This window comes from Corvus hawaiiensis, chromosome 8 (genome assembly GCF_020740725.1).
Source record: "Corvus hawaiiensis isolate bCorHaw1 chromosome 8, bCorHaw1.pri.cur, whole genome shotgun sequence".
NCBI classification, from domain to species: Eukaryota; Metazoa; Chordata; class Aves; order Passeriformes; family Corvidae; genus Corvus; species Corvus hawaiiensis.
Genome location: NC_063220.1, coordinates 35,586,575 through 35,658,663, shown reverse-complemented (window position 1 = coordinate 35,658,663; position 72,089 = coordinate 35,586,575).

Below are 72,089 nucleotides of genomic sequence, written 5' to 3'. Positions count from 1 at the left end.
GGGAAAGGAAGGGAAAGGAAGGGAAAGGAAGGGAAAGGAAGGGAAAGGAAAGGAAACCTTTGCAGGCTCCTGACAAGTGTTCCAAAGTCAAAAGCAGCTCCTTGCCACACAGCCATACCAAGTAGTGTTCGGCACTGCTGTACATGAGGGATGAGAAACACTGGGGTAGAGAGGACTAAGCAAGGAACACTGAAATTCATCCTTGAAACATTTAGCTGAAGTCAACAGAAGGATTTCAGAATTAATAAGCACTCTGTAAGTGCTTATCACTCCTTCAGGCAAACAGTAACTTTTTTTCTAGAGAAAAAGCAGATACCGCTACATTTCAGTGTGACAAACCAGAGATGTGCTACTAGATTCTCCAATACTCTGTGTCCTCTTCTGAGATGATCAGAGCTTCATCTCAGGCAACCAGAGGCAATCTGGTAAATTCACTGCACAGTTCCTTCTAGAGGGATAATATCCTGAGGTACATAAGCACGGCTCCTCACCAAATGTATCCCATGTAAGGTTTTATTTGAATGATATCCTGCATAAGTGTCTTCGTTTGAAAGACAGGTGTCTGCCAAGGAAAGCAGGAACTTCTCTTGGAATGGAATATGTGATCCCCTTCCTTTCAAATGACTATAACTTTAAGATTAAGGGGCTTTCAGGCAAAGATATGGGGAAAGGAATAACAGTTCTTTATCAGTATGCATATGTATAACAAGGCAAACAAACAACAACAACGGCAGCAGCAACAAACAAAAACAGAAAACCCAATGAACAGTCTCTTCCCTGCTCTTTAAACACTTTCCCCTGTGGTGCAGTTCCAGTCACAGCCGGCAGGGGTGCTGGTGGCTCCCGGCCAGGCAGGGGAGTGCAGTGACTCCCCCGGGGCTGCAGGGGGCGCTGTCGTGCCAGCTCAGAGACCACGTGGCTAATGGCAGCTTGCCCAAGATGGGAAGACACAGGCGGCAGCTGGTTGCAATTGCTGGGTACTGCACAGAGGTGGCCCGTGTGGGGACACCCCACGCGTCCTCTCCATTCCCCTCTCCCCCCCACCAAATGGCCAGGAAACAAGGAAAGAATTAAGCAGACCGGGATCTTGGAGTCCAACACACAGGAGTCACCGCAGCAATGCGTTGTGGACAGAGGGTCCAGCGCACGCTGGTTCTGACCTCCGAGCAGTCAGGTGGCAGGGAAGCAGCCAAACAACTCCTTCGCCCCCAAACTCGGAAACCAGACTACACAGAAACCCAGCTAAAATCTCCGGGGTAGCCCCCTTACCTTTTTCTTGTGGTATCACTTGCAACCTAATCCCAGCCAGGGCCATTTCAATGGAATTTTGCAACACCCAGCTAACACCTCTTGTTTCCTAATTGTCCCATTTGTCTCTCAGGCACCCCCAGCCCCTCACATTGTCCTTCTTCCAGATAGCAGATGGGAAGAATTCACTGAAAAGAACAAACCCAAAACAGTAAGTTTTAAGAAGATACCAATTCATTAAAAAAAAAAAAAAAAAAAAAAAGATAGAGAAAAACAACATTTTACTGATATCGTTACAGCTTTGTCTTAAACAGAGAAAGATAAAGCAGTGTAAAGATAACATGCCTGTGACAAAATCACAGTGGTTGGTTAAAAAGAATGGATGGCTGTTTACAATGTTATGAATGTAAAAATGTATTCAGACTGTATCAAATGAAATTCATGAGGTACCTCTTTAAATAGTCCTTTTTTGGCCTTATTTCTTAAAGTCTTTTTGAGTGTACTTAGCTTTCTTGTGCATCAGTTTAACTTCTTTCATAAGCATCCCGGAGGCTACCCTCATCGAAAAAAGAAAAACCCAAACCACCTATTACGGGCTGCAAGCCATACAATCTGCAATGCTCCCAATTTTTAAGGTCTGTGAAGGATGTTTCTGACTGTATAAGCTATAAAAGCAATACATGGAGCTAACAGGAGTGAATACATCCTCATAAACTCAATGTTCACAAATACCTGGTAGCAAGTCCTGTTTTCCCTAAGTAAAGCCAACAGCTGGATGTAAACTATAATATCATTGGTCTCTGTAATGAATATTTCAGAATCAGGCTCCACATCCGACATGCAGCTGAAGCCAGCACTACTCTATCAGTGTATCTGTCTCAGTTTAGAGACAAATTAATAAGAAAACACTCTGGAATGAGTCATCTCCTCTAAAAAGGGTTCCAACAATCCCTTTCCACCAATAGGAAATGAATACTAGTGGATGAAAGTGAAAAAAACCTCCAAACAACAGTTTATTAACAAACAGAATGTCCACAAGGCACAGGGGAAAAAAGTAAATAAATGCTAGATATTAAATTGTCAGACCTTACCCCCTCCACATACACATTGGAACAAAAACGCAAAATGCCAGGGAAAAAATACCGGCTCACACCATATGGTAGAAGATAGTGCTGGCTTCTCTCTCAGGGGAAAAAAACCCAGGAGCTTCAGGCAGCAGTTCAGGCAAACAGATGAAAACCTGGTCGCTCTCTGGTGTCGATCCCCTCTCCACTGCAGATGAACCAGGTGGGCTAGAGCCTCTTGGCATGCTTTCCCTCCCCAGCTCTGCTTTCCGAGGCAGCCCCTCTCTCCCACCAGTCGTGACCGGCTCCTATCCCACAGGTGTCATTTTCTTTGATCTTGGACTAAACAGGCTGTCCAGTTCACCTCAAAAAGTTGCCAAAGGATTCCTATTGCAGCTTCTCCAAGGCTAGGAAAGGAAAGAAAAAACCTTCTTGCCTGCACAAACAAAACCGAGCTAGCCAAGCAAAACCCAGACCGCCCCACACCTTGGACGCCTGTGCAGTGAGGCTTTGAAAAAGCCTGCCAAAGAGCCCAAGGCTTCCCCCTACCCCAGACCCACCTTAAATATACAGCAACCATTTTTGACATAAAGCAGAAGATCAGGGAATAGATTATCATCATAAATCAAGGACACCATCACAAGCCTGTAAACTCTGCAATGGAGAAAGGCCTTAACAAGAAACAATGCAAGAAAGGAAATATATATAATAAATTCTTCATTATGCCATGTTGAGTGCCTCTAAATATATTTTCCCTCATAGACACAAGAACATGTAGTAATAAAAATTACTCAAAAATTATAACAAAATCATCTGTTTCTAGCTTTTTAAAAAATCAGATAAACTGTGAGCAAATTTTCCACCTTCAGCAGTTTTCCATATACTCCCCCCTCCAGTGCAAATCTAATTGCAGCATGCAGACCAACTTAATTCTCAGTTCATTTACCAAAGCAGCAGAAAGTCTCTATAAAAGCATCAGTCAAAGCAACAACATGTATCTCTTAATTAACTGGTATACCACAAAGCAAAAGGCTGTTGTCACTTTGCAAACATCAGAACATATTCCTGCAGGGCAGAACTCAGCCCGGATATACAAGATAACTCCTTTCAAATGGGTTTATGCTTCTAAGACAGTTAGAGGAATCTTCTGTTAAAATTCCTTCAGGAAAGCCTCCATGCAATCCCAGAGCATACACTGGGGAACTACTTCTTGTCTTCCAGGCTACTGGGCACAGTGTTGCCTTCTTAATCACATGCCTAGCATGTGTTGGCAGCGAAACATGAACACAGGCCAGAGCTAATTCTATTTTCTGCCTAAAGACAGCAGATTTTTCTCACCATGAAAACAACCTCTTCAGTACTATCCATGATTTTGTAACACCGGGCAGCAAAATATTGGTGGGGTTTTTTTAGGTGAACCGTGCTTCTGGAAGAAAGATAATTTTGAGAGTGACTCAGATCTTACTGTAAAGGTGATGGAGGATCTCACATTTATTCAGAGCTGCAGCAATTCTTTATAAAAAGAATTACACATATTATTTTCTCCAAGGAACAGGGTGTATATGTTAAGCAAGAAGCATCTGATATGAAACACCAGTGAAAGGAAAAGAAGCCAGACATAGCTGCCATAATCTTATCTTTTTTTACTACATTCAGCAGATTAAATTAGATATACCTAATTTGCAGTGCTTTATCTTGGCATAACTGCACAAATAGATGAGGCAGAAGGCCCTTTATTTGTGATTCTTTGTTCCGTGCTGGCAAAGCACAACAGTCATAAACCCATCTTAAGCATCAATGGCTGCTTTATGCTGCCCAAGTGATAAAAACCACTTAGAGCTTATCAGTCAATATGCACCTCTATTTATCAGAGGGTAATTTATTTAAGTTGCACATAACTGACTGGAAACCAGAAATCTTTAGCTTGTTTCTTCCTGCATATCAGCTTCCTCACTTGAAACGATTTATTTGCATGTTGTTGCAAAGTTTATTTTTCATTTTATATCCATCTGAGAAACTTTGAGAAATCCTTATGGGGAAACTGCAGTAAACTGGATAGATTTGTTCAGGCTGGAGCATTATCTTTTATTGTGCAAAGATTTTTACTCTGTATTGACTTTGAACATGACCTTTCATTTATGCTCTAGTCACCACAGTGAAATCAGACTGTCAGACTGTGACCTCACCTTGAAAAAGGGAAAATCAGTCCATCAGTTATTACTCCAAAAGGGCTCAAAAATACACAGGGTTCAAATGTAAAGACACTGAAACAGACAACTCTTCCAGCAAGAGGATGAAGCCGTATTGCAATAGATGTTATACATTGATGAAAAGTGAAGCACCACTGTCACCTCTTTTGCTATTTCACAGAGAAAATATCATGTAAAATTTCTAACCGGAGACAGTGGAGGAATGAACTTATTTACACCCCAATTAAAAATGTTGGGCTGGAAAGCTTTTGTGAAATTTAACAAAGAAGACTAGCATACAGGATAAAAAATAGCTACTTTTCCATTTTATGAATTAACTAGGTAATTTCATGTAATAGTCACATTCATTTATGAACTGTTACTCAAAAAGTCAAGAATCTTAATATTTTATTTTGAAAAAAAGATTTGGCTTTCAGTTTGCAATGGAAAGAGCAAACATGGAATTTCATCAGGGTTTATATTTACTGAAGGATATTTCACCTCAATTACTTGTGCAAATTAAGGATTTTTTTGTATGAAAGAGATTTGCCTTGACACAAATATCATCATAAATATATCAGAATGTATAAATTCAGTAGTATAAAATATTCAAATCTCATTCTAAAAATGATTTTGCCTTTAGAGCTCAGAAAACTGCTTTTTTAATTCCAATTCTTCATAAAATTCTAAATTAGAAATTAATCGGGAGCTACATTCACCAAAAGCAGCTGAACCATATCAGCTTTGCTGCTTGCTTCAGCATTGCTGCCATATATTGCTGCAAAAATATTAACATTTAGCCTGCTGTACTATAAACAGGGAAAAAGAAACACTAGGTTTTAAATAACTGTGATGTCTCCTATCTCTTTCAGTTCATACCTGGACATTTTTACAAGCAAGATCAATACAGCTGGAGTCTAGGACATCTTCTCTCTTTCCTAGCTGCAATTATTAGTCTCAGATATGAAGTGAGCTCAAAATACACCAAGACCAATCAATACAGAGCCACCAGAGCTCAGAGTCCTTCTTTGAGAGGCAGCACAACCTGTACCAAGGAGAGCCCCAACAGAGGAAGGCACTGGGGAAAGCAGCCCTATGAGAAGGGTCTGGCCTCAGCAAGCTGGAGAAGGTATGGATTCACTCTCTCCACATCACACTCTTGCCCAGCAAAGCTCTAGCGCAAATTAAATCTGCAGTTTGGGTGGCAGTGGGAGAAGATCGAAGTAATTTAGTAGAAGAAATCCTCAAAAACTTCCTTTCAGTTATGAATCCCAGACAGGTCAGCTTAGCTTGGTCCTTCAGCTGTCTAACAGCTGAAAACATAAAAAATGCTGCCAAACCAACTATTTAATGAAATAAAAAGCTTTGAGCACAAGTACATACCTTTGGATTCACAAACACAGCCTGGCTACTGGGAAAAGTGCTGGGCATACCACCCTCAGACAGATACAGGATTCCAGAAAGTTGTTAAAATTTTTCCTCGCAGCTTCACAGCTTTTCAGGGTCCTTTAGCAGTGACCAAACCACAGCTTCTCACACCTTGGCTTTAGTTGTGCTCTTCTCAGACATCTTTCTCCTTTATCCTTTCAGACAGCTTCTAGACAGAAAAAGTAAAGGCTAAATCATAAAAAGGTTTTAAATCAGTGGTAGCTGCATAACTGGCACAGCCACACCTTCCCAGGTTTTTGGAAGGCAGGAGGAGGGCAGTGAGCACTGTCAAGTGTGTTATTCTCCTCTGCAGTATCATTCTGCTTTCTAGGGCACTGCAAGGAGTAAGGCATCTTCATTGCCTTTTCCTGGTGTTTTAATCTCCAGATAGTCCTCTGTTATGTGGTTATTTGAGAGGGAAAAAGTAACCTTTGCTTCCCTGTCATGGGGATCTGAGGCCTGTTTAGTTTCTGCATGCCTCCTGGAAGAGCTCATTAAGGAACTAATTAGGGGACCACAGTTGTGTGTAGCGTGCGGTCATCTTCTCCAAAATTACTCTCAGTGTGATTTGGACATGGTTGTCCAGGTTGGACGGGGCTTGGAGAACCCTGGTCTAGTGGAAAGTGTCCATGCCCATAGCAGGGGGTAGCACTGGATGGGATTTGAGGTCCCTTCTGACCCAAACCAGTCTGCTTCTGTGATTCTATGGCAAAGACATTCATAAAGAAACCAGGTACCGGAGAAAGAAAAGATGGATGAATGTTAGTGCTATTCAGGAAAGACTTCATGTCCCATCCCCTGGTTCTGTCCAACTTCATTTTGTCCCCTCTTCCTTCCCACCTTCTGCTTTTGTAAGCAGGGAGACATTTTCAGGAGGGATTTGAATGAAGCAGGTGTCTTGCCACGAGCTTGGAGAAAGGTGTTCCAAGTGAAGGTAGCTCCTGGTGAGATAGGAAAGAGGGATATAAGGGAAAAAACTAAAGACAGATGGGGGAACACCACCACTGGCACAAGGCACAGGAAGGGACATGCGCAAATGGGAAAAACTGTGATCAAAATAAGGGCAAGTACAAATATTTTGGTGCCAGTGTTTTGGCTAAAGCATAGCTTTAGCATTACTAACATGGAAAAATGTAGAACAGCTGGGACAGGAATTGATTGGACCCCAGTTCATAAATTTGACTGAAGAATGTAAATTGATTTTATTCAGTATATTGTGACAGTCTGGGATGCACATTACATCCTGGACTGATAAATACAAAAGCCCACTTTTGCCACCTGCCACTGCATGGCTTTACCTGCCATCTTGCCACACATGGTTGTGTCCCAACAGCTGAACTCTTACTATCCGAAGCAGCAAGGTCACATCAGTCTGTTGGCTTGGGCCACTCCCTGGGCTAGGCCAACTCCAGAGACAAAAACCAAGGGAGAGTACCGCAGTACTTGAGCTTGAGCACAAGCTCTGGCATGCCCCAGGTCAGAGAGAGTCCAACTGCGTTCTTCTGTGCGTCACTGAAGCGACTTCAGCATCAGGAAAAGTGCTGCTGGCTGAGCTAGCTAGCTGGCTTCTTTGCAGAGGGAACACGGCAGGAGACGATGGTATCGGCTCACATTAGCTTGGAGACAAAGGAAGAGAGAGGCTCTTCTGGTCTGACTCCTAACAGGTTAGAAGTTTCGCAACCCGAACAAGCTCGGAAGGGATGGAATGCGATGGGATGTTCCCCCGAGGCTTGTCCTCAGTTTCATAGGCAATTTGAAAACCACGATGAAAGGGGAAAACAACCAATGAGTTACAAGCCAAGGGGAGGATACAATTTAACAAGAACCACTGGGGGAAACCAAGAGGCGGAAGTTCTAACAGAGAACCAGTGAACAACCGAGTAACCGAGAATTTTCCCAAACCGGGCGAGACAGCTTGTACCCGGGCGCTGCGCAGGGGGGTGCAGCTTAGGCTTCTGAGCCGCCCATCGACCTACCCTCTGAGTCTGCCTCTTTGGGAAACTCGATCCAGGGGATGGGCTGGGATTGATTGGCATCACACTGCCCCAGCCCCAGAGTGGGATGGGTCACAGCAACAGGAGAGTCCTTGCCAATATTATTATAGCACAGACAACTGCAAGGTCTGGCACTGCCTAATTTCCTGCATGACTCAGCTCTGAGGGAAAAAAACCACTGAAGATGACGATGATTTGATCATTCACCTTGATCACGAGGAGAGTGGTAGTACCATAAAAAAAACATGGATAAGGATATAATAGAAAGAGCTTGGCCAGAGAAATCAGGAACTCTGACTTGGAAATGGAAAACTTGAAAAAATAGTAAATGCGTGTGACAAAAACAGCCTGGAGTAAAGCCTCCTCTAACACTCCTTCAGACTCCTTCCTTCACAAAATTTTGACTATCAGGGGCAAAGATTTAACTGAGGTCATCTGATAGCATCAAAAGCAGGCGATGTCTTGAACACTCACATGACTGTCAGGAATCTGCTTCCTTCAAAGCAAGGAAACACTGCACAGGCCGTGAACAAGAGATTAGTGATTGTCTGGTTTTGAAAGACAGGTGTCTGCAAAGGAAGGTAGGAGTCTCCCTTGAAATGAAAAAATGCAACCCCCTTCCCTCCAAATTATTATAATTTTGAAATTAAGGGGCTTTCAGGCAAAGATATGAGGAATAGGAGTAACAGCTCTTTACTATTTTATATATATATATATACACACACATATAACAATGCAAACAAACAACAATATCTATGGCAGTAACAGCAAACAGAACCACAAACCCAGTCCCAGCCTTCTCAGCTGTCAGGCCCTTTCCCCTTTGGTGCAGTTCCGCTCGCAGCCGGCAGGGGCACTGGCGGCTGCCGGTGAGCAGGGTGCATGCAATGGTTTCCCCGCAGCTGCAGAGCGCACTCCGGAGTGAGCTTGGGGAGCATGCAGCACTGGCGGCCTGGGATCCTGGGAAGGGATGGAACAAAGGCTTCACAAACCCCCTGGGCAGCCGATCCTGGTGTCCGGCCGGACCCTCGGGAACAGCAAGCTGGAACAGCAGGGATGAGCACAAATCCCAGGTGGCAGAGGAGATGTATCAAACTGTGGAGCTGCAGTGGGAACCCCAGGAAGTCTCAGTGGGCAGGACGTGCAGGGCCACAGAGTAGCAAAGGCTTGAAGCACCGGTAGGGGCAGGGTGCCGCAGCCCAGCTCCCAGCGGGGCAGGGAACGGTGGACTTGGGAATCCTGGGGTTTCTCCAGTATAAGGAAGGCAGCCGAAAAAGCAGAAGCCTGCAGTGCTGACAAATTCCTTCCAGCCTCTCTCTCCATCCAAATGCGGAGAACTAACAGCCCACAAGCCCAGGTGAAAAAGAGTAGCCCATTGGACCCCACCCCCTGTGGTCAGGTCTTTTGTTTCTCCCAAGCACCCAGCAATTTGTCGCCCCAGCAACATATATGGGAAAAATTCCTCAAGAGAAAAAAGAAAACAGAAGGGGAACTCCCAAAACCCCAACAGTGATCATGCTAGCTTTACATCAAGTATTCCTCGTTTTAATGAGGTTAGAAAGTAACAGACATAAAAATGTGTGGATTCTGCAAATTTTGCATTTTTATGCACTTTTTGCTATTTCCCTCAAGATCAAGGCTTTCATATTAAAAAAAAAATTCTTGTGTTTATATGTATTTACATTACAAAGACCCTTCACAGTAAAAAGTATTGCCCTTTCTTTAATTTAGTCATAGATATCTGCCTGGTGTAAAAAAAAAATGGGGGTGTGTGTATTCCTTCCCTCTACTCACATCAGATGTCTTAATTTCAAAGATCAGTAGAGACTTTGTAAAGGATATCATGACAAATCTCAGATTAATCTCTTAGAAGGCCATCTTCATTATAGAAGATGTAATTTTTACCAGAGAGGAGAAAGGTAAAGACCAATCAACACATTTGCCTCTGAAAAAGTCTAGTTGTTACAGCAGGGATACTGCAACACGCATATCAATCAATGAGCCCTGTGGAAAAGAAATATATATGGACCGATTCTTGATAGATGTTTCAGAGAGATGTTTATTTCTCCAGCCACATGGCCAGAGCTCTGCCCAGGAACTGCAGCAATCACGGGACCCAAGGGTCCTTGCCCACGCAGGGGAACACAAAACAACCAATGGGGAATGCGGTTGACCAGGGGCTAGGGAAACCCTGTGTCTCCCCCCAGGGCCCTTCTCACAGGACCACATGGCAGGGGGGAGACCCCAACATTTCACCCATTTTTTTTTAACAAAAAGAGATTTAAAACTTAACATTGAAAATGACTGGATAAACATGAGATAACAAGGACAGTTTCAAAACAAAACAAGCCACCCTCCTGAGTCTTTAAATGTCCAAACAGATTCTCTGGAACATTTTAAGCCTGACAGAAGGGAGACAGGACTCTCAGAGCATGCTTAGTGGGGAAACTGAGGCAAGAGAGGGTTTCTTCCATTTGTACCTGTTGGAACTCTAAACAACAATAGTTAATTTCTTCCCTCCCCCTCTTCATCCCCCCCTCGGCATTGGAGAGGAGTTGTAGGGAAAGGGAATTGTATAGGGAAGCCATGGGGTGAAAAATGGATTAGGGATAAATTAGGGATGCGGTTAACTGAGGAAAGGGTTCATATTGGGTACAGGGTAAAAGGGGAAAGTAGGCTGTGGGTAGGGAAGCTGCTCAGATGGATATTGTTTATAATTTTGTGCATAACAGCTGCCTTTGACTGGAATACCCTCAGGCCCAGTAACATTTGCTGCTTGTAAACCCTTCTTTCCTTGCACTATATCAAATTGTACAACTTCCCCATCTCCTACGCTTTGCAGGCAATTTTTAGGGTTATTCCTTTTAATGGCAGTTCTATGGATGAATAAATCTTCCCCTGTATCATCTCGTGTTATAAATCCATAGTTGTTTTTTACAGTGTACCGTTTCACGGTTCCTGTGATTTTCGTTGCTACAACTTCTCCTATCACGTGCTTGCGTGTTTGTCGCGGTTGCTGGTCCCGCGTGGCTTCTGCCTCGCTGACTCCGACGTCTCGGCCGGGCCCCCACGTTGCGGCTGCTCCGTGTCCTCCGAGCAGCACTGCTCCGGCGTGTGTCTGGGCTCTGCACAGCCCTGCGTTGCCATTGCCGCCGGCCCCGCGCCCTCTGAGCGGTTCCGCTCCACCAACTCCACGCTACTTTGTGAGTGGCCCTGTTACGGCTCGGTGCTGCGCTGCACGGCTTCTCGTGTCGCTGTGGAAACGGCCACTTCTTGCTCTACAGACCTCTCCGAGCCGTGTGCTTGGAGCGGGCTTCCACGCCGACCCTTGGTTCCTGGCTGCTCGTGGGGGCCGCCTCTCTGCTGCACACGGCCCACGGCACCCGCAGCACCTGCGGCGTTGCTCCCTCACTCGCGGTCAAGCAGCAGGGGACCCTGAGGCAGGGACGGGGTCCGCGATAAGGCGCGCGCTCCCAAGGGGGTCAGGCGCATCCAGCGCAGGCACCTCCATCGGCATGGCTGCAGTCACGCGCTCCTGGGATGGCTGCCGTGCAGTCTCGGCCACGGGATTATGGCCATCCTCTGCTTTAGGGGTAATGGGACCATACAAATGCTCCTCAATAGCTTCGCTGATTACAAGGGATGCACGGAGAGGTTCTATCACTACTGTTTGTTCTGCTTGATCCTTTATCTCATCCCAGATCTTGTACCAAAAACACCCGTGATTAGTTCCAGGAGGATCAATATCAAAAGTAAGTCTCGAGAAATATAAAAGAAATTTTTGAAATGCCAGTTAAAAAATTGTTCTAGATCTCCCGGAACAAGTACTTTCCTGTTTTGTTGTTCCTTTAACTTCTAGATACATTTCTTTCTGTGGCTCAGAGGGCCATATTTCCCACAATTCTTCCATAGTCCAGAGAGAAGATCCAAACCAAGGCGAGAAGAGAGAAATCTAGAGTGGGTTTTACTCACGAATTTTCTGTCCTTAGGAATTAGTGTCTTGCCAGAATTTCTCCACCCTATGTTACAGCAGGGATACTACAACACATGTATCAATCAACGAGCCCTGTGGAAAAGAAATATATATGGACTGATTCTTGATAGATGTTTCAGAGAGATGTTTATTTCTCCAGCCACATAGCCAGAGCTCTGCCCAGGAACTGCAGCAATCACAGGACCCAAGGGTCCTTGCCCGCGCAGGGGAACACAAAACAACCAATGGGGAATGAGGTTGACCAGGGGCTAGGGAAACCCTGTGTCTCCCCCCAGGGCCCCTCTCCCAGGACCACATGGCAGGGGGGAGACCCCAACATCTAGTAAAACCACTTATTTGACATTCAGGCATATTAACAACAGTAATTAATAATACATTCCTGCATCTAGCATAAAATGCCTTTAGTTCTTTATTTCCTAGGGACCTACCAGAAAAAAATAATTCGGGCTTAAGAAAAGCCTTTACAAACACTACATACAGGTTATAAACTTACTTGGGCACAGATAAATCCACTTGGTCTCTACATCACTTTAGACAGTATGTTGATCATGTATTAAAAAAAAGAAAAAAAGCTGATCATCATGACAAAAATCAAGGTGGGGAAGGATGTATTTCTCCCTAGAAAAGCTTGGTTATTAAGAAGGGATTTTAAAAAACAACAAGCAGGAACGTGCAGTTTGCTAACTATGCTTCTGCAGGGGAGTCTTAGGTTACAAAGTAAGATGTAAACAAAAGTATGTATTCTGTCACCATCTGTTGAAACCAGGTGGGGCAGTGTTCTTTATCTCTTCCATGACACATCCCTAATAACTCCCTCCAAACGGGTATCTTCTACTAATGTGCCATCTAGCCTTGCTGCATGACTCGTAAAATTACATCATCCCATTGTGAGATGCTCCGCTGAGGGGGAAGGACCAGGCATTCCTACCTGAATATAATCTGAAGCTTGGAACACAAGGGTGGCCTTACCTACTGGATTCCTAGAGGACCAGAGCTAAATAACCACCACTGAACCTTCAGAGGAAGACCAGACCCTTCTACAGGATCACTGCTTCAAATCTATCACTTCAAGAGGACTGCAGCCACCATTTAATCAGACTGCTACCACCACCCTGACTGACAGGGTGTCAGGTTGTGTCCTGACTCCATCAGTGTTTCGGTACTACTGGATTTATTTTTAATTTTCCTATTAAATTGTAGTTCTGATTTTGAGTCTCTCACTGGTTTGCTTTCAACCTAGTACAAGGGGTTAGACCTGAAAGACGTGATGCCCTCCAGGGGGACCTGGACAAGAAAGATCAAGATAAACTATTTACAAGAGCATGTAATGACAAGACAGTGGGGTACTAAACTGAAAGAAGGTAGGTTTGGATGGGATATTGGGAAGAAACTCCTCCCTGTGAGGGTGGGGAGGCCCTGGCACAGGTTGCCCACAGAAGCTGTGGCTGCCCCTGGATCCCTGAAAGTGTCAAAGGCCAGGTTGGACAGGACTTGGAGCAGCCTGGGACAGTGGAAGGTGTCCCTGCCCATGGCAGGGGGTGGCACTGGATGGTCTTCAAGGTCCCTTCCAACCCAAACCATTCTGGGATTCTAGGATCCTATACTTTAGGAAGCATTAACCTACACTTTAAGAATTAAATTTAAGAATTTAACCTACACTTTAAGAATCTTGGATATTGATGGCCTTCATTTCTTCTCCTAAATGTCTTGAACTTTGCCTGCAGTCATATGCAAATACACACAGTATTCAGATCTTCCATCTTGGAATTAAAGGCAGATTTGCAAGGTTCAGGCAAGCAGCACCCAGATCTGAAGTCCCTTAACAATAGCTAGGTTGAGTAACAGACTGCCAGGCAATACATGTTGTTTCTGCCAAGGAATGGAGTTCTCAGTGCTGTGTGGCCCAAATGCCCTGACATCACCCAGCTTGCTGTTTCCATCCACTTGGGAAACTCATACTGCATACCTATGCAATATGATTTTGTTCAGCTTGTTTCCACAAAGCATCTAGTACTGCTTCTGAATATAGTTTGGATACATCTTCTTATGCTCTATTATAAAAGCATGAATTCTCCCCTTTCCAAGTGATAATACAGCCATATTCCCCATCATGGGTTACCTCTGTGAACACACCTTTGAGAACAAAAGCATCCTCACCAAACCTAGGTATCAAAACCGCACCAAAATCAATCGCATGTGAAGCTCTATTGTTTATTTCTGAGGATGTTGTAATGACATTAGTTTTTGTTAAGCTCTAATTGTTGGTGACTTATCCATAGTGTTTTTTCTTTACTCCAGAAGTGAGGCACTGAGACACTGCTCTGGGTGCTCCAGCTGAATTTCCAAGCCTTTTTCCCCAAACTGACCCACCACATTTTGGCAGGTCAGATCTGAGGGCTGTTAATGGTCTTACTAGGTATTTGATTCTGGGATACCCACAAACAAGAAGGAAAGAGGATGAGATAAAGTCACTTCAAGTCACACATGGTGCTCTATGACAATGTGTGACACAGTGTCACACAATTTCCTTATGTTGTGCTACAGAAACCACTTCAATAACAGGAAAAGCAGTATAAAAAGGGTAGAACAGGAGTGAGTCATTCCCAGTTTTAACACTTAGAAACCTAGGAAATGGGAGAAGGGAAGCAGACACAATCAATGAACATTCAAACTGCCTGAGCACAAGATTTTGGCAGCAAGTCAGTACAATTCTTAAAGCTTCACTCACCTTACATTCATCACTCTTGGGGAAACAGATTGAAGCTCAGATCAAACTACTTCCCCCTTGTCTTCTGCCAGACTTCCTCCCTGGAAACTTTACCCCAGTACCTCTTGTCCCACAAAATGTTACAGACATTATTGTGGAACACTTGGAAGGGGAAAAGTAATACAGAAATAATGCTCAAAAAAATATACCTATTTCCTTGGTACCTCCATTCTCTATTGACAACACTAAGGACACAAAATTTTCAGTGCATCTTTGTCAGTTTCCCTGCAAAATTCTTACCTCCTGATAAAAACAAAACAGAATTGCTGCACTTCTCCCCCTATATGCTGGCCACAGGTAGCTTTAAATAACTTGGGATTGGTTACTGGATCAAATAACCCAAAAAAGCTACAGCTGTGAGCACAGCCCTTAGTAACATGCAGGGCTGAGTAACATATAGCTTGCCTCAGTCTAGAAGGAAAGGCAGATGAAGATTAACAAAGGATTTGGGTGACAGCACAAGCAGTTTTGTAGGAAGTTCTGTAACATGGGCCTGTTATTTTCTGGATTGGAAGGGCATCTTCTGGAGGGCATCTGATATCTGTCCAAAGCCCCATATTTTTCATTCTTATAAAATGATGTAACTGCAGTCAAATACCACAGACAACATTTTGCTTTTACAATACAACAAAGCAAAACTGATGTGTATTGATCTGACCACACAGGTCTTAAAGTAGAACTCTTTATACAGGGGAATTTATCTTCTGATTGTGTTACTCTACCTATGTCACAGATATAATATTTTCGTCTGTGACATTATTTTAGTTCAGTGACATTAGCAGTAAGTTTGCTGATATGGAGCCCTGTGTTTATGTTGTTAATATAGGACTGAGATTCAGCAATTTTATGTTGAAGACACTTGCACTTGTTTCTCTGCTAAATGCCAGTGGAATTACATGTCTCTTATCTAAGTAGACTTCTGACTATTAGGTCAAGAAACAGATTTTTCCTAGAACTTCAACTCATTTACCCATTAAAGTACTTTTTTCTTCTTTTTGAAACCTTGAAAAAAGTCCCCAAATGTATGTTTTTGTAAGCACCTTCTCAGTGTTACACTGAACAGCTCGTGCTAAAGCCAGTTGTAACACAGGTGCAAAACACCAGGAGAGAAATGATATCAGGTGGCCTGTGTTGTTACTGCAGCCAGAGACACAGGTATCCCTGGGTGCACCATTCAAAGAGCAGCAAAGACATGGAGCAGGATAGAAACCCTTTTCAGAGATTGTGGGAATGGCAGTTCATCCTCAGCTTTCAGCAAGCTTTTGTGGGGACACTCCATGGAAATAGCTTTGGGAGTTTGAGGACAGTCAGGTACAGGGATGGGAAGAGTGAGAAGGCTTTGAGGGCTTCAGGATGAGGCAGAGCACCTCTCATTGTGCCAAGGGAGGGGGAGCTACCAGCCCTGCCAGGTGGCCTGAGGTGGCAGAGGAGGAAGAAAGAGGATGGGGAGAAGAGGTTAGGAGGCTCCAGTCTGCTTGGAGCCCCTGTAGCCAGACCAGGGTGCAGCTTTCATCTGTGATCAGGGATGGTCTGCTCCCATGATGGCACACAGCAAACCAGGAGCTGGGATACCATGCAGGAAAAGTAATGGTTAACAGCAGAATGAGTGGGAACATACCTGGGTTTGTTTTACGTTTCATCAGTCAGGACTTACTTGTTCTTTGCAGATACAGACCTCAAGCTCCAAAGCCTTTGAAGATACTTCTTCTCCCTTCAAACAGCCACAAACTTCCTCCTGTTGAAAACAAAACAACCTGAATAAACCACATGCAGAATGTTTTCCCTTCTTCTAAGATTGCCTAGCAGTGGATTGACCATGGCCAACTGCCAGTCACGCACACAGCCATCTTCTCCCTCCCTCTCCTCAGCAGAATGGAGAGAAAATAACAAGAAAAAAATTGTAGGTGGAGATCGAGACAGGAAGACCACTTACCAATCCCTGACATGGGCAAAACTGACTCAAGTTGTGGAAAATTAAATCAATTTAGTGACAATTAGAATAGAGTTGGATGGTGAGAAACAGACAAAAATTGACACCCACCTCCTACGCCTTCTCTGGCACAGCATCACACCTTCATTCCTGACTCCTGTCACCAGCAAGTAGCACAGTGGGTGGAGGAATGCAGGTGACAGTCCCTAACATCCCCACTCTGCCATTCCTTCCTCCCCACTCCTTTCCCTGCCCCACCATGGCCCTGGGACCTGGAGTGGGTCACCATGCCTATCTTGGCTCCATCATGATAACAGGATCTTTGGGAGTCACAGGTCTAACCTGTTTGCTGCATCTGTTCATTCTTCTACCTGCTATTTCACCAAATGATGCAGTGAATTACCTTTAAATTCAAGACTTCCCTTTTTAATTGAACTCAAAAATTGCATTACTCTGCATTTATGCTATCACTAACAATAAAGCTGATGTGGTTTTCCTTTCCTTTTAAAAGCCAAAGCTGCTCATCTAAAAAGAGCTCCTGCCCTTTAGCCCAGGTTTTATGTGTGTTTTTCATAGTACCATTTTAGGCTTTTAGCCTCAGTACTGATGTTCCAGTAATTAGATACAATCTGACACACAAGTTGCCAGTAGCAGGCTCCCCTCAGTTATCTCATTTATAGCATGATAAAAATTTTACTTCCATGAAAGTCAAAGGCAATGATGGAGAAACAGCTTGCAACGTGCCAAGCAGTTGCTGACACACAACGCGGCGCTCTGGCTGTGCGGGCCATGATGGCTGCTGTCAGTCCAGGCTGTTCCACACCCAGATGTCCACCAGTATTGTCAAAATGCAGCCAGGGGATTCCTCACTGACTGAACTCTTTACTTGTGCTACCCTGCATCCTGTCTCCAAAGGGCCGATGCAAAGACCAAACTTCTTTCTTATGTCACTGATGTTCTTATTCTGGTTAATGAACCCTCAAACCTCTACAGTCCTGCACCACAGCAAGGTTTCATGTCTCCAGGGCTCTGTCCCACAATTGCAGCTCCCACCCTGCCAGAGCTCAGATCATTGACAATCTTTGATACTCACACCAGATATCCCTATGCTGAAACCCCTGCGCTTCGGGCTGCCATAGGAGTTAAGAAGAGAAGAAAGAGTATTTCATCACCCAGTGAACAAGCTTTTAAAACCCAATTAATTCTCTGAGCTGCATGACATACTATGCAGTCACCATGGAAAAACCATAGCTGTCTACGATAGATCAGTGAACCAAGAACACCTTTAGTGATGACAGATATCCACACTCTATTTTATTCTTTCAGTTTGATTTGTTAAATATACCTTTTAAAGAGTGACATTCGTTTTTGTTGTCCAAAAGTTGCCAATACCCTCCAGGCTGCTACATGTCTGCTGAAAATTGGGCCACAGTTCATTCCTGGGTTAATGTACATTGCTAATAGGAATCATTTTATACCAGCACATCTTTGATTTCAGCAAGAGTTAAAGCTCCATATAGACTGGTGTATCTGTCCTCAGATGAAAACGGGGTGTTGTCTCCAGGAAGCTGACCTGGTAGTGAATTAGCTCTCCCTTCTCCCGAGTGTTGACAAGACCTGTGTGAGAATAAGGAATTCTGGAGATGTAAGTATTAACTACCCAAAACACCTAAAAAGGACTCATTTTCCTTTCAGGTCACATTTACAACTGGTTTGTGTACCTGATGAGATGAAGTCAAAATTAACAATCCCCAGACTGTGCCAGGCTGTTACAGATCAGTTTGGTACTGGGAGCATTTGTCTTGGAGCTGTTTTAACTGTGATAATAACAGTAGAACCTTCGTAAACATCAACTCCTTGACACAAAACCCAACAATGGATATGTATTCAGGCTCAGGAATGGTAAACCTTGTCAGCAGAAACAATTTAAACAAGGATGGAAGAGAAAGTAAAACATTCAGGAAGTCAGTGTCACAGTTTCCATACCTGTAGGATTCATCACTCATAGCATAGAGTGTACTGCCTGTCATTCAAGGCCTAAACACAACCCCAGGAGAAGCCGATGCGTTTCACGTGGGGGGAGAGCAGTCCCATGTCTACACAGAACGCAGCATGTTTAGGGCTCACATGTGGCACCCACACCCATGGTCAGTTTATACAAGTGCTTGATGACGCCTCTGGGATCCCAGCGCTGCATTACCACCAGTCTATTGCCTAGGTGCATCTAGTTTCCCAGTGAAATTTTGTTCTTCAAAATACTCATCACGTATCAGTGAAAATCCCATCTGCAAGCCAACACTGGCACTGCAGTGGCCAGTTTGTTGCATGGCACAGCTGGACCATTCCACACAGACAGGCTGCACACACACTTCGAAGGCAAGTGGGAAGTTAGTTGGTAAACCTGGGAGACAAAGAGGGAACTGTGGGGAGGGCAGCAGAAGGTCATCTGGGTTTAAAGCACATACCACATCTCTGCTGCTTCTCTGTTCTCATCTATAAAATCCTTCTTTATTCATGCAGCTGAGCAAGCCTGGGTGGGAGTGCCTCTTCTCCCAGACATAGTGTCCAGAATGGGCTTAAATAAAAGATAGCAATTCACATCTAGTTTTTTTCATGGCCTCCACCAAAGGCACTTGGTTATTTTTCTTTGTTACACAAATTGGCCACTCAGCATGTGCACAGCAACTTTGCTCCTGAACAGCCAAGCATGCTTCTCTGGTCAAGCAAAACCACAGCTGTAAGCAAAACAGTCAAAACTTGGCTGCCTTATGCCTGGGACATGCCTCCCTACCCTGAGGCCAATTAATACAGGGTAGGGTTAAGAGAAGAAGAGTGCGAGCTTTTTCTTTCCCACACAAGGAGCTCGGAGTTCACTGATCGATCAGGAAAACCAATCCAGTCTCTATCCTAAGCAGGTACAATTTCCAGGGCAACCACTGGGATCAGTGCTCAGCCCAAAAGCAAGGGGCTTGAGCCCTTGCTGCTGTAAACATGCTCTTTGGAAAGTTCTTCCCATATATACACCCCAAAATCTCTTTCCTCCACATTCTTTCTGGTATTTGCTAGCTTGCATGTCACACAGGCGGATGTTTACCTTCCAGACACAAGTGTCCTGTGGTTCACTCCCTGCATCATGTCTTCATTAGTATACAGGAAGAGCAGCTCCAGCAGTGGGAATGCCTGTCATCATGAAAGAAAACATTCTCATTAAAAAATAAAATAAAAAATAAAATTAATCCCCAACTTTTTCTGGTGCTTTATTCCCTTTCAACTGTGCTGGTGAGCCTGAATATTTCCAATAACCAAGCAGTTTGAGTAACTCTAACAAACTCAACAATTTAGTAGTAAACATGAGCAACTCTGTTTAAAAGAAGCAGCCTAAATTTCAGCAGTTTTTAGTGAATCTTACAGGAGCCATAAGCACATTTTAAATACAAGCTAGAAGCTAGGAGATACCTTGTTCTTTTTTTTTTTTCCCTGTTCCATTTATTCCCTTATCTTTATTTAGTTGATTGATTGTTTTTTAGGTTCTCTCAGCTATCCTTATTTTGTCTTTTCTATTGTAAATCTCAAGCCAAGAATAAGGGGATAGTGTTAAATACAACCTGATATACCAGAAAGTATAAAAAAATCCATATATCAAAGTTCCCTCCCCTCCATTTGCTCTCATACCTTCACCACCCACCTATAATAGCATAACACTAGACACTAACAGCCTACAGTGCTGGGCTTCAGCCAGAATTTAACCTGAGAGTTCTCTATTAATGTGGATGGAAATAAGTGCGGTTTTGCCTCATTCTGTTCCACATTACAGCAGGAATAATCAGCCATTGCCACAGAAGCTTTCAAAAAGAAAGACTCAAATGAACAGAAATTGGTAAGATAAAAAAGCCACTGTATAAATCATCTTCTTATTAATGTTATGCATTTTTATTTTCCAGGAATCAAAACAGCATACTTTGTGTGTATTCAGAAATCACAGTCATATTCTGAAATGTTTAATTTACATGCAAATTAGAATCAGGAACCTACTGGTTGCAGATATTCCCTTTCAGTCATAAACTGGCCTTTAAACCTGTGTAAAAGGATAATATAATAACAATGAGATTATTACTGGTGCTGTAAAAGTTTAGCTTTGAAAAGCCATAGAGATTTGATTCAGTGAACAGGAATCAGGACACAGAAGAGAAAAAAAAACATTACAATGAGAAAAATCTGTATCTCCAGAGCAGCAAATTTGAAATTGCTTCATTTTAGAATAAACATAACTAAAAAAAGATTTTTGGAATGACACTACTTTCTACTCTGCAAATCATCTAGCTGACGAGGCTTGTGTATCATCCTCATTCTTCCAGGAAAAATGTTGACACGTTTCTCTATTTGGACTTCTAATCTCTTATGTTAGCCTGATGTATTTCAGTGATGCACTGCTAAAACTGGCTTCATAGAAGGGGCAGATAAAGAAGAAACAGTTTGGCAACATAGGGCATTGTTATCCAAAGCCTGATAAAGTGAAAGGAAGAACTCCATAATGCACTTAAACTGCAGCATCTGTCTGCTACAAGCCTTGCAAAACAACTCTCCAAGGAATGATTTTAAAGCAGGTTTCACCAAAGCACTGGGCTATACAAGAGCTGCACCTCATGTGAGCAGAGGTATAAAATTTAGTTTCAATTACCACTGTAACAAATAAAAATGTTATTTGATGGAAAACTGCATGTGCTGAAACCAAACCAAAATAGAAAGATGCTTTTTCTAATGCTTCATGTTAGGTTTAGGCAAGTAGGAGCTACTGAAAAAGAAAATATTTTCTCATTGCCTGTCTCTGGCTCAAGAGGCCTAAGTAAAACAGCTCTAAAGATATCCTAAATGAAGTCAATTAAAAAGAGGCATGTTTTCATGGTCGAACCCTTTCCATGGAAACAAAGAGCATCTGATGTCGTGTTCAAGCCTTTTCATCTGTGACAGGCTAAAATCTTGTGACTAGCCTCTATTTCGCAGAGAAGAAAGATAACTTCTTTTAGTTCCCTTCTTGCAGCTTGCCTACATGTAGCAATAAAACATTACAGCATCATTACATTGTCCATGGGTGTGAGTACAGCACTAATATTAGTACAGTGCCGACCTGCAGAGATACAGGCTTGTCACACTATTCAAGTAGGGTTTGGGGACAGGAAATTTAAAAAGTAGTTAAAACTCATCTGCCTGGGCTTCAGGCAGGGCACTGACAAGTTAAATAATCCACTAGCAAACTCCAAATAGGTCAAAGACACTGCTCCTCTGGGAGATGAGGCTTCCAAACACAGCCAGGTCACATATTTTGCTAGTGCCACGCATGGCCCTGTTGGATGGGAAGCTACAGAACCGCCTGTGTGCTGGGAAGAGCATGGCCGTGCAGCTGGTCCCTGGTCCCCAGTGTCCTCCTGCACCTGCAGGGGCTGCTGAGCTGTAACCTTGTCATTCTTTTTGGCTTGAAAAATCTTACACATGTGCAAAGATAAATTCACAGAGAAGTCCTTATATATAAGAACAAAAGAGATGTGGAAGGAATCCAACCAGCTGAATACAGACAAGTCACTCTCCCAAAAGCTCTGTGATGGCCATAAAGGACGCTTCATGCCTGCCAGACAGATGGTCCTGGTGTTCTCTGCCCTGTGTGTCCTAACGCATTTTCTCCCAATACCCTCAAGTATACCATAAGACTTAGTGTTAGAAATGTCCTTAACTAGTTTAAATCCTTCAACAGCTTCACTTGATTATGCTCCAGGCAAAAAAAAAAAAAAAAAATCCATTTTGCAGTCTTTCCCTGGATAGAAACTCCATCTGTTATCTTGGCTATTCACTTCATAATTCTTTTTTACCAGCTTACTTCTTTTAATTTTAGTGAGATGACCAAACCTTGACCCTGTGATCCAAACAAATCTAAAAAGCACGTCATATAGTGTTAACACAATTCCTTGGAGAGGGCAGTTTTTCCTGCTTGACCCAAACCAGTATCTTTAAACACATTTGCTACTGCTTATGCAGCAGACCGAAGAGTTACATGTTACGTAGTTTGATTTGCTTGACAATGACAGGATTTGACTTGTATGATTTTGAGGTATCCCCATGCCTGCAAATACTAATTGCATATTTATGTTAATTCAAAACATTAACTTTGAAAGCAGGGGATTTCTGTGAATGGCTGTGAGTATTTTACGTGGCAGTTTGTTTGCAGCATGTAGGCTTCCATGTAAAAAGCTAGTTATGTTATTGACATCAATAACTGCAATGCCAGGGTTGAACTTCTGTTCTGTTCCTGTCCACATACACAGTAAGTTATGATTACAGACTTTTTCCCCTCTTCCTCAAATAATATACAGTAATGGAATAGCAAGCTCCTCTGCAGTCCTCTGCATAGGACAGAAAATGATTTTACTTCTTCTAAAATAATTCAGGGCTCTGCTTTAAAATCCATCTTGAGGCCAGCATGATCATGGCATTTCATCTTATCTGAAAAATTAAGTATTCCTTTTGAAATTAACTCTTCCCATTAAAAACATTCATAATGCAGAATGGCGAAATTGCAGCACATATTTCAGTGGCCTCAGAGTGTGGTAACAGACAAGCTCAGTTATACAGAGAAGCTGGTGCTTCCTGAGAATAAATAATCATTTATTCTCTCAATTTCTCTTAATTCCTCAGGAAAATGGGGCTTTTCTTCACTAAAATGTTCCTATACAGTTTATTTTTGTATGAGTATCAGTTCTTCTTGTCATCATTTCCTTTCCTGAATAATTTCATAGCTCACTGGTCTGACCCTCTCCTAGTCTTTCCTTTTTTTTTTTTTTCAATTTGAAGAGAACTACTCCATTACTAGTGATTTATTAAGATTTTATCTACAGTTAATTATGACTGATTTCAATAATGTGTTTTTCAAGCTCACACAAATTATTGATCAGCATACACATTCTTTACACCCCTTGCCTTAGATTCACACACTACATTAACTCATTAATGATTCCTACAAAAGATGGATAATAATATGATAAACCATTTCAACTGCTGCAAAATTTGCACATGCGGCTCTTAACCTTGTTCTGCCTGATACGATACAGGGGGATGTACCACACAAACACAGGTCATTGTGCTAATTAATCTATTGTATTCTCTACAGAACAAGACAAGAAACAGCCTAATCAGGCAAAAGGCCCCTGTGCCCACTTTGAGAAAGTGAACATTTCATAACGCAGCCAGTTATACTGGCTATGCCTGCAAAGCAGGCAAGGAAAAGGAATAATGTAATCTCTGTGTGTGTTCTACATACATGCATATATGTAGAGCATCTAAACACCTCAAGAAAACAATTTTCCCTACCGATTGCATTTTCTTTAATGGGATGTGATGATGGGAGAGACTGGACAGCTGAATTGCAACACTTTCCTAATTTCTAGAGCATTGAATTTGGTTGACACAAACCTCATTCCCCATTGATAACTTGATTGCATGTGCTGGGCCTGTTGTTACATGACCAATGTTGTTGAAAAGTGACTCTGACAGTAAAAAACACTTTTTTGAAAATCAGCTCTAAGTATAAAAACATTAGTGGTTAAAATAATATAAGGCTATGATTGCTATTTACAAAAAAAAAGTTTGATTGGAAAAAATTCCATATTCCTTTTCTACATTTAATCAAAATACCCCTGGCTCTTTCAAATGCTACAGCATCTTCATCAACTCTAAGCCAGCCTGAGGGTACGAATACATGTTTGATGCACAGAGGAATGCAGGCCTACTCATTTTACTGAGCTGGCCTTTGGCATCAGGCCCTCTTTCACAGTCAGTGGAGCAAAGAAACATGGTCACCAGGAAGCTAGGGGTCGAATACGACAGGAAACAGCTTTTTGCAGCTTCATACAGAGCGCTCCTGAAGCAAGGGGCGGAGTAAGTGAAGCACAGAATGTGACAGACCAGCATTCTTGCTTTTACACCATGCAACCTAAAATTGCTTTTCCTCCAAGAATCCCTGAGCATATTGGGCAATTACAAACAAATTTGATAAGATACAGACGTGTCAGAAGATTTTAAGTTCCTATAAGTTTCTGAACAATAGCTGTGGGATGAAAGCACACCCCTCAGCCTGCAACCTTTCGGTAAGTGGAAAAGGAAATTTCCATGTATGGAAGGGCTGCACTTTAAGTTCAGGAACTACAATGCCTCTACTAAGTGGTACACATGTGCTGCCATCCATCCAGCACAGCCTTCCCTCAAACCCACCACCAACACTTCCCTCCTCTTCTACAGGTGTCAGCTGGACACATGGGAGGCAACCCAGGACAGAATGGGAACACTCGAGAATTATATAATAGGCAAGAGCAGCAAACTCTTATGAACATAAGGTCTTGCTTATCTCTTTTTTACTGCAAAAATGCTAATACAAAACTGGAATTCCCAAAAGATATGCACATTTTTATGTTACTTTAAGTAAATGTTGATAGCATCATTCACATGATAAACATAATTAATAAGACTAAAAAAAAATCACAAAAAAAAAAGGGCCCAAAGTTTGAACTTGGCAAACCACTTGCTTGTAGTTACCAGAGGCAAAGCTCTGTGTCCAGGGCTGAAGCTCTTCTTCAGGAATTAGGTTCCAGGTACAAAGCTGTTACCTATCATTTGTACAGGTACAAGGCAGATAAAAGATTATACGACAGCAGAAACCACTTTGGCTTAAGCTGGCAATGAAAATTGTTATCACCTAACAGCTGTTTAGTAGCCTGCATTAAATGAACTTGCAGCTACAGCTCCACAAGGACAGGAAGAAAGCTCCCAAAGCTTTGAAATACCAAATCACTACTGCAGCTCTGCCAATTCAGGGGAGGTTTTTTTGTGTGTGGTCATGCTTGAAATTCACTTTAAAGATAAAGTTTCTTTCCTGAGGATAGTTAAATCTGGATGAGCTCAACTGTTTGGTTTTGAGGTCAGCTAGAACTGAACCAATGCAGCCACCAGGGAAATGCAAGAGGCACCAGCAGTGCTGCCACATCCCAGAGGCACAGGGCGCCTTTCCCTGATGGCTCAATGATGCAGCCAAGACACTGTCATAGTGATCAGATGGCTCTGCCCCGACAGCTTCTATGGGAACTTCCTATGCAACAGCTATGTCAGCTACTCAAGGTCTACATGGAAATTAACCTTAGGTCACAGCTCTGAAGTCACCCAGACATGGGGAAAGCAAAAGTGCAAGTGCAAAAATAGTGCCAAGTCTTTTCCCTTAGGAAGAACTAGGTATAGGCATTCCCTGTCTCTGGGAAAGACCTGCTACACTTCCCAGCTCCCGTGCTGGAGACCCTTGAGCTTCACCTTCTTCCTCACAGTTTTAATTTCATAAATCACTGAACACTTTGGGTGAGAACAGACCTTAAATCTCATCCTCTTCCACCCCCTGCCATGGGCAGGGACACCTTCCACTATCCCAGGTTGCTCCAAGCCTCACCCAACCCGGCCTTGGAAACTTTCAGGGATCCAGGGGCAGCCACAGCTTCTGTGGGCACCCTGTGCCAGGGCCTCACCAATCTCCCAAGGAAGAATTCCTTCCCAATATCCCATCCAGCCCTGCCCTCTGGGAGTGGGAAGCCATTCCCTGTGTCCTGTCCCTCCATCCCTTGTCTCAAGTCCCTCTCCAGCTCTCCTGGAGCCCCTTTAGGCTCTGCAAGGGTCTCTGAGGTCTCCTTGGAGCCTTCTCTTCTCCAGGTGAACACGCCCAGCTCTCCCAGCCTGTCTCCAGAGCAAAGGGGCTCCAGCCCTTGGAGCATCTCCATGACCTTCTTTGGACTTGCTCCAATAGCTCCACATCCTTCCTGTACCAGGACCCCAGAGCTGGATGCAGAACTCCCGGTGGGGCCTCCAGAGCAGAGACAGAGCTCTGGAGGCAACAGGCCTCCCTCAACCTGCTGGTCACACCTTTTTTTTGATGCAGGCCAGGATTTGCAAGGGTCAAGTTCACCTTTTCCAAGTGGATGTGCCTTTTCCTACCAGCTGGTCCCAGTTTGTACCAAGTGGTATCCTCAGCTTGTGTATTCCTGCTCTGAATACTTACAAGGTCACATACTGGCTGTCATCTCATGTAACCGAATTACCAGCCTCAAGACTTAATAGAGGAAGATCAAGAATTGGATATTTGCAATAGGGATCCTTCAGAACATAACGTCGGTATTTTCGTCCAGTTCATCAAAAATTCTGCCGCATTGGGGACTTCTTTATATGAATTTTAAAAAATCTATTTGTATGAAACTAAATGAACTTCAAATAAGCAAAAGGAAATAAAATACCATATGGCATATTCAGATTCATGGGATTGCTATCCCGTTTAATAAATCTTCCCTTACTCACATTTTTGGTAAAAGTATTGTGTCCCACAGGGATTTTAATTTTATATCTCAAAAGGAGGTTAGTATACTAGATTTTACTGTATACAGATTAAATGAGGACTTTTGAAAATTCTCAAACTTATCTGCTCAGCTAAATAAATTTTCTGACTTTGCACTTGGGGTAATTGTAATACAGCTTTTGATCCCTGGGTAGATGGATGTAATAGTTCTATAAATCCCAGATTTTCCACATCTTCAAAGACTATAAAATGTGTATGAGAGAATATGGTTTTAGAGACATCTGGTGGTTATATCATCCTAAGGAGAGAAATCAACAGCGAAAGTATTAAACATAAATTCTACTTTTTCAACAAAAGTATCCTGTAAAGAGAAAAAGAGATTAGTTTATTCACTGTCTCTGCAAACTGAGGTAGATAATTTGCCACAAGACCCAGCCTTGTTTATGGGAACTTGGCAACTTTGGTCACATTAGAACAAAAGAGGAAAAATATTTTTCAAGGTAAATTAATGTATGTGTCTTTCAGTAGCATTAAAACTTATCACAGTTTAGTCAGAGAATGACAGGGGCAGGAGATTGGATACTGAATATTTTAAATCCTTCTACTAGACAAAAATCATTATCTCTGCCAGCATCCTGTTAGCTTGGCTTTTGTTCTAACTCCTGGTGTGCTTTTATTTTATTTTTGTTTGAAACTTCACTGACTCTCCAGCGTATTTTTTACTGAACTGCTTGCCTAAAGCTAGAAGCTAGAAATGGAAACTAAATTGCATTCTTAACTTCTTAGGTTCAAACCACAAGGACAGGTACCCTAAATAAAGTAGCCATACTTATTTTCTATTCATTAATAATACGCATTATTATCATAAGAGTGATTTATAAGGATTTATAATCAAGTCCTTAGAAAAGTTTAAGTATTTCATGCTGTATTTGAACCTCCTTTGTATTTCCACAGATCTACTGGGATACAAAGCACAGGACTACTCATTTGGAGACATCAAAACAAATGCTGCCCTCAGACACCAACAAAAATCCAAAAGAACAAATCCACTTCAGGGGGAAAAAAAATCACTTCAAATTTAAGGAATAAAACCTATTTGGCCTCCCCTGCTGTACCTAAGACATCAGAGCTGTGACTGTGAGAGAAGAAAAGAATCCTCCCAGGCCGACTCTATAATATGGATTTGAAGAGTTTTAAAGCAAAAGAAATATTAAAAATTCACATTTCTGCTGTCTGGAAGGAGGATTGCTCCTCTCTAGTTTGGGTGCGGAGGGAGGTCCCGTGCTTCCACCCCTTTGAGGTTCCCAGCCCTTTGGCAACTTTCCCAACTGCTTTAGGGGCACCTATTTTCTCAGCCCAAGCGTTGCCACCCTCAATCTGAACTACCTCCCTGCTCCCAGGAGTGCTGGCACCTTTTCCAAACTCCTTTCCTTCCCCGGCAAACTTTTGTGAGAGCTAAAACCGGCCTCACACAAATGTACCCGTTCTCAAAGGCAACGTCTCTGGGGCGGTTTTTTGCTGATCAGAACACGACACCCTCAGACATAAAGCAGGGCCTCAGAGGAACAAAGCAAAGAGCCATCAGCAATTTGCTGGCAGTGTTACCTTCCCAAATCACAAGTGGTGTCAACATTTCCTGGGAGCAACACAATAATTGTGCATCAGAAGGTGTGTTCATAAACTTCTATACAGTGTAAACAACACTTGACAAGCTATATTCACCTGTTTATTTTCAGTCAAGAAAGTACAAAATACACTTTATTTTATTTTCAACCATCTGAGCGTGAACCAACATAAATTTTGATGCTAAGGAGGGGTTTCTTGTGTGTGTTTTTCCATCCTGATAATTCAAAAGCAGTTCTCTCCTAAAAGTTTTAACTTTGAATATAATTTACATTCAATGAGTTGCATTAGTCTTTCATTATATTTGAGAATATACATGTACATAATTCAGGATATTTAAAGTCACAGTTGCTGTAGAAACCATAATTATATTTCTTGTTAAATCATTAAAGTTAACATCATTTATGAAATTACAGGATATTATGCAGGAGTAGGAACACAACAGTGTAAAGCCACTTTACAACTTGAGTTCTACCCATGCCCAAATACCTCAGGAAAAGCAAAATTAGGGCATCTCCAAGGGCTCTGAATGACATAAGGAGCTCCAGTTCCATCTTAGACATCAGTTGGCCAATTATGTCTGTTGCTTTATAGCCACAATTTACTTTCATTGAAATGTCCTGTGATGCCAGTTGATACATGGGCCCACTTCAAGTTCCAGCAGCACTGGGTTTTTTGGCTTTGCTCTAGTTAAGGCAGTGCCCACAGCCTCTGAAATAGGATACAAACTGGACGGAGGAAAAACATACTGCTATTTCTTCATGTCTCACTTTGATGACATGCAGGACTTCCCCTTCCCCTCCCAAACATGCCACCATCCTCTGGTAAGCTGATGGACATCTCCTGGAGCTCCAATCTCCACCCCAGAGCAGAGGACAGGGATGTTTTGGCATGCCTTGTTTGGAAGCAGATATCAGCTCAGGTACATCCTTGTAGGATGCTGGGAGCCCCCACATGGGGTGAGGCTCTGGGGACAGCTGTGAGCACTGCAAGCACTGTCATAGCCAGACGGTCTTATCACAGCTCGTGTCCCCAGCTCATGATGAGAGAGAGCTTCATGTCATGTCCCCACATCCCCAGGAGTGGGACATGTGCTGCTCTTGACACACTGCTGGAGGACACAATCCCTGCTTGTGAATCTGCCTTTACTGGGATAGCCCAGGATGACACAATGAAGAACAAATGCCTTTCAAAAGGATATTCTACCACCTCTTGCAAAATAAGGAGCTTTCCAAACAGGGAACAGCTGTGGGCTAATTTCTGGATCCTTTTCAATCACATGAAAACCTTCTAAATTAATCATGTCTCATGTTCCAAGCCATAACAGAATTAGTATTCAAGTGCACAGCACCTAAATCATTACTTACATTGTCGTAATTTGTCAGACAAATCCTTCCCTCCTTTTCTAATGGTATTCCACAATTAATTGAAATGTCATGTAATATAAAACTTGCTGGGAAAATTTTAAAATTTCTAGAACTCCCATATTAAAACATGGTACTGGGTCATCACCATCAAGACTTGTGAGTCTCCTCTGTTGAAAGCCAAAAGTTACTTCAGCATCAGCATTGGGTTTATGTACTTCATTATACTGTAGCTTTCCTTGTAATTCCTGGAGACTTTCAATTGTATTTAAAAGGCATTTCTACAGGGAATAATTACTGTCTGCACTGGCTGAAGAACAAATGAAAGAAGGTACACGAGGCAGAAAAAACAAGCCAGTTGTAGCAATGCAGTTCAATTTCTCTCCTTGAGACCCTGGGCATATGAGCAAATGTCTTAAAAACAGCCCTTTCGGAGGCTGGCAGCTCAGGTGGCAATGTACAGTCCTCCGTGGGAGAAAAGAGTGGGAAAGGAGGATGAAAAGTAGAATGCTATTTCTTCTTCCTTCCTGCAGCTGAAGGATATGGAGTGAGAGGACTTGCACTTTATCAGACTCACCAGAACTAATCCCAGCTCAGGAGATCATACAGCCCTCTCACAGCTGCTTGATGAATCATCTTCCCTCTCTTTCTGCTCTTGTAGCTCACCCAGTGATACAGCCAGGCCCTTCTGCTATTTCCCTCTCTTCCTCCTCTGCCTGAAGTGTTTGCACAGAGAAACAGGGTGGAGTTTGTGACCTGAGTTAACCAAATAATTCTATCACTGCTTTAGCCTAAGTGGTGTCTTTCAGCACTGAACCCTCTCTATGTTCTGCCACCCATTCTCACAGGATCCCAGTAAACAGCACCGAGAGTTTTTCATCCTTTTCTCTGCTTTTCTCCATTGAGTTACTAGTTCCTTGCTTCAGACTCCAAATCCTCAGAGCCACAAAAGAGCTTTTTGCCCTGTCTCTGACAACCTTGTGCGTGTGGTCTCCACCCAGAGCTCTTAGGTACTACACAACGCAAGCTACAACTAGTAATCGTAAATGCCAGATAAACCGATGATACAAACCTGGTCCCCTCACTTCTTTCTGGAACAGAATTTCAAGCCCATTTCTCACAAAGAACCCTTATGCCACCCCAACATGCAGAAGTTGCCTATTGCCCTGCTGTTGCCACCCCATCTTTCAGGGACCAGGACTAAAGACAAATGATCAATAAGCCACAAATGCATGAAAGTGGTTGCACCCAGTTACAACCAGTTAATTCTTCACCTGGTTTATGTTCTAAGAGAGAAAGCCTAGAGTCAATACGCGGATTGGCCTTTTGCTCTGTCTTTTAAGAACTTTCAACTCTAAGTTCTTTGTAGCTCCTGAGCCCTTTGTGCAGAGGTTTTCATGAGACCTGCAACACCATGGAAGTCTTCTCCATCAGCCTTCTGGGGAAGGGCTGACCCTCACCACTTTCTTGGGATTGCCATTAGAGTGTAGATCAGAAAGCAAATACTGAGTAGGATGAATTTGTAAATTCAAGAGCAGAAAGATGTGAAAAAAAAGCCAAAGCAGGTCAACCATGGATAGCAAAGCCAGATCCTGTAAGTGAGGTGTGCACTGTTCTTGTGGATTATAGCACTAAGCTTTGCCCTCCTGCTTAACAACCTCCCTCTAAAATACGTACATGTGCACAGGAGGCTACATTTCTCTTCGCTCAAAAACCTCTCTCCTTCCTTTACCCACAATTAAGAACAGAAAAATCACTGATTTGACACAACCATCTTCCCCAAAGATAGGTTACCCCTTGCTGCTTGGTGATAACATAGGAACTTCAGCCTGCTCCTACTGTTTACTATAAAATCTTTGAAGTTTTACTGGAACACAAAGCCATTAAGGTTATCATGATACTCAAACGTCTTAGGAGTTTGCACAAGTTAAGATTCCACTAAGTCTTTCAGACACATCTATCTGATGTACCATCTTCTTTCTACTGTCACTACTAATTATTTCTGATTGATTAACTTTCTTTCTTGAATGACTATTACACTGAATAGATATGAAGAATTAGCCTAACACCAAAATATACTTTGAACATGAGTCTGTAACAATTATAAAACAAACTCAGAGGTAACACACTATTATAGAGAATTTAGGAACAATTTGTTGTCAACTGTGATTTGAATTTCTGCAGTCTGAGCTCCTTATACCAAATTGAGAATGCATGTGGCCAAGATTTAACTTCTGATTTAATGCACCATTATAGTGGTTTTAAAATATCCACTTCAAAACTTTAAGCCATGTAAAATTCATCAAAATTTGAAATTTCATTGCAAATTCAAAATCAGATTTATCAATGTTCAGTATCTAATCTTAGTATTTAGTATTCTACTAACATTGTCAAAAGTTCATAAAATTGAGCACAAGAAGAAGAGAAAGCACTTGACTTTGTGCATCATACTAATGATACTACTAACAGTCTCACCAGTCTTCAGAACTTACAGGTAAATTAACATGGTGCGTAAAAGTTGTCCTAAATAAATAAAAAATAAGAATTACAAAGCTCATCCAAAGGCCACTAGAGAAAGAAAAACTTCAGTCACATTTTACCCTAGATTATAAATGAACTCCAAGACTTTATACAAGGTACTGATTTGTAAACTGTAGAATAAGAAACATGGGAGAATGAAGCATGTCCCTGAAGATCTGCATGTGTCTTTATTAAAGGTTAGGGGTTTTCATAGATACTACTCTGTAGCTTCCACCAATACTGCCAGCTAAAGCTTCAAAGTTGAAAGCAGGCACCAAAGATTTCCATGCTTATTTCTGATACAAACATACCTACCTCACTTTCACAAAAAACGCAGCAACAGATTTCCAGTGCTCCTTCCACATGACAGGGATGGAACAAAAAGCTCTGTTACCTCTCAGTTATGGCATCTTCCCCTTCCCCTCATAATATGTGTAAAAAATCAAAGGGAGGAATTGGAAGATTGTACACTTTGCTTTGATTCACCTTAAATTACAGTCCTGGCATCTGAGGGAGGACTCCTGCCAGAATAGGTAGTAATTTCATCTTGTCATTATGTGCCAGTTCTAACAAGTTTTGTGCTTTCAGAAACCTCTTTTCTTGCCCCTTACATGCACAGCCCTCAGCTGGGTGTTCTCTGAGTAAGCCAGAACCATGCAGGTGGGAAGCACCTTCCAAAGTCTATTAGTTAAACACCCCCGTCTTTAATCACAGTTCTGCTCTGTCTTACTCTACAGTTGCTTATTAATGCTTTGGTGATAGCAAAATTACCCTAAAAGATTCAGCTAATGATAAAATTAATCTTTTAAATATTTGTCTCCGTATTACATATATATCAGTTTTATTTCAATTTGTACAGAGGTGTCCTGATTTTTCTTTTGTTGATATTGCTCCTTCAGCTTCTTACATTCTTGTGGGTTGTAAAAAGAATATACATATAATGACAACAAATTAATTTTACAAATGTAACACATAAAGGAGAGGCCTACAAAGCTGTCTTTCCCCTTGTGTAATTGCTGATTGTGGCATATGAATTTAGATGTTCATTACTGGTGGATGTAATTCAAAAAGGCAAATTATGTCATTTAGGTAATTTCTTTTTATCTTTTGCAAATCAAGTGACTTTCCTAATCTAATACTTAATAACCCAAAGAGAGAGAAAAAAGAATAATTTACCCATGTATTTCAGTAACAATTTTTCATGGCTTGCTACTGGAGGAACAGGCCCCAAAACAGATTATCCTGATGTTATCTCAAAAAAAGGAACCACATCTCTTGGTCAATAGCTCCACAAGATACAGGCTGCAGATTCCTGCATTCATCATCTTTTTAAATATCAGGTAGCCTTGACTGTTTTAGATAAGTGTTTGTCGCTGTTGCGCACAGGGACAGCAAAAAACGACATGACTTCAGGTCAGAGAAATATGGTCAAAGCTGACCCTTTAACGCCAAAACCCCATTTTTTTATAGCATAGATCGCAAAAGAGAAATTACATGATTGGCCCCTTGGCTAGCCACCCACCAGAGTGAGTGGCTTAGCGGCATAACCACCCATTTCAAAATATTTTCTTCAGTGAACCAAAACAAGACCTTGCAGGTGCAAGATAGTTAGTTTACGAAACCATCTTTCACTGTTTCTCAGCTAAAGAATGAGAAAGGAAAAATTTCACAAATGCTTCAGCAGCTGGAAAATTCCTCTGCTCCTGCTTTTTAGCATCCACAGGTGTTGTGCTTCAGGAATTCAGTCTCCCATCGAGACTCTTCAAACCTCCCATGGCTCTCTTGCTGTCCCGCTTTCCCCTCCCCATCCCCTGTGGTGGCTGGAGAGGGGAACTGGAGGCACAAAAGGTAAAGATCAAAGAACAATTTACCAGAAACAGCAACGTGATACAGAAACAAACAGTAACAGCAACAATACTAATAATAGAGTGTACAAGAAAGAAACAATTCACATGGACTCTAACAGTAGACACCTGACCGCTCCCTGCACCATGTTTTGTTCACCAGGAGGAACCCCTTATCCTCAGAACAGACTCCCTTTCCCCTACCCCTGGCAATGACATGAGATGGTAGAGAATAATCTTCAGGTCCTGACCCTGCCTCTCTTGGCTACTGCAAAAAATTAACCCTGTTCTGGCTGGAACTAGAACATGGTTCCATGGGGTCTGCAGGGAACTGCCCCCTCAGCACCCTTCAGATTTACTTAAAAGCATCATGGAGAAAGCAGATAGTCTGCAAATTCCAACAAAGCCTGACCACAAGAAAAAGCAGCAGAAATCTCCGAGAGGTACAATCTGCTTCTGAATTGGTTCATCACACCAAATACCTTTTTCTCCTGTCAAGCAGTTTTTCACCACCATACTGGAAGCCTAGTTGGTATTCACAGCATGAAAGCCACATCACAGTCTCCCCAAAAACACTGGACTGAATAATGTGGCAGAGGCAAAACAGGAATGTCTGCCCAGTGACAATTACGGGTAGAATTCCTCTCCCCACAACATGCATTTTCCATGACCCTTTTCTGCCCAAATTGGTCAAGTGACCATGTTCAGATTTTCCTTGCTAATGCAGAACAATTTCGGGTGCAGCACAGCCAACAGCCTTATTTGCCCATATGGACTTCACTCCATCCCAGCACAGCCATCTCTAACTTCTGGTCCTAGCCTAAGCCACCAACCCAGTTCTTTCTGCAGTCCAAGAGAGACATACACATAATTAGCTTGAATGATTCACTTTGTCTCACACAGAACACTTGAAATGGGATAGACTCGCCCTGGAGTTATTTCCTCCTCCCCCAACAATATTTCTCAACTTCCAACATGGTTATTAGGGCCATAAAAACAATTTTGAGAGAACAAGGCATGTGCTAACAAACTGTGTTGTGACAAGCAAACCAGGAAAGGAAGGAACATCAAATTCTTTCAACTTACATGTAACTACCCAAAGCATTTTTTAAAAGAATCACTACAAAATGCCCATTCTGATTACACTCTTCCAGGTGCTCTCACATTTAGTTGCATAATGTATCTCAGCTGTCATTTATCATTGAACAATAATCTCCCTTTCTCCTGTTTCACTTTCTCACTCCTGAGCATAACCTCTGAATGCAGCAGTAAAGAAATCCACTTTGGTGAAGTCGGAGCAGGTTTCGCATGACCCTTTTTCCCTCTAGGCTCTTGGTGGCCCACCAGTTGCATAAAACTTCGTAATGCAAGTTTGGATCAGGTTACAGAGTCTTGGTAGGGAGGCAAATTCCTGGACTGCTTGCTGGCCAAGCAAAATGTCTCATCCCTTGCACTACTGCTCAGGCTCTCCTGCTCTCCGCTATACATTGCACAGAGCTTTGTGCTCTGCCTCCCATCTGCTCCTCAGCTGTGCACACTGGATGTGTATTGTGGGAACACACATTGAGTCTGGCCCCTTAAGTGTGTAAGGGTGCAAGATATACCCACTCAGGCTCAGTTCTAGTTTTATCCTCCAAAATGTACAGTCAAGGAAATCACACTGCCCTTAGGCACCAGTTTTATGCCGTTTGCAAACAATGAGCAGTATTCAGCCAACTGGCAGAACATGGCAACCTTTTCTGACATGAGTAATACCAGTCCTGATACTGACATAGTGCCATTACTGAAAGGGGTGATGTTGGGGTTCCTCCCCCCTGCCATGTGGTCCTGGGAGAGGGGACCCTGGGGTAGAGGCATGGGGTTTCCCTGCTCCCTGGTCACAGGTACCCTAATCCTGTTCCCCATTGGTTGTTTTGTGTTCCCCCGCTGGGGAAGGACCCTGCTGGTCCCATGATTGCCAGGGTTCTTAGGCAGTCGTCCGGCCATGTGGCTGGAGAATAAAGATCTCTGAAACATCTACCAAGAATTGGTCCCTATTTCCTTTCCACGGGCCTCGCTGTCTATACATGTTGCAGAAATCCCCACTGCAACAGGGTGATGCCCTATTATTACATCTCATTCTGCCAACAGATTTTAGATTATGATGTAGTTACTTCTCATTCCAATTTTCAAAATTTCCCATCAGGACTTCAACAAGGAATGTTAATATGATAGAAAATCATACACTGTGCATTAGGTTAGGTTTCTGACCAATTCTAAAATGTGAAACTTTAAATGAAAAGACCAATCCAAAAGCTCTCTTATTCAAAATGTGTGGATATATTGGCCTTGCAAAGGAATTCTTCTGCTCTTGCCTACACTGAATTTTTATAGCCCTCTTGTTCCCTTTTAAGCTAGTGATTTGTTTCAGAAGAAAACTGACCTTTAATCTGCCAGAAGACTCTGAAGCTTGGTTCTCCTCCCAGTTCTTTGAGGGAGGTGTTCTCATGGTGACTTTGTCTCATGAACTTTATCTTCACCCCCCTGCATTTTAAGACAGGTTTTGAAGATGAACATGCAGATAAGGAAAAGTTGCAGTCATTGTGATGTCTAGAAATAAAGATGTCAAAATTCATCTTAGTAGCAGTGAGAGTGAGAAGTTAGCATACCTTTTGATAGTCAACCCCTCCCACAAAAAGCTAGTGCCAGAGATATTTAAAAAACAAAGCAATATAAAAATAAACAAACAAAGCCCTACAACAGGTTGATCTCATACATGAAGACCTACTAACTATTAAATTAGGACATATACATTTAAAAAATATTTCATTCCCAGAAGTATGCTCAAATATTTTTTCTACCAAATTGCATATGCAGTATCATTTCTAACCAAGGGGAGAAGTGCAAGCAGCTTTCTGATATTGCAACATAGCCACATTATTTTGGGTAACAAAGCACTTTGGCAATTCTCTAGCCAAGTCTTGGGTTGGTTCCCCATTCCCTCATCCAGTTACAATCCAATATTGCACCTTTTCTAAATGTTATGTTCTGAAGTCTTTTGTAGAAATACCCATGAAGTGAAGATAAGATCAGTGCTGAAAACCTTGAAACTCATTTGTTGACTTTCTCTTGCTTCTCACTTTTCTCACAAGGATAATATCCCTCTTCCTGGGAATATTTTAATTTGTGCTCTAGCAGCCAGCCAAAAGCATTGGCTTTTGGACAGAAAATAATCTGTTAATCTTCTGCTGCACCATTGTCTCCTGCTCCTGTGAGGAATTCCTCTAAGCTCATGGGGCTCCCATCATCTCCTTTGTCCAAACTGTTGTCTCTGTCTCTTTACTAACCATCCATTATTATGTCAGTAGGATTATAGTGTTTTTTAATGCATTTACCTATGGAATTATCTTATAGGTTGAAAACTTTAGAGCTTCACCTAGCATCCTACTTATGGCTATTCCAGGGGCATTTTGGATTTGCTGCCACTTTCACAAATTCAAACCACTGCTCACTCTCAGCTCTGTCGTTGAGTGACTACACCTTGGGAGACTGTCATTGGTCTGGTGAGGGTTAATTTTTTTATCTTCTCTTAGCATCTCACAGCTTTTTATCAAACACTCAGTTATCCTCATATGGCAAGACTGAATTTTCAGTCTTATATGAGTTGCAAAAGCTCCCAAGTTTCACCTTCCGTTTCATACTCATCACATGAAAGCATTTCTCTCATTTTTCATTTTTCTTTAGAGTGTAGCTCCCCTTAAATGTCTGTACTATACTTTTATAATTACTGTCTCTGAGTCATCAGAAAACAGTAAAAAAATTCAGCAACTGTGAAACACAAGGCTACTTCCAAGCATCTCCCTTCTTGCTGGCACACGACAATTACAGACAGAAGATGAAGCAGTTTCGAAGGATTTAGATCTGGTGGGACTTTTAACAGGTCTGTTTTTTCAGTTTCCAGAATGTTCTGAAATGAAGACTGTCTATTACATTGAGGGTTTTTTTTCATTCAGCAACTCTTTGATCAGCATTGCATAGGGGCTGTCTTACAGTGACTTCTACTGCATCCTGCAAGGGCCCTTCACAAGCCCAGCTCCCCAGTAAAGAGCCATCCATTGGCATTGTCCCTAGATGCTTTGAGACCTTGGCTTCCATTAAAATGCTTACAGAAAGGCTTAGTGACAGTTTGTGCATCTTCCAATGGTTTTGGAATATTAGAGATAACAGGAATAAGAGATTGTCATGAGTATTTATAATTAGCTGAAGCTCACAGCAAGGGGCATTTGCTCCATTTTAGCCATGACAGTAGTTACAGGATTTGAACCAAAACTGAATCATGAGACAGGTTCCACATTTAATTTTCATTCCTGATTCATCTTGCACAGCAACCATTGGGTGAGAGAGGAAGAAGAGGCCAGGAAAACTGCATGGCTTCCAGGTCTAGCTGCACCTGCTCCTCTCTGGGAGTAGGTTTAGCCCTATAAGCTAAAAATAAAAAAAAGACCTCTAATGCTTCTCTGAAAACCAAGCGTAGAGGGTTTGGTTCTGTAACCCAGCGGAAACACCAATTTAGTGTAGTGGTTTGGCCCAAAATACTCATTACTGTTTATCTTCTGCGAGATAAGAATTAGGAGAAATGCAAAGCAGGCATCAAATTTGAAAGAATATAAAGAAGTTTATTAACAGACCTAAAAGAAGGAAGAAAAAAAAAATTATACAACACCTTCAGAACTCTTCTCCTCCCCCCACCTTCCTCCCTTCTCCCACTGACAATGTAAAAAGACAACCCTTAAGATGTTCAGTCTGTTTACCACTTCCATAATAACCTTGTTCAGTCCATTTAGAAAGAGAAGTCTCTTCTTGCTCGTGCTATGAACACATCACAACGAGACAGCTGCCCACTTCCAAATAACTCTGTTCAGTCCATTTAGGAAGAGGTCTCTCTGCTCACAATGTGAGTCCCTTCCCCCGACTTGCAGCTTTTCCCACAACTGCTTTCGAGGGTCTACTCTTGAAAGTTTTTGGGGTACAATTTTAAGGCTGAGCCATTCAGAAACAAAAGTTCTCTTCACCCATCTCTGGGAGCATTTCATCTCTAAGAACAGAGGCCCTTCTCCTTCCCTGGGAGCAAAGAGTCTTCCTCATCTTCATCTTTAGGACTATCTCTGGGAGCATCTCTAGGAACTGAGGTTTTCTCCTTTCCCATTTGGAGCAAAAGTCCTTATTGCTTCCATCTCTCCCTGTCCAAACTTCTCATGAAATTACAGCTGCGTCAGCATCTGCCTATCTCAGTGCAGGTGCTTTTGCACCACCCCCCATATCTTCATGAAATTACAACGGGATACTCTGATATATCATAGCTTCACAACAGAATTTCAGCTTTAAGCATCTCCTTTTTCTCTTCCCTCAGGTTTTCAGCTCTTCACAGTAATAAAAGGGTTAATGTCACCTCAGCCTTGCAGCTGGAATGTTGCTTATTGCAGTGGAGAGGGGGGAGAGCCAAGCCACTCTGGCTGCCCACAGTAAGGCTGGGGGGGGGGGGGGGGGGGGGGGGGGGGGGGGGGGGGGGGGGGGGGCGGGGGTGGTCCGCAGGTGGAACAGGGCCCATCGGCTCCAGGATGGCTGTGGCCTGGCCCGGCCTAGCCCGAGCAGGGCCTGGGCCGGACCCACTGGCCCCCTGCACGGGGCCCGCAGCCACCTGTCCCAGCACTGGAAATGAGAGAGAGAGAGCTGTGGGGGGGGTTGTCTATTCTTAAGTGTGTATCACAGAGGCGGTCACAATTTCAAGTGGCTTAAAGAATTGTCCATATTCAAACTGGCCAGCTGATAGGTTCTGTCAGGTCATGGGGAAAGCTGTAAGCACTCCTTTGCAAGAACATCAGTTCAGAGACTACGCTAGCTAACCCATGACACCTAGTCATGGACAAATGGCATGAGATCAATGAAACACATTGCAGGCATCACAGTCACATCATGACAGGGCTGTCCCTTTTCTTGGGAGCCTTGATATGAAGGGGTTGGGGTCTAGGGGCCAAGGCTGCAATGCCCTTCCCCAGAGCAAGCGACTCCTTCCTAGAAGCACTGGCATTTTATGTCTGCTGGCACCCGTGTGGTTTCGTAAGCTGTGGGCTGCATGGGCTACAGGTGCTCTGTAGACAGAGACCCTTCAGCCCTGGCAACTTTCTTACAATTCAAGTAAAAATGTCCTAAAAGGAAGTGTAAATCAAAATGTATTACTGGTGAAGTTAGGCTGGGATGCTCACCTACATGTATTCAAACATGTTGTGATCATAACCGCCCCAAATAAGACCTGATGAGAAAGACTAGATAAAGTGTAAGTAGTACATGTTACTGAAAATGTAAGGCTGGTGTCGTGGTTTGACACTGGCCTAACGCCAGGCACCCATGAAAGTCACTCACCCTCCCCTGCCACTGCTGGACAGAGGAGAGAAAAAATTAACTAAGGGTTCATGAGTTGACATATGGACCGGGAGGAAACACTCCAAGGGCAAAACAGGCTCAGCCTAGAGGTACAAAGTTAATTTATTACTGACAAAATCAGAGGAGGATAATGAGAAGTAAAATAAGCCCTTCAAACCACCTTTTTTCCCCCAATTCCCCCCTCCTTCCCACCAACAGCGCAGGGACACAGCAGGTGGGGGTTTGGTCAATCACCCGAGATTTTCTTGCGCTGCTCAGGGAGAGGAGTCCTTCCCCTGCTGCACTGTGGGGTCCCTCCCATGGGAGACAGTTCTCCACAAACTTCTCCAGCGTGGGTCCACTCTCACAAGCAGCAGTCCTCCCAAAACTGCTGCAGCATGGCTAACTCTTCCACGGGGTGCAGTCCCCCAAGGACAGGCTGCTCCAGCCTGGAAGCAGGGGCCTTCTCTCTCCCCTGGGTCTCCCACTGGATCACAGCCTCCTCCAGGCATCAACCCGCTCCAGCATGGGCACCTCCCCCACGGGCTGTGGGTGGATTTCTGCATCCCCTGGGGATCCCCACGGGCTGTGGGTAGATCTCTGTACCCCCTTGTGGATGGATCCCTGTGGGCTGTGGGTGGATCTCTGTATCCCCCAGGTGTTGGGGAAAATGAAACAGGAAAGCCTTATAAATATGATTGCCTGACAAAAGATTTTGGGAATATGAAAACTACAGGCAACATCGAAATGAAAGCCACTTTTGAAATACCAAGTCTTAGTTACTGAACAACTAGAAAACAATGGTATGGCCGACTGAAGGTAATCCCCTCTTGATGGAACAATACCCTCTGCTTGCAGGCAGGTCCAAGGGTCAGAGCAGACCCTACTAGCTCAGCAGAAGGGGTCCAAAGAGTAGTTTTTAGAAGTTAAGATGTAACACTCTATGGTAATATAAGAACTCTTATAGGCTGTATGTAAATGCTATAGGATTTGTATCTTGTATTAGATTGGTTAGTGACAACTAGAATATTCAGTACAGAAGATGATTTATTGTATTGTAACCAGGACTTCACCATTCCATTCCATTCCTCTCTTACTCTTCGCACACTCTTACACTCTCTCTCTCTCTCTCTCTCTCCTTACTTACTCGCTTACTCTCTTGCTCTCTTGGGCCTGCTCAGAGCTGCCAGCTGCAGCTCTAAGCAGTGCCCCTATACCCACGCCCTTTGCAATAAACCGCATGTCCCAAGATCTGCCTATAGAGATCTCCGTCCGTCCCGACCGTCCCGACCGAACCCACTGAGTCCCTACACCTGGGGATCCCCAGGGGCTGTGGGTGGATTTCTGCATCCCCTGGGGATCCCCACGGGCTGTGGGTAGATCTCTGCACCCCCTGTGGATCCCCACAGGCTGTGGGTAGATCTCTGCACCCCCTGTGGATCCGCACAGGCTGTGGGTGGATCTCTGCAATCCCCCAGGGATTCCCAGGGGCTGCGGGTGGATCTCTGCATCCCCTGGGGATCCCCACAGGCTGCAGGTGGATCTCTGCATCCCCCGTGTATCACAGTGTCCTGCAGTGGTAGGGAGGAGGAGATCCAGCAGGCAGGAATTGTGCAGCAAGATTGATTGATTTAATTATTTTACAAACTCTTTTGTAGACTTTTTTCTTCATAGTCTAATTGGACAAAGGATCAGCCACCCCTTGGAGGTGATTGGCTAAAATCCTAAAACATCCATTGTGAAAATATTTTTCTACCGTACTATAAAAAAAGCTCTGCAAGGTCGTAGGTGTTCATAGTTTATAGAACTCTACAAATATCTTCCATGAGAGAGAAAAGTATCCCACGGGACTGGAAAGAAGCAAGAGAAATTCTTGCTAGCAGCAATATTTGCATCCACACCCGGGGATCCCACGGGCTGCAGATGGATCTCTGCATTCCCCGTGGATCCCCACGGGCTGCAGGGGCACAGCTGCTTCACCATGGTCACCACCACAGCTTGCAGAGGAATCTCAGCTCTGGCTCCTGGAGCACCTCCTCCCCCTCCTTCTTCACTGACCTTGGTGTCTCCACGTTGTTTCCCTCACATGTTCTCACCTCCTCCTCTTCTCTGGCTAGAAAAAACTGTGCCCCCACTTTGTTTTGATTTTCTTCTTAAATATGTTTTCACAGAGGCGTTACCAACCTCTCTAATTGGCCCAGCTTCGGCCAGCAGCATGTCCATCTTCAGAGCCATCAGGGATTGGCTCTGCCAGACAGGGTGGAAACTTCTAGCAGCTTCCCACAGAAGCCACCCCTGTGGCCCCTCTGCTACCAAAAACCAGGCCATGCAAAACCAACACAGCTGGTGATTCATCCTGTGCACAAACTCCAGGGAATTCTGAACTATGATTTCTAGAAATAACCTATTTCATCCCTCTTGTATTCTGAATTGCTGATTTCACAGTATTCACGTTATGTAGAATTTCCTGAGTGTTCACTCATCGGAGGAAAATAACTTTAAGGGATGGGACTACATGATTACACGGATTTATTGTTTAAAATAACAAAACGCATCAGTCCAGGCGTGAGATTTTACAGTATTTCCGAATAATGGTGAATAGTCACAAGATTTAGAGTTACATCGTAATTTATATCTTTCTAATCCAATAGGCACTTAAAACGACACTTTCTTTGGATTTATGACCTATCACCTGTGGCACTTCTCACTGCAATGCAGCTATGTCTTGACCAATAACTTCTCATGTCACATACACACAGATGTCTCTCTTATACCATCTACATTCTTAACTTAAACTATATAAAATCACACTATTATATTTTAAACCCTCCACCAGAACACCCAGTGTACATTTTTACTTATAACTATAGTAACACAGGCTTGTAATCCTTTTGCCTAAGATCTTTAAATCTCTGTCAATTAAGCCAGACCTAGTCTTTTCCAGGGTTGTAAATCAAAACCTCCTTTAATTGCAGGAGTTTCTACTCCTCTGTCTCCCACAATGTTAGGCTTTTATATTTCTGCAGTGACATTAACTTAAAATAATGTGGAACAAAGTTTTACCTTTCAGCCAGATCTTGCTCTCAGATAGGCAAGCATAAATCTGGAGTAAGTCAATTGTTCTTGTGTTTTCCCAGGAGTTACACTAATTTAGTATACAATTGTCTCCAGACCACTGAATTAAATTGCCTTACAAGGCAATACTTTAATGTTAATATTCTATAAATTAATATAAACATGTCTTTCAGTTATATTTTACATAAGACTGATTTCCAATGCATTAATTCAATTACCTTATTTTATAGATTCAAGTAGGCTTCTAGCAGTGCCAGAAAAACCAGTGGCAAGTTCCTACTGGCAAAGTTCCTAGCAAGAACAAAGTCTGAATGTGCACACATTTATATTTGTAAGCTGAGACTTACATGTTAAAAATATAGTTACTAAAATGCCGCGGACTTGGGCAGAATTATGTTGTCTACATGAGATTATTGGTTTTTCATGCACATTTGTTTTGGGCTGTAACCTGCGTATACCATACCACATCTTGCTCATCCCAAAATCAGTATAGCTGAGTTTCTTAGCTCCAATGGAACAAAATTTGGCCTATGTTCCCTGTTGGCAGAAGAGAGATGAAAGGAATTCTACCTCTCACTTTCTATTTTTTTTTTGCAATATAATCCCAACTTCCTACACATTGATAAGCAGGAAGCATAAGCATCCATTTCGTTTAAATCCATCATACAGTGGGGAACAAGTTCTTTGGCTCACTACTGCACTATCTGCACTTGCCACATGTGTGTGAGAGGGGCAGGACTGACAGCAGTATGCAAAATCACCCCCGTCCAGCAGTACAAGGTGGGGATGCTTGGAGCTGGTTATGCTTTTATCCCTCAGCATAATCTGCTAGAGAGAGACTCCAGTGGCACATATGGAGGGGGAAGAGCTCGGTGACAAAGTTAGATTTTATGCTCACGTAAGGTTTGCCTCCCCTGTTCTCCACAGGTACAGTGCAAAGACTATCACAGTTCACAGGATACAGCCCACTAGCTTCATGGACTTAGACACAGGTCATATTGCAACTCTCTGCATTGATGATTTAATCCCTCAGTTATCTCCTTTTATACATATTCAGAAATTGCAATACTGAATTAAGTAACTAGAGTGGCAGAGACAAATCAAGACACTGCAATATTAGAAGATGGTGGTACAATTCCATCTTCTTGTCTGGCATCGAGCTGTGAGTAAGAGTTGCCACCTCTCCTGAGAGAGGAGAGAACATCCAGCCTTCCTCTCCAGCCAAGAAACATTCAGCCATAGCATTTGTCCTGTGATTACAAATCAAATGTTTTCTTCTGGCTGTCAAAGCTGAAGCACCACTCAGCCAAAATACCATTGATGATTTTCTCATGGCTACATTATCCTTTAAATATTACCTATGCTTTAGTTGTACACAAAAATAGCAGGGCAGCCACTAAGGTGGGAGAACATGGAATGTAATATAATTTAAAAAGGGGTTGTATCTTCAAATAAAGTAGCACAAAGATCTGTCTAAATTTTGTGTCTTATAAAGCAGAAAAGGACTGATTGTTTCACAGCATTCATCCAGTACCTTTGAAAAGCATCTACATTCTCAGAAAAAGAAACAACCATTGTTTCCAAAGATGAAAGTCTTTCCTTATGCCCATATTAAATATTCAATTTTCCCCTCTAAACAAACATCTTGTTACAGAGAACAAAGAAGGAAAAGAAACAATCCACAAATGTAAGACCAAACCATTCATCCACCCAGGCAGGTACCAAAGCTTTGGCTTGGTCCCATGAGTTCATCCTGAGTGGGAAATTGTGGGAGAGAGAGGAGTAGAAACTCCTGCAATTAAAGGAGGCTTTGATTTACAACCTTGGAAGAGACTAGGTCTGGCTTAATTGACAGAGATTTATAGACTTTAAGCAAAAGGATTACAAACTTGTGTTCCTATCATTATAAGTAAAATTGTACACTGGGTGTTCTGGTGGAGGGTTTTAAAATACAATAGTGTTATTTTATATAGTTTAAGTTAAGAATGTAGATGGTATAAGAGAGACATCTGTGTGTATGTGACATGAGAAGTTATTGGTCAAGACATAGCTGCATTGCAGTGAGAAGTGCCACAGGTGATAGGTCATTAATCTAAAACAAAGTGTCGTTTTAAGTAGCTATTGGATTAGAAAGATATAAATTACAGTGTAACTCTAAATCTTGTGACTTGTTGCCATTACTCAGAGGTGTTGTAAAATCTCACGCCTGGACTGATGCGTTTGTTATTTTAAACAATAAATACATGTAATTGCATAGTCCCATCCCTTAAAGTTATTTTCCTCTGACACGTGAAAGCACGAGAAAGTGACAGGAAATGTTCACTTTTACCTGCTTCCACTAAACCTGGCCAGTCTTACAGGGCTACATGCCTGAAGTGATTCTCTGCCCATGCATTAGATTGTCGCAGTTTCAGAGACAGGCAAGTGACAAGACACACTGGGTTCATGCACAACAGCCAACTTTTATTGAGTCTTCCTTGTAGCAGGGGGGGGGTCCCGGGAGCAGGGGAATCCAGCCAGAGTCACGATACGAACACCGATACGATTTGAGCATCGTGCTCCTGTTTTATTGTTTACCTTCATCAAGTTATACTTTGCAAAGTTCATGCTCTTTTCCCACGAGAAAACTTCTAAGCAGCGGGGGAGCTGACCAGTGTATACCCTTTCTTAAGGCTGTTCAAGGCTGCCGGCTAGCAGGTGCCTTGCAAGCCTGTTTTCAGCCTGAGGCCCCTTCAGGGGTACTTCTGCAACAGCCCTGGGATGCCCAAGCCTTCCTGGGGTATCCTATATTCCACAAGGAATCCCTCTACACATCCCCCGTTTTCTTTTTGGGCAACCCAGGTCTGGTCGATGATCTATCGCAGCCCTGCTTTAAGGCAAGAAAAAATACACCCAAGTATTATTAAACCTAATATAACTACAAGTAGCAATCGGCAGCCTTCTACTACCAAGGTACACAGCCATCTGGTGATACCCAGACCCTTAAGCCAATCTCCAGTAGGGTCGTCTGTCTCCTGAAAGATGTGTAGGCCCCTCTGGAGGTCAGAGAGGTGCTTGTGAATTGGGACAGAGTGGTCAGAAAGATTCATATAGTGCATACTCTGGAACTCTTCGCAGCCGTGGCTGTGAGCTAGTAGTAGAAAATCAATGGCTGCCCGATTTTGTAATATTGTATGTCTAACACTAGTAACATCTACACTTACCTCATCAAGCATCTGCGAAGTTATGTTTAACTTATCCCTCTCCCAGCAAGCAAGTTTATGCAAAATAGCGTGAGCCCTGGCTGCCAAAACACCAGGTAACAACATAGATGCTAGCCAAATTGACTGCCTTCGCTTGATCTAAATGGGCGGACAGCTGATTGAAAATGTCCGCTAATGCTCCTGTCTCAAGACAGTCAAAAAACAATTTCCCACTCTACCTCTGGGTCTGGTGCTATACCCAAAAATTTATGCAACTCTCCTTCTTGGTTTTGCCTTTGGAGAGGGTTCCCTGACACCCACTACAAGTCACTAGCAACCACCTAGGGCAGCTGTTAGATTCGCCGCAGGGTCTCGCTATTTCTCCTGCTACGGAGAGTGGTGGATCTGGCAAGTCCTCAGCTCCTTCACTCAGCCACGTCTGCAGCCTCTCCCAAGACTTCTCGGGACGGAGGTCTCAGAGTTCCAGCTGTTGAAGTAGTGGCGTCACTTTCCTCAGGAGCTGATCCTGACTGCGCCTTCTCGCTTCGGGGTCCTGCATGCGTAGCACGGCACCACTTACTGGGCACCCACAATGGTCCTTCTGAGGAGGGAAACACACATATATCCTCGGCCGTTAAATAGCACTGGGCTGGGACCCTCCCACAAACCCGTTCGAGGGTTACGGTATGACACACTTATGCCTGGAAGGGCCCGCTCAACTCCCCTATGAACCCCTATGAACTGTCTGATGATGGATTGCCACCGGAGGCTCCTCCCTATCTCCAGCCAGAGAGAGGAAGTTCAATGTAAACAGTACCTTGCTTAACCGCTTACTTGGTTCCATCTCTCCCCCTTTCTGTTGGCCCAGATATTCTTTCAATGTATGATGGGCCCTCTCTACCACCGCCTGACCGGTGGGAGAGTGTGGGATCCCCGTGATATGTTCTACCCCCCACTGCTGCATGAATTTTGCTAGGCGACCACTGATGTATGCTGGCCCATTGTCCGTTTTGATCTTTTTGGGTACCCTCATTACTGTGAAGCGAGAGAGCAGATGCCGCTCCACATGCAATGCCTTCTCTCCTGTCTGAGCAGTAGCCCACAGGAAATGTGAAAAGGTGTCAATTGTTACATGGACATAGCGCTGTCGGCCGAACTCAGGGACGTGAGTGACGTCCATTTGCCAGAGTTCGAGGGCTTTCAAACCCTTGGGGTTAATTCCCACACCCAACCCCGGGCCGTGATGGCTACAGCGGGGACAAGCCCGCGCTATGCCCTTCGCTTCTATCAGCGGGATCTTAAACTGTCTCTGCAGGGATTTTGCGCTTTGGTGGAACAAATCATGGCTACATCTGGCTTGCTCAGAAGTGTTTGCAGGCAGGAGATGCACTATGGGGGCACAGGTCACTGCCTCGTCTGCACGGGCATTGCCCTCTCCCAGCCCGATGTTCCACTGGTGGCTTCGAACGTGCAGGATACAGTAGGGGTGTGTCCGTTGTTGCAAGGTGTGCCGCAATGTGATAAGCAGTCTGCCCAGATGTTCATTGTTAGTACTCCGAATTTCTGCATCATGGATCCGTTGGGCTACTCCAACGACATATAGAGAATCGCTGACTACATTCACTGGTTCCTTTGACCACTGTTGTAAGGCCCATATCACGGCACGCAGTTCGAGTGTTTGCAGGCTGTCGGCCGGTTCTCCTGCTATGATGTGAGTCTTCCAGCGGTCATTCTCTTTCCACGCACAGGCGGCCTGCTTTGTCTTCCTCCCCGCATCCATGAACACTGTGCGCCCTAGTACCGGCCGTTCTACATTCAGCGGGCAGTCCAGCCACTCATAGCGCCCCAGAAACTGCGCCAGCCTTCCCTGTGGACGCTTGTTATGGACCACACTGGTGAATCCGAGCAGAGCTTCCTGCAGTGCCTCCGCATGGCTTAGCATCCACTCTAAGTCCCCTGTTCGGACTGGTATACTGATGTCCTCTGCCTCTCTGCCGTCCAACTCCACCACTCGATCACGACTCTTTCGGATTAAAAACGCCACTTGCTCTACCCTGGACTGCAGTCTGAAGCGTGGCTGAGTCGGTGGGAAGATCTATTCAAGAATCCGGATGTCCTCCCCTTTTTCTTCTGCCATTGATGGATGATGGCATGTGAACCTGCTGCACTGATCAGGGTGATAAGGATGGCAAGTGGGACTCCTTCTTTTCTGCGTGATATCCATGCGTGCCGCAGCTTATCTGTGACTTTGGCAAGAGCTGCTGCTTGGTCCGGGGAGCATTCTCGAGGTTCGGCAGCGCTCATCCCGTGCAGCCATGGCAGGAAGGGGGCGAGGTCGGCGTTCGTGATTCCCGCAACCCCATGGACCCATTGCAGATCTCCCAACAGCCGTTGTGCATCATAGAGCGTGGAGACTTCTGTGTGTAGCTCGATCTTTTGGGGCCTAATTTGCGAATCTGATATGAGCCAGCCCAGGTACTTCCATGGTGCAGTCCGCTGGATCTTCTGGGGGCAATCTCTAATCCAGTCTTATGCAAGTGTTCTCTGACCCATTGCATCTCTTGGTCTGAGAACTCTGTGGCAGTAGCTATCAGGATGTCATCCATGTAGTGGTAGATGAGTGCCTCTGCATAACGTCGTCGAATCGGACGGAGCGCCCAGTCAACATATAGCTGACACAGTGTGGGGGAATTTTTCAATCCCTGGGTAGGACAACCCACTCGTAGCGCTTAGCAGGCTCACTGCGATTCTTAGTGGGCACTGTAAAGGCAAAACATTCCGTGTCCTTTGGATGCAGTGGGATTGTAAAAAACAGTCCTTTAAGTTAATTACAGTGATTTTCCATCTTTCTGGAATCATTGTAGGAGCTGGTAGCCCAGGCTGAGTGCCCCATAGCCGTGTTTGTCACCCTGTCACCCCCCTCCAAGGGCCCTGGAGACAGGATGACAGATGCTGCTTTTATATTTAAAAACAAAAAGGGGGAATTACTGTGGTGGTCAGCAGCTGGCCGGAAGGCCTCACAATAATGATTAATCCCATTTTATAACTCCCTCTTTTATAACTGAAATAATGAAGACATCACTGAAATCACATAAGTACCCTGACCAGTGGGTTATGTAACCTGACCAGTATAGACGGTTGGAGAGGAGGCCCAGGCCATTGGGGACGCAAGCAGCTATTGGCTGGTTGGCCGGGGGTGGCAACTGGCAGCAATAGGGATCAACCACGCGGAACTTCAGATCTATATAAGGGGAGGAAGACTCAATAAAAGTTGGCTGTTGTGCATGAACCCAGTGTGTCTTGTCACTTGTCTGTCTCCGAAACTGCGACATTAGATTATCTCTAATCTTTCTCCCTGATATGTATATATATATATTACTGCAGGCCTAGGGTATATCACCGTGTCCCACAGCCATAGGGAGGAGGAGGAGAGAAGATCCAGCAGGCAGGAATTGTGCAGCAAGATTGATTTACTTATTTTACAAACTCTTTTGTAGACTTTTTTCTTCATAGTCTAATTGGACAAAGGATCAGCCACCCCTTGGGGGTGATTGGCTAAAATCCTAAAACATCCATTGTCAAAATATTTTCCTACTATACCATAAACAAGACTTTCCAAGGTTGCAGGTGGCTTGGTTGTTTACATAACTCTGCTACCTCTTCTGTGAGAGAGAAAAGTCTCTCACAGACTTAGAAAATAACAAGAAAATCCTTGCTAGCAGCATTCTTGTATCTACAATTCCCCCTTTTTGTTTGAGAAGATAACAACTCTACTATTAATCCTAAATAGAAATTTACATCAGTTATTAATTCCAAATATGTCCTTAAGGCTTTAACTATCTGACTCCATAACAAGAAATTTAAAGTTCAGTCTCTGCTTGTGGAAGGACCATCCCAGTCTCTGCTTGTAGAAGGACCATCTGCCTGATGGTCGACATCTTGGTCATCATCAGAAGAGTCATTAGGCTGATGATCTACATTCTGGTCGCCATTTGGATGGTTGGCGTTCTGGTCATCATTTGGAGGTTGCCTGTTCTGCCTCTGGTGCCGTAGGTCAGGGCGAACGCATTTTGCAGGTAGCCACCGTACCCCAGTATCTGTGGAAACGCAAGCATACCCACGACCCCAAACGATAAGCTCATGCGGGCCTTTCCACTGGTTAGTGAGTAAATTCCGTATCCAGACTTTTGCCCAGGGCTGTTGTCTCTCGCCTGCAGACTGCAATGAGAGAAAATGATTCAGAATAACAGGATTATTTGAATTTTGTGGTACTGGGATTAATTGTATACAAAGCTTTTTCTAGTCGGCTTCAGTAACCAAATTCAAAGGTTCCAGTGAGAATCATTGAAAAGCCATGATAACAGCCCTTAATTCAACCAACTAAGCAGAGCCTGACTCGGATTGGTGTGTTAGTCAACCACCACAAAGGCAGTGTAGGATATTGTGCGCCCTTACGCACAGTGGCCCCTATTAAAAATTTGTCCCAATCGGTAGCCCCCCAGCTGCCAACACGTCCCGTCCCCAAAGGTTAAGGGAAGTGGTAGTAACATAAGGCCTAATTGTAGCTCTGTGCCCCTCTGAGTCCTTCACCACCACGGGCCGTTCGCTTCAACAGCTCTGTGTGGTTCCTCCTAATCCTGCGATGGCCAATCCCACCGGGGATAAAGGCCATGAGGGAGGCCATTCAGAGAAGGAGATGATGGTTACATCAGCACCCGTATCAATCAAACCTCAAAGCTGAATCCGGGACAGATGGGCCTTGGGCGAGATCAGGGTACATGTCATCTGTGGCCTTTGGTCAGAGATGTCTGCAGTCCAGAAGGCCTGCGGAAGTCCCGTAGATCCACTGCCATTATCTTCATGAGTTTTTTGTTCTATCCTGGGGACACAAGACTTAAAAGGCACTAATTTAGCAGGGCAGGTCTTTTCAGGAATAGCTACAGGGGGTTTTTGCATGGAGACCATAGCGCAAATCTGACCTTTAAAGTCAGCGTCAATAACTCCTGAGTGCACTAAGATTCCTTGATGGGCAATGTCAGGTTTTCCCACCAGCATCGCACTGGACCCCTGGGCTAAGGGTCCATATGCATCCAAGGGAGCTTTATAAATACTGCTAGAGTCTTAAGACGACTGAGGCTGCGGTGTGGATGTCAAAACTGTCTGATCCCTGGGTGCTGTCTCTAGGGTAGCTGAGTAGGCCTGTGCCTGTACCTGTGCCACTCTCTGGGGGAGCGACTGCATCGGAGAGCAATTCCCCCTCCTTTCACCCCGGCGGAAGTTTCCCGGCAACGGCCGACCATCGGCATGAGTCTGGGATCTACAATAGTCCGAGCAAAGCCCTGGCCTGTCACACCTCTTGCATTGGGGGATCGGTGTGTTTTCTTTTTTGTCTCGGCTTAGGCCACTTCTGTTTTTTCGCCTGTTTTGGTTGCTTTGGTTCACGACCAGAAGATGTGTGAACAGGCTGCAGGAACGCAGCCAAAGCAGACCTTTTCTGGTTCCCGGATCCCAGCTTAGTGCAGGCTTCGACCATGTCTGTTACCTCAGGATCCCCTGGCCAGGCATCTATGATTTTTCTGCACTCCTCGTTTGCATTATCTCTCACTAACTGCCTTAACAACACCTGCCTTAACCTGTCATTTTCAACCTGCTTCTTGAGAGAAGCAGCGACTTCCTCTACAAAAGAGAGAAATTACTCTGATTTCCCTTGAACTATTTCAGTATATCTCTTTCTAGGCACAGACAACTCTATGGTTTTCAACAGGGCAGCCATGCCGACCTGTTGAGCTTGCTGCAGGACACTAGAGGACAAAGCACCCTGTAGACTGGGATCAGAGAAGGGACCAGTCCCCATCAAAGCATCCGTTCCCACTGTCTGTCTAGGATCGGCAGCTAGGAGCTGCATATTCCCTAATGCAGCCTTGTCGGCCAGCTTTCTCCAGGTTTTCTCAAAATTGTACAGGTTGTAAATTGTACAGGTTGAAATAGAATCTGACCTAAGTGTCTAATATCAAATGGAGAAAGCAAATCTGTATTTATCACTCTTATTATCTGCATAACCTCAGCAGAACCTAGCCCATGTTGTGCCACCTTGGATTGCAGGTCCTGGGCAACCTTCCAAGCAATCACCTCATGCTTGTCATGCTCACCTGAATTTGGGAGAGCCTTATACACTGGGAAAGCTTGGATCTCCCCTTTTGTGGAGTCACTACCATCCTGAACTTCTGGCACAGCCTGTGGATGGAGTGTAACAGCTTCCCGTTTATTCCCAGAATCCTCAATTCTATTTGGCATTCCAAGTGTTTCCAATAATTTCCAATCTCCCTCCTCCAACGCCCGCATTTTAACTGACTCTAAGAAGCTATTGTAGTGGGTTGGACGCACTGTTACCGTGCAGTCCTGAAAGATCCAGGGGCGAGACTGGAGCAGCCTTTTCCTTCGCCGTGCGGGTACAGCAGCTTTACACCCCAGGGCCAGAACCTCATCTGCCTCACTTCCCGACGAGGAATTATCAGGCAAAGGCAACCCTGAGATGCTGGGAGCAAACAGAGGTGGATGGAGAGGGGCACTTTGGCTAGGTTGGCTAGGGGCAGAACAGACAGCACAGACTACAGCTGGCTGCGCTGCAGTTTGAACAGCAGCCTCCTTACAGGATGCCATCTCGGCCGGTCCCAACCGAACTGGTACTGGAGCTGCTGCAGCTGTCTCCGGGGCTGCAGCCGTGCCCAGCGCTGTGCCCGTCTCTTGCACCATGCCAGCACCCTGCACTGCCCCTGTCCCCCACGCCGCAGCCGCGACCGGCGCCGCACTCGGCACCACGCTCATCTCTTCCACCATGCTAGCGTTCGGCGCTGCCACCGCAGGTTCCGGGTTTGCCAGTGCTGCTGGCTCCTGTGCAGCGGTCGCGCCAGAGCTCGGCGCTGCTGCCGAAACTGCTGCTGTTTCTCGCTCCCTGGCCGCGTTCGGCACCACCGCCCCTGGCCGCCGCTCTGCAGCTGCTGCTTCCAGGTTTTCCTGCGGCAGTGCTACTTCCGGGTTTGCCGCCAGCCGCACCGCTTCCTGGTTCAACGCCGCTTCTCCCTCAGGCGGCGTGGGCGGTGCGGGTGGCATGGGCCCGGCGCACCCCGCAAGGCAGGGTGCCTCTGTTATCTGCAGCAGTTAACAGTTCCTCCAGCTTCCATGATATGTTCGGTAACTCTGTCAGCAAAGGCAGATGCTGTACTAAAAGGTCGATGGCTCGGTTCTGCAGCGGTGCAGAACAGTCCAGCATCAAGGAGAGCAGCAGACCACACCCAGGCAGTCTCGGTGCAGTCATGCCTGGAAGTACGCTGGCCAAGAGGGGATATCCAGGCGGTTTTGGCTCTGCTGGCGCATACACAAACGGGCTAGGAGCTGCCATGGTCCAATTAGCTAAACCATTAGCGGCCCTGGATAAGCCGTGGCTGCCGCTGAGGCGAGTAGCAAGGCATACTGCGTGCCGTCCCGCTGCCCCAATACCCCCGCCTCTCCCGGCGTGAGGTCCCTGGGGGCCGCGGAGTCCTGCGGCTCTGCAGGGTGAGCTGGCGCAGGCTCTGCCTGTGGAGCCAGGGGGGTTTTTCCAGATCCACCATCACTTTCCCCTGAACCCGGGTCAGCGGCATCCCCCTCCGACATTCCTCCATCACTCATTACTGAAACAGGCGAGCCAGCCCTGCTGCCACAGTCAAGGCCTGTCAGCAGGAAAAATAACGAACGCCAGGTTCGGTATAATTCTAACACTGCTGGTTCCCCAAACGGGAGTTCATGTCAGACAGCACAGCCAAGTTCTTGCCATACTCCAAAGTCCAGGGCAGTATCTCTATCCATGGAAACCCCTTTTAAGGTAGCCCAATCTAATAATTCCCGAACTGAGTTCTCAGGAATGGAGGTGTGCATTATGCTAAACACACCTTTCCAGACCATTACCACAGCGTCAGTTTGTGAGCTGCTGTTCACCATTTTCTCAGTCCCATCGGACCTCCCGGTCCTGGGAGGGAAGGGGAACAGTGTACCTCTAGAGAAATTCGGCTTGACTTGCAGCAGCAGGACATGTCAGAGAGTGCAGATCACATCGGGTGCACCAAATATTACCGCAGGCCTAAGGTATATCACCGTGTCCCGCAGCTGTAGGGGGGAGGAGGAGAGAAGATCCATCAGGCAGGAATTGTGCAGCAAGATTGATGATTTTAATTATTTTACAAACTCTTTTATAGACTTTTTTCTTCACAGTCTAATTGGACAAAGGATCAGCCACCCCTTGGGGGTGATTGGCTAAAATCCTAAAACATCTATTGTCAAAATATTTTCCTACTAGACTATGAACAAGACTTTCCAAAGTTGCAGGTGTTTGGTTGTTTACATAACTCTGCTACCTCTTCTGTGAGAGAGAAAAGTCTCTCACGGACTTAGAAAATAGCAAGAAAATCCTTGCTAGCAACATTTTTGTATCTACAGATCTACAAAAAAAAAAAAAAATGCACCTGATGTAAACCAAACTGAGTGATGGTTTTTACTGGCTTTGGCTCTCCTTGGCTTTGTGCAATAACATACAGTAAGTTAATTTTTCACCTTACTGCTGCAAATATATTATTCCAAGACCTAATATTGTCTTTTTGTTCAAGCAAACATGCTGAAATGAAGATTTCTTCTTTTATTAATGTTTGAAAAAGAGCAAAGAAAGTTCTTTTTTTATTTACTCTGTAAAGCAAAGAAATGATCAGTGAACATTAAAATACATGGGTTTAGATACTCCGAATCCCAAACAGCTCCAGTTTAATGGATGTCTATTTTTCATCTGTATAATGAATGTTTCTAAATATACCCAGAGAAAATAAATATTTACCTTTTTAATATTTAATATTTTGCACTCATATAGAAGTAAACAATTTAGCATGGATATATTTCTGGGCAAAGAAGAGATCTCCACTACAAGGCTGAAATCCAGGTTTGACTGCAAAACCCACCCATGTTTTGCATCCTGAATGCCAAATAAAAACCAGCTGACCCCAGACCACTGAACTGTATATAATCCAGTGAATAATCAAATGCAGAATATTATTTCAAATCTTGTACAGTGGTTCATACCCATCCTATTTATATGCTGAAATACTTCAAAATTATATCAGCTGGAACTTCTACCTCCATCCCAAGGCCCCACATTTATCATTTTAAAAAATAGTACTTGAAGTCGGTTCATTTCAAAACATCACCGATTGTGATTTTTCTCATCATCCCTTAAAATCCTTCTGATGGAACATTTACCCATTTCATGCACACTGTGCTAACAGAGAAATGGGCACAACCTGGCAGAGAGGATGGGAGAACTGCTGGTGGGACCTACAGGAACCTCCCCAGAGCCCTGTGCTCTCCAAGGGACAGGCAGGACCGCTCCCAGAGACCAGGGTGCCTATTTTAGACAACTGAACCGTGTTCTTCACATCGTACATTTCTAAAGGGAGAAAAATAATGTTTGTTCTATGCTATGTAAATTACATATTATTATATTCTCACTTAGGTAAACTTTAGTAGAGAAATTAAACCATATTTCCTCTAACAGTAAAAGTGAATCCAGATTATTTGACGGTTTCATGTGTTTGCACTTGACACTGAACCGTGCCATAAATCAAGTCCCTCCTGATGGGAGAAAATTTTCTAAAAGTCCTTGTAAGGTGTTTCAAAGATAAACTGAGACTTTTCCTTGATTTTCAATGCTTCCAGATAGTTGTTTATTAAGTCTTATCATAGAAACAGAGCCACTAGCGTGACCCAGGTACAGCATAGAGCATAGAAAAGCAGGAGTGGAGTCTCTCTATCAAGATTTACAGATCCTTTTAAAGATATTTTAACCAATAGTTACTAAAAACGTATATTATTTTTACTTTCCTATCAATTATTCAGTAATACGGCCAGGAACTGCGGAATTCTCTATCCAATCATTCCAAACTACTTTTACTGCAGAACATGGAGTAGTAGAAGAAGAAGGTTTAGAGAACAACAACAATCCTCCATTTTGATATTTTTTACTCTTACTTATTTACTACAAAGAGAAGCCCAAAACCTCTAAATTTTTCACCCTGTGACAATCTTACATAGTAGTCTATCACCTAATTCACACCACTGTATTTTCTAGTTCTTGTCTGATCGTTGGTATTTTTTCCAAGGTTGGAGGCTAAAAGATTGTTGTTCAGGGGGGTAAGAACCCTTAAAAACAGGCAGAGAAATATTCTCGGCACTCTGGGTTCCTGCAGCACTGCTTTTTCAATACCAAAAATTACTGTTGAATACACAGCAAAGGCCAATACCACTGTAATTACTACACTGTGAAGGATTGACTCCCCACATCTTTACTCTGTGTATCACCTGTAAAAGACTCTTCTCCCAAACCCCATGGAGAATTATTTTTATCTAATCCTTTCTTTTCCTTTTTACTTAATTTTTGTCAGTTGCCTTCTTGGAAACATACTAAGTAATGCAAGATTTTTCATGGGGAATTTAAGCCTAGAACTCCATGGCTCAGGTTAAGACCTTGTAGTTTACCATTTGAGCAACAGATACCAGTCTTCAAATTCTACACAAAAAAGCAGTCATTTCATGCAGGCTTTTATGTCTGAGTCTTTTATATGCAAAAGACAAATTGCGAATTTATTGCAAATTAACCCTGTCAAAAGTGGCACTTTTCTGTTGTTGCATTTTATTTAAGCCAGTGCCCTTGAAAGGGTCTAATCACATGTGTTCAGGATAGCACATATATTGGGAAGCATAAAATTTTCCCTGAGGAAAGAAAATAATGATCAGGACCAGCTCTTGCTCTGGGGCTATTTTCTCTATTTTGCAATGTTTTCCTTTTTCTAACATTTTCCCCACTTAAATGTGCACAGACAATTTACTCAATTTATCTGTTCCTGGGCTACAGATTTCTGAACAAGCTCTGTTCATCCCTTCAGTTTCATTAATATATCATTTTGGTTGTATGAAGATGCCTGCCAAAATAAACTCATGAGTGTGAGTTACCAGCATTTATAATTTGCGGGATCATGGTGTCACAAGCACAAATCATCTCTCCCAAAGAGAGAGCTGGCAAACTGTGACCATAGTGCACCACTACAGCAATGACAGAGACAAAAAAAAGAAGCAGTACACATAACATTCCTGCTTAGTGAGCCCCTATTTTAGCATTACATTTCCAATCTTTGCCCTTGAAGCTGAGGGCAATGCTATCAGATGGGGGAAATCCTATGAAAACAGGCTAAGAGAGATGGGAGTGTGTTGGGGTTCCTTCCCCCTGCCATGTGGTCCTGGGAGAGGAGCCCTGGGGGGGAGGCATGGGGTTTCCCTAGCCCCTGGTCAACCTCATTCCCCATTGGTTGTTTTGTGTTCCCCTGCGCGGGCAAGGACCCTCGGGTCCCATGATTGCCACAGTTTCCTCGGCATCCTCAGCCATGCGGCTGGAGAAATAAACATCTCTCTGAAATATCTATCAAGAATCAGTCCATATATATTCTTTCCATGGGCCTTGTTGTCTGATACATGTGTTGCAGTATCTCCACTGTAACAGGGGTGTTGAGCCTGGAGAAGGCTGTGTGGGGTGCCTAAAGGGGCTCCAAAAGAGCTGGAGAGGGATCTGGGACAAGGGATGGAGGGACAGGACACAGAGAATGGCTTCCCACTCCCAGAGGGCAGGAAGGGATGGGATATTGGGAAGGAATTCTGCCTTGTGAGGGTGGTGAGGCCCTGGCACAGGTTGCCCAGAGGAGCTGTGCCTGTCCAATCCCTTGAAGTGTCCAAGGCCAGGTTGGACCGGGCTTGGAGCAATCTGGTCTAGTGGAAGCAGTCCCTGCTCATGACAGGGGGTGGAACAAGGTGGTCTTTAAGGTCCCTTCCAACCCAAACCATTCCATGATTCTATAATACAAACTAGATGTACTAGTTTGAAAACAAACTAGTGGGAGACACCAAGTCAGAATAACAATTTAATAGGGAAATAAAAGGAGGGGGGAAGAAAAAAACCAAAAGTGGATAACACTGGGTTAAACTGACAGAGTTAGGATACAACCTGGCACCCTGTTAGTCAGGGTGGTGGTAGCAGTCTGGTAGAATGGTGGCTGCAGTCCTCCCGAAGTGGCGGTTCTGTAGAAAAAGGGTCTGCTCCTCCTCAGAAGGTCCAGTGGTGGCTATGTAGCTCCTGTCCTCTGGAAATCCAGTGGGAAGCGTTGTCTCTGGTGTTCAGTCTCAGATTATATCCACTATGGGATGCTTGGTTCCTCCCTCTGGGTGGAGCATCTCACAATGCGGTAATGAGTCATGAGGCAAAGTGTTGATTAGGCTGATTAACAGAAGATAGTCCGGAGGGAGTTATCTCTGAGTCATGCGGCAGGACAATGATGGGCCATTAACAGAAAGATAGTCTGGGGGGAGGAGGCAAGGAAACACTGCCCCACCTGGTTTCAATGGCTCATGAGGATGGTAATAGAATACACTGCAACTCAGGACACTAGATTATTCCCTTTTCTCCCTTGAGCCAGTCTAGTTATATCCATCCTACTTTCAAACAATTTGTATGGACTTTGAACACAGCACTACTGTGAAGATACCGGACTATCATGGAAAATATTTCCTTGCAGAAATATTCCTCATGAGTTTTGTAGGAAGTTGCACAGCCATGCATCCTTCCTGGCATCACAGCACTTTTCCCATCTGTACAAGCACCATCCTGTCTCCAGCCTGGGTGCTGGCCCATTTTGCAGGTTGTAAGCAGGTAACAGAACCTCCTGGTCTCCAGGATGCAAGTTCACTGTTTGATGGTTTGTTGTGGGCAAAGCAAAAGTGAGTTTCCACCATGACACTCAGCATTAATAACCCAAAAATAAACTGTAATGTTGAGAGCGGGAACAGCTTGTCATGGGAATACATTTCTTCTCCCTGGTAGGAACACACAGAGTATGGAAGGACATGCCAAGTCTTCAAGATCTGCAGTAGGAAGTTGAGTCTGTCTCCAAGCAGACAGTGCCAACTTGCCAAACATACCAAATTCACAGAGAACAACCCCTCTGTAAGCCGCTCCTGTGGTTTAGGAACAGCACTCCCCAGTTTAGTGCTACCACAGAGACTCTCCTAACCACACTGCTGCTCGCCCTGGGCATGAGGTGGATGGTGTGGAATAAGGGGTGGATAATGTCCAGCAGCTGGAGAACACAAGCTGTGCATATTGCACCACTGCAGCCAGACACAGACACACTACACAGCCTCGCCCCACTGGCTCTACAGCATCCCACTCACCTAGAATCAGAAGCAAGTGGAACCATCCTCCCTTACAACCATCAAGGCTAATTCTCCTACACTGAGTTACATTTGTGGGTAGGCCTTGCTGGCATTTGATGTTTTGGAACACAGCAGTGTGGTCTGGCCTGCCTCAGCACCGCTCTTTTTCTGGGATTGCCCCATAGAAAGCAAGAACTGCTGGTTTTTATTTCTTATTGCTTTTAAAGCTCCTAATTTTGCACCACCATGTGGGTACTGTATATGTTGCAGAATCTCCTGACACAGAATCCCTGCTCTCAGGGCTTATAATTTTAATATATGATTGATATGCACAACCCTTTTTCTAATGAGCAGTGATAAATAATACCAATTACATACTTAATATGAGCATACTTGCCCTTCATTTATAGTTGCTGTTTTCCACTCATAACAGGAGAGGTTTTTGTCTCACCTATATATTTACTAATCATTTTCCCTCCCGTGTTAACATTTCCACTGCTATTTGACATTTCATTCTCAAGATTTTCTCTTCCAATTATTTTTTATTAGCTGTGATTTTGTGTCTTTTATTAGAGGTGCAGAGGGCCATCTGCCAGAAATTCAACCCCTGCTGCAGAAGCCTTTTGTCAACATCTTCACCTAGACATCCAAGCACTTTGGGTTGGTTAAGGTCATTATTTTTATTCAAACTGAAAACCACTGGCATTTCCTCATTATTTGCTCTCAAATACTCTTTAGCTATTTCCACATTTTGCTCAGTTGCTCACAGTCCCCCCTGACTTGCAGTGTTAATGGTTACACAGTTGTTTCCTCTAATTGAGCAGTGACCCGTTAGCTTCCCAGACTATTTCTACTCTTCACTACTTCAGGCTAATTTGCAGTCCCTTTTGCAGCTGGTGAAGCTGCATTGGTTGTATTATGGAGAGCAGCAGGCTCTTTTTCTGAGACTGCATACCAGCTCCTTTAACTCCAACCCAGTTCTTTTCCCCTTTCTAGCACTCTATCTTTGATGTTAGCAGGGTGCTAAATCTCAGTTCTTTGGCCATTCAGATGACTGCAGCTGGGCGCTGTCACTTCCCTACTCAGTAAATGCTTATCGTTCCTCAATAACTCCTTGCTACTCAGCAAAGCAATCATTTTGCAGCTGCTGTTTTCATTTCAACATCTGTTTCTTTCATCTTGCCAGTTCTTGGGTTAAAGAGGAAAGTTTTGTCTTAGTTTCCTTTCCACTTTTTCATTTGTGTTGGAAAAAGCTCAGGTTTCTTCAAAAAGATATTTTCAAAACACCTTATCAAAGCAGCTCTTTGATACTCTGCCTAGTTTGAATTTTCCAGAGTCACTCTTTCTATCAAGTACTTTGGGCAGGATTATGATAGATGTATACCATTAAGGTCACTGGAAGCTAAAAAAGAAATGGAAGAAATAGTTTTGGTCCTTCTCTTCTGATGACTGTCCCTGAACTGTTCCTGAACAATCTGCACTGCGCTGTCCTGCTCTGCACAGCCTGGGCAGCTCATGAACACGACTTTGTTACCATAGAGGGTTTCAGGCCAACAGCAATAAAATCCAGACCCTCCACTAGCAAAATGCTAATCCCTGGAATTATTGCTTTTCTATTTTGTGTCCCAAGCCCTACACTTCTCTGGATTCACTCCAGACCTGCTTCTTGAGGCTCCCCAAACAGCAGATGCTTTTGGCTTCCCACTGCCTCGACAAAAGGGGCAGGCAGAGAGATTGGCTGCTATAATTGCCTTAAACAACCCTGTGCCAACTTGAAACCAGGACAGTGCTGGAGAAGGGCAAAACAGTCAAGTTATGTGCAGGGCTGCCACAACCCTGAATCAGAACAGTACAGGTCAAAAAAGGAGGTTCCACTAATCTGCAATTTCCAGGCCAGAGCTTTGTATTTCAAAGAGCAATTGGAGACTTGGCTCACTCTGATTTGGAGCAAAAGCCACGTGTTTCCTAGTTCCCTCACAGAGGAAATCACTATCTCATCAGCAGCTTGCACCAGAGCCAAAAGCCCCAGGAGCCAGAGCTGTGGCTCAGCACAGGCTCTGAACATGAGGAGCTGGGACATGTTGGGATGAGATCCAGTTGAGCCAGTGGGAAAGCAATTCCTCTAGCAGCCCAGCTGGCTCCTGGGGGAGCACCAGCACAGCAAACATCTCCTGTCCATCAGCATTCCTATTTCCCAGCAGCATTCACAGCTTCTCCTCTCCCCTCCACCTGGAAAGATGGTTCTAAACTCAGGAGAGATTTGTTGCTCAGAAAAGTGTCTGCTAGCTCCCAACACTCTCATGGTATTGTCACTAAGGCCAGACTTCACTTTCTTACTTAATTCTCCTCCAGTCCTACCCTTAAATACACTGCAATCTTTCTCAGTCATGTTCCTGCAGACTACCTTCCTAAATTCAAATTAGTGTCATTTAGCATTTCTTGATTCCATTCACATCATTCCTCAGGAATTTTCTGTGACAGCAGTATTTGAGCTGTACATTAGAATTGGATTAATGCTTTAGAGACAGAGCAGTTCCTCTTAGGTTCCTATGCACTACTGCCATAGGATTTGACTGATTGAGTTAAAAAAAAAAAGAGATTGAAATTAATTTTATTTTCATATTTTTGCACTAAACAACTGAGAATAACCTCCAGGAAACAAACATAATGGTTTTCTTTTTTATGTTTTCAAGAGTTTTAAGCATTAGTAATGGGATGCCTTAATAAAAAAGAGATAAGTGTCATATTCTTACAAATAAAAATTAACAAGCAACTATTAAAACCACTTTTGAATCTAGTGACAAAACCTCATCATTATAAATAAAAGAATAACAGGGAGTTACACTATGATTCAGCAATGCACACAGGTCATCCAGCCTGAAGCCAGGGATCTTTACAAGCCCCCTTCACTATGACTGAAATGAAGTATAAACCTATATACTGTTGATTAAGGTCATACACTCATATGTCCTACCAGTCAGGCTTGTGTTACTCTCTGCAGACATGCAGTGGTTGTCTAGATGGATTACCAAGACTTCTGAAAATTCATAGCCACCCAAGGCAATAATATTCCATTTTGTTCAGTTCTTCACTGGTGATTGCAGGCAGTTACAGTTCCTAACATCACACACTTGCTTTAATATAAAGTTTGATTACAGAGTTATGTTTCTCCAACACTGAGATTTGTTTAAAATGTTTCCTCATTCTGCTAACAAACAAACCATCTAATAGTCATTTTAACATTGATTTTAATTTCTTCTTTTTATATGGGTATTTTATTAAAATTCAAATACTGTCCTTTCATTTACACCTTTTACAAGGCATTTTTCTCTTAACTGATGCTTAGCACTGTAAGATCCCTGAAAGTTTAAGGATTTGTGTTTAGAAGGCATTTCATTATTTAGTGAGTATTTAAAATTTTAATGCCGAACTTTCAATTTTGCAAGTAATTTAAGACCACATTATCTCCAATTTTTATTCTTTTAAATACAGTAGAAAGTTTTTCTCACATTCTTCCACTCTGGTTTGCACATCACACCATTCAGTGAAATGTGCCAGTGGATAGAAACATGCAGGTAAGGGTTTTTTCCTCCCTGAATCTTCCCCTTTAAATAGTATTTCTTGATTCATTTATAAAAGAACCACAAGTTTGGAAGAGGTTTTTCCGTTCCAAATATATTGTGCAGGCAAATAAGTAAATTGCAATAGCACAACTATTTGCTTGGTTTGGTTTTTTCAATAAAGCATTGGTTGCTTTGCCACTTACAGTAAGTTCTTTTTGAGGCTGGATGTTTGCTTTGCATCACTTACCTTGGCTCTCTCATACCTAAAATGATCCTTGCTGAACAGCCATAGGTCTTTGGTGTTAGAAGTATCAAGCCAAAAATTCAGATCAAAAGGACAAGAGTTTCCAAAAATATGAAAGTTATAAAATGAAGAGTAAGGTCCGAGCTGACTCATACCTAATGTCTAATAGGCTAAAGCCTTTTATTAAAATATTCCTAAATTTGTACACTCTTCTAAATTCACCCACAATGAATCTCTGAACATCCCCAAAAACCTGTTGATTTTGCAGCTTTGAAGTATATGAATCTAGAGTCTTGTTACAGTGGGGATACTGCAACACGTGTATCAGACAACGAGGCCCGAGGAAAAGTAATATATATGGACCGATTCTTGATAGATGTTTCAGAGATGTTTATTTCTCCAGCCGCATGGCCAGAGCTCTGCCGAGGAACTGCTCAATCATGGGACCTGAGGGTCCTTGCCTGCGCAGGGGAGCACAAAACAACCAATGGGGAATGAGGTTGACCAGGGGCTAAGGAAACCCCATGCCTCCCCCCTCGGGCCCCTCTCCCAGGACCACATGGCAGGGGGGAAGGGACCCCAACATTTCACCCATTTATTTTTAACAAGAAGAGATTTAAAACTTAGCATTGAAAACAACTGGATAAACATAACAAGAACAGTTTCAAAACAAAACAAGCCACCCTCCTGAGTCTTTAAATGTCCAAACAGATTCTCTGGAACATCTTAAGCCTGACAGAAGGGAGACAGGACTCTCAGAGCATGCTTAGTGGGGAAACTGAGGCAGGAGAGGGTTTCTTCCATTTGTACCTGTTGGAACTCTAAACAACAATAGTTAATTTCTTCCCTCCCCCTCTTCATCCCCCACTCGGCATTGGAAAGGGATTTTTGGGGAAACAATTGGCAAAGGCATGGTTTTGTGAGGGAAACCATGGGTGAAAAAACGGATTGGGAATACACTGGGGGTAATAGGATATAGGGTAAAAGGGAAAGGTGGGATTAGGAAAGGGAGACTGTAGGGGGAGCTTCTAATGGAGATATTGTCTAACATGGCTACAATTTTTAGCATATATACTGCCAGAAACACTATTAGGTCCAGTGACCTCTGCTGCTTGTAACCCTTTCCTTCCTTGGATTATTTTAAACTCTACTATTTCTCCATTTCCTAAGCTTGGGATATATTTTTCAGGGTTATTCTTTTTAATAGCATTCTATGAACGAATATGTCTTCTTGTTTGCCACATCTTGTTATAAAACCATAATTTTGTTTAACATGACACCAATTTACTATTCCTAAAATCTTAGCTACGATGATTTTTTCCTTTTTCTGAGTGGCTGCTGTTTTCTGTCTCGCTGTGTACCTGGTTTCACCTTCTTTTTTGCTTGCTCCCATGTTGGAACTGCCAGGGCTGCCAGGGCCGTCGGGGCTGCTCGTGCCTGCGTGCTCTTCCCAGGGTCGCATTCGGGGTGGCACGGGCCGGGCCGGGCCATACCACTTCTGCCTGGGCCCATGCCCACATCTCGGCTGGGCCTCCAAGTGACGAGCCCCCTGCGCCCTGCTCCAGCACGCGTTTTGGCTAGGCGCGGCTCTGCTCCGCCGCCAGCCGCTGCCCGTGCGCCACCCCTCTCACGGGGCTTGCTCCACCACGCGCTGTGCACGGCCGGGCGGGCCCGTGCCGCGCCTCGCTCTGCTGCCGACACTGCAGCTCGCATCACTCCACCCGCATGCGAGAACTGCCTCGCTGCTCCTCGGAGAGCGCTCGGTCCTTGTGGCCTGGGTCGCATGGTCCCTGAAGCAGTTTTAACTTTGCAAGGACACAACTGACATTGTTCAACAGTCTCGGTAATTAAATAATATTCACGAAAATATTCTTCCATCGGCACATATTTTGACTCAGAAATTAACTGCGTCCAAACAGTCTTCCAAAAGTCTTTGGTAAGAATCAAATCCCAAGAAATATAGAAAAAGTTCTTAACCACCCATGACAGGAAGTGTTTCAGTTCTTTTTGAGCTTTAATTAAGCTAAAATTTTCATACTCTTGTTCAAGAATCTTTTCAAGTTTAAGATAAATGTCCATATGTGGCTCTGAGAGTCAAGAGTCTTTCCACGGTTCCTCCATAGTTTAGAGATGGAACAGCAAAACGAAAACAAGAAGAGAAATCCAGAGTTTACTCACAAATCAGTCGCTGTCCTTAGGGATCAGGGATCGCTCTGCTTGCATTATCTACCATTTGTTACAGTGGAGATACTGCAACACATGTATCAGACAACGAGGCCCGTGGAAAGAATATATATGGACCGATTCTTGATAGATGTTTCAGCGAGATGTTTATTTCTCCAGCCGCATGGCCAGAGCTCTGCCGAGGAAACTGTGGCAATCACGGGATCCAAGGGTCTTTGCCCATGCAGAGGAACACAAAACAACTAATGGGGAATGAGGTTGACCAGGGGCTAGGGAAACCCCATGCCTCCCCCCCAGAGCCCCTCTCCCAGGACCACATGGCAGGGGGAAGGGACCCCAACAGAGTCTTATTTTCCTGATTGCACATTTAAATCTTCCAGTTCCAGAGGATATCCTTGAAAAACATTTAATATAGTCTGGAACTTAATACCATTTTTCATAAGCTGCTTTCCTTTCAACCCTTGATACTTACCAAAAATATTTTAATTGCACCTCATCACCATTCTTTTTTTTCATGCTACAAACGTCTGGAAAAAGCACTACAATAGACCACATTTTTTTTCACAATGTCCTGTGTTTTCTTGGATTTTTCACAGTATTTCTTTATGCTGAGAAAAGAAAAGGAGGCTCAGGGGGGAGCATTTCCTTCCCTAAAACTGCCTGACAGAAGGTTGGAACCAGGTGGGGCCAGGCAACAAGCAACAGGACATAGAGGAAATAGCCTCAAGTTGTGTCAGGGGATGTTTAGGTTGCGTATTAAGGAAAATCTTTTCATGGCAAGGGTTGTATGGCACTGGAACACGCTGCCCAGGGCAGTGATGGAGTCACCATTCCTAGACATGTGGGTGTGACACTTGAGGAAATGGTTTAGTGGTGGCCTTGGCAGTGCCAAGGTGGGCTGATGGTTGGCCTTGATGATCTTAGAGGTCTTTTCCAGTCTAATTGGTTCTGTGATTCTAAGATTAGGGCAGAGGTAGGGTGATACTTAACTTTTGTTAGAAATTCACAGTTGCAGAAGGGGAAGCCCTTTTTTTAATCCCTAGAAAACATTTAGAGTACTGGGAGGGACCAATCTGATTTTTATTTATGCCTCAACATGTGTTATTCCTGTAAGAGCTGTACGTGTGCTGGCAGCCCTGTCCTGGGGAAGCTTCACCTGGCAGCCAATCAGGGCAGAGAAAGCTCCTGCCATCGGGCTGTGAGCGAAATGCCCAGATGCCCAGGAAGAATGTCTGCAAAATTGGGCTAGGGGAGGAGCCTCAAAACATGAAAACAATTAACTGCAGCACAATGGGAGCCATTCGCTTTTGGGTCTTTTTGGAGGGAGGGAGGCCGAGCCCCCCTCTCCCCTTCGCTCTTTTCCTCCCTGTGGTCCTGCTTCCCTGCATGTGCCTGCTTCGCCCTGCTTCGCCGTTCCTGCGGACCAGCTTTCACCACGAGGACTTGGTGCTCCACTGCCTCCCCATTAGGGCGGGCGCCACCGCAGCCATCCGCCCCCGCTGTGTTTGCCGGCCGCAGCCGCTGCCGCTTGTGCCCAGCCGTGAGCACCGCCACTGTGTTTCCTGTGCTGCTGCTTCACCAACCTGCTATAGGACCAGCCCGTAGTGACCAGCCTGTCGCTGCCACTTGTACCCAGCCGTGACCACCGCCGTTATCCCCGCGTTGCCCGCGGCACCTGACTTGCAGCCGCTGACGCCCGCAGCCACCATGCCCCGACTCTGAGAACCTGCAGCTGCTCCAGAAGCATGCCCGTAGCCACAGCAGCCTGTTCTCCTCTGACGGAAGGGACACACAGCCTGGTGCTGCTCAGAAATCGCGCCCAGCCCACAGTTCGCAGCACGCGCCCGAGGTTCCTGTGTTAACGCTGTCCCTATCGTCTACTTCTTTCTGTTTATCTCTCTTTTCCCTCTCTGCTCTCTTTTCTAGCCCACTTCGGTAGGCTCACTTACCCTTTTCTATCAATGAATGGTTCTCAGATAGAATATTGCCGCATTTGCGCTTTATTTTCATCTGAAAAATCTATCAAAAATAATCTTCCCCGACTCCCTTTATATAGTGGAATGGGACAAGTACATACAATGAACTTTCCTTAGCGTGCCATTAATTAGCATTATTATTATGTTTGCATTATTTTACCACTGAGGAATCTAATTGTGATACCCCCATGCAAAAACTGAACAAAAAGAGAGCTTTCTTCCCCAAAAGCTTACAAGTCAAGCAAAAAGCAGCTCAAATCAAGCAAAGGATCGTGGGTGACAATGGGTCAGTCTTGGTCAGAATACTGCCAAAGTCCTCAATGGGCAAGTCAGAATTCAAAAGTTTTTCCCTTGTGATAAACAGCTATTACAGCATTGGCTTTCGCGGGTAGTGAAATGTAGGAAATGTTAAATGTGTGGCATGTTAAGAATAACTTCACTATGCAGATATTTACTAGGTAACATTATAACTGGGGTCAAAGTTACAAGATGCTTATATAGCTTGAGTTATAAGATACCTATATAACCTGATTCATAACTTTCCATACCTGTAAAATCTGAATCATAACCTTCTATACATTGTAATAGCTAGTATATGGTTAACTAATCGTTTAATGCTTAAATAAATGGAAACTCTCCAGGTGGATAATCTCAAAAATAGACAAGTATAGCTAGATAAGAGAAGCAGCAGGATGTGCCAATGAGAAAGGAATTCAAACTGGTTGGACCCAGAAAGACCTAGGAACACCATAACTGCGCATGCTCCAAAGACAAAGTCGAAAAGTTCACAACAAGGAAGAACTCAAGCCTTCATCAGACAAGACCCTCAAAGACCCCCACAATCATAATACACATGCTCTAAAAGGTGGGTCGGGGGAGGGACATGTTAATCCCTTCAAAAAAACTTGTAAATTAGTTCTCAAAAAAAATATATGCATATGCATTGTAGTTTATTAGTATGCATGATGTGAAAGCATAAAGCTGGGGAATTTCTGTACGTGGGGGTGCCTCTGGCTGTGAGCTAAGCACCCAGCACTGTCTGTTTGCTTTAAATGACCTTTGTCCCCTATTGTCTCTTACTAAATTTGTAAAACCCCAAAAAGAGGAGTGGGCTTAGTTTCTCACATCTTAAAAGAAAGTAAGGTGGGTTTTACCCGTAAGGGTGAAGGTGCACATTCAGCTAAAAAGACCTGGTAAAATAAAACATGGAAGAACAAACTTGCCATGGAGAAATCCACCATGGACAGATTTCCATCTGGGCTTTTCTAGGGTGGAAGGACACACCACAGCACACAAACATTGAGCACTGGCTTATTGCTGTGGTGAGTTGTAATCCTCCATAGCATGGGAGCCTAGGAGGAGAGAGGACATGACACACATCATACCATGAACCAAACAGCATTGAACCTTCAGCCAAAATTCAGTAGGATCACAGTGATGTGACTGCAGACGTTTGGCAGTATCTAATGATTACCTTCCTGCTAAATGCTTCATGAGGTTCTGGATTTACTTTTGGACTACCCAGGATGAAAGGCAGCAGCATTATAGGATTTTTTTGTTCCAGTTTACTCTCTCTTGCATGTGGAGATACAGCTAGAAAGCAGAAGTGAGGGCACTGCTAAACTCATGTCAGAAGTAGATGCGCTAACGCTGCTGGGCCGCAAACCATGGCAGGCAGTACAGCCTATAACGAAACAGTCAGCATAGAAGAAAGGCATGCTTGGTATGTACCTGTGATAGTTAGTGCTAGCTTCTAGTTTTGTAATGTTATTAAGAAACATAGATACGGTTATTATAGTGATTGCTGCTTATATGAGAATTTATTTTTAGTAACTGCTGAAAAGGTATAAATACTCAGCTCTGTATCAATAAAACTGGCTTATTGCATCCAAGCAATCTGCCCCATCTCTTTCATCACCAACCATCACACAACACTTGCAAGCCAAATTAAATGTAGTTTAAGCTGACACTTTCTTCCTAGAGGAGGTTTTTAGACTTTCAAAACTGTATAAAATCACTGAAAGCAGGAGGTTGCAATGGCACAGGTTAGAGATCTCTGGAGAGCTCCAGAGCAGGAAAAAGGTGCGAAGAGATTTGGCAAAGCTTGAACCTGTAATGAAGTTATGTCAGATGAAAAACGACATTCAGAAGAATCTTTTCTACTACCTTAACTGCTGTAGTGAAAATTAAATAATAAATCATTCTCTGACAGAAAGCAATTTTAAAAAATAATTTTAGATCTGGACTCCAACAACAATCATGTGCTTTTTGCACACCTTTCACAACACAATTTAGTAGAATGGCACTTTATTGTGGTGGTCAGCAGCTGGCCTGAAGGCCTCACAATCATAATTACTCTCATTTTATAACTCCCTGTTTTATAACTGAAATAATTAAGATATAACTGAAATTATATAAGTACTTTGACCGGTAGGTTATGTAATCTGACCAGTATAGGCGGTTGGAGAGCAGGCCCAGGCCGTTGGGGACACAAGCAGCTATTGGCTGGTTGGCCGGGTGGCAACTGGTTCAGCCAATAGGGATCGACCATGTGGACCTTCAGATCTCTTTAAGTAAAGGAGGATTCACTAAAAGTTGGCTGTTGTGCATGAACTCAGTGAGTCTTGTCGCTTGTCTGTCTCTGAAACTGCGACAGTTAGGGACCCCTGGACGTGACACAACAGCTGCTGTAGGTATAGCGGGGAGACAGAGGGGGCAGCGGGAAGAGCTGCCCGCAGCCTTTGAGCTGCAAAGAGCGGCGGGATAGCCGCGGGGCAGCGGGGAGAGATGCCCGCAGCCTTCGAGCTGCAAAGAGTGGTGGGATAGTCACGGGGCAGCGGGGACAGCTGCTGCCAAGTCTCTGGCCACTGCCAAGCAGCTACTAGCAGGCATTCTGTGAGCATGCCTGGCAGTGCTGGCTGTGAAGTTTCTGTGGAAACAGAAACAGAGTGTCCTGCAACTACATCGAATGCGCCTGCACAGCCATCACAAAAACGCTCGCCTGAGACAGACACACTATCAGAAGTGCCCGATCCCTGCTTAAACATCATGCCTGGAAATAGCGGTGAACGACAAAGTCCTAATGTCGCCACTGCCACAGCAGCAGACATGCCGCTATTACCAGAGCTGGAGCTGTCCCCAGAATGTATACCAACGAAGGACATGAGAGAGACCAGAAGAGAGACCCAGAGCCATCGTCCCCCTTCGGAATGCCAAAATATCGTCACCGTTGCTACACTGCTGATAGCCCTGCATGGACAGCACCACAACCAGACACACTTACACAGGCAAAAGCCTCGCAACGCCTTCTTCCATCAAGGTGTTCGAGCTCTAAGTTTCCCATGGTTCTAAAGTTTCCTGTTCATAGAGTTAAGTTGTTAAGTTGTAACTTTTAAGGTAATAAGCCTGCCGCATGCCACTTTGAGAGTTTGTATCACTGGTAATCCCATTTGACAGCTTTTGCATATGATTGGTACATCACCAATGATACAACGGGATACATCTTTGGTTGAAAGGGCCTAGGCCTGTTGAGCCGTGTTTGTCACCCTGTCTCCAACAGCCCTGGAGACAGGATGACAGATGCTGCTTTTATATTTAAAAACAAAAAGGGGGAATTATTGTGGTGGTCAGCAGCTGGCCAGAAGGCCTCACAATAATGATTAATCCCATTTTATAACTCCCTCTTTTATAACTGTAATAATGAAGACATCACTGAAATTACATAAGTACCCTGACCAGTGGGTTATGTAATCTGACCGGTATAGACAGTTGGAGAGGAGGCCCAGGCCATTGGGGACGCAAGCAGCTATTGGCTGGTTGGCCAGGTGGCAACTGGTTCAGACCATAGGGATCGACCG